The sequence below is a fragment of the Solanum pennellii genome, chromosome 8, assembly GCF_001406875.1.
Source record: "Solanum pennellii chromosome 8, SPENNV200".
In the NCBI taxonomy this organism is placed as follows: Eukaryota; Viridiplantae; Streptophyta; class Magnoliopsida; order Solanales; family Solanaceae; genus Solanum; species Solanum pennellii.
In genome coordinates this window covers 7084427-7144172 of record NC_028644.1, presented here as the reverse complement: position 1 = coordinate 7144172, position 59746 = coordinate 7084427, and the positions used below count along the sequence as shown (strand labels likewise).

Below are 59746 nucleotides of genomic sequence, written 5' to 3'. Positions count from 1 at the left end.
ATATATATATATATATATATATATATATATATATATATATAAATGAGGAACATAAAGGAGGTGATGTGACACCTCTCTATGACTTTCATTCATTTTTTCTTATTTTTTTCTTTTACTTGACATTTTTTTTCTTATTTTTTTCAATTTTTTTTAATAAAATCATCTTTTTAACTTATACCTCTTCACTTATATAAATTCTATTCTTAAATTTGTATAAATAATATTCACAACTCCCAAACTTTTCATATTCATAACCTCTTTGGCCTTTCACATTCATAACTTCTAATTATTTGACGTGGAAGGTTACATTAACACTATAAAATTACACTAAAATTGTGTGTTATTTTGTAGTCATCTTTGGTTAGAGAATTAGTGAAAGACATGTTACAATATTTGTAAGCTTTGATGTGCATTGTCTTTTTCAAATATTATTTCATATATTACTTTTAATTAGCAAGTAAGGCTAATATGTCAGATATGTCAGCATATTTTTATTTCTTCTAGATAGATTATTTTATTTTGTTAGCTTTGAGATTCACTTTACGACTAATAATGTATTTGTTATTATTTTTCTTAACTTTTGTATATAGGATGAAATGATAACATCCAGCGATGGAGATTAATGGATTTTGAGCTATATATATTGATTATTCTTTATTTTTTAAGTGCTTAAGAAGTAATGTTTCTATCATATCATTTCCTTTTGAATTATTTATATTTTGTCAAAAATGATTATATAGGAGAATTTATGATTAAATGTAATAAGAGAGATATAATATTTTCTTTTTTATCTTTGAGATTCATTTTAGGACTAATAATTTATTTGTTATTATTTTTCTTGACTCTTGTATATAGGATGAAATGAAAATATCCAGAGATGGATATTAATAGATTTTGAGCTATATATATTAATTATTCTTTTTTTAGGTGTTTAAGAAGTAATGTTTCTATTATATTATTTCATTTTGAATTATTTATGTTTTGTCAAAAATGATTATATATGTTTAAATGCAATTTTCTCCTTATTCTTCATCTTTTTCTTTTTTTGGTAGATAATTTTTAACTTATTTAATCATATTTTGCCGATTATAGGAGATATATTTACAATAAATTTGGTTAGACATTCTTTCATAATTTGATTTTACAAGGAAAAATAATTTGATATATCAAATAGAATTACGACTCTTTCTTTGTTGAAATCATACATTTAATATTATTTGTTTGTGTTCGTGAAGATATAAATCCAGAGTTTTTTTAAGAATAATATTTAATTTATACTCTTTAGACCTCTATATGATTTTTAGATAATTTAATTATATTATAATGATAACACTCTTCAAAAATAATTATTTGCTCAAGTAAATTCATCTTTCACTTTTTATTGATAATATTAGTTTATTATATTTGTGGAATAATATTTCAAAACATAGAAGTAGAAAACGAGTAAATAGATACCGATATGCTACTTAAAGAAATACATACATATACTTTCATAGTCCGGTGAAGCAATTATTATTAACAAAAATGATAGAACATAAGAATGTAAAGTTAATTTATAATTTTAAAAATATATTTGGTTTTATCAAAAAAAAATTATTTATTAATGTGTAAAATTGCAATTCTTAAATTTTTCATTTTTGTTGTTTTTTAGAAAATTTCAAGTTGTTTATTAATAAGTCAAGTTCCCGTCTTTATATTTTTCATATTTGTTATTTTTCTAGAGTTCTCAAGTTATTTCAAAATTGCGGTTTATTTATATTTTTAAAAATATAGTTGGTTTCCTTCCTTTCTATTTACTTATGATAAAATGTTTGTCTCAATAACTCTAATTTGTTTGTCTTTTCATTTTCTGTAATTAATGTTCTTTATTAGTATAATAATGTACAAATACTAGTCCTATTATATTACAAACAAGTTCAAAGCCATATTATTAGTCCTCTTAATTAATGTGACTCTTTATTCTTAGGAATTTATTATATTAAATGTAATATTTATTTAAAATGGGAAATATACTTAATAATATTTTTGTGTTTAAGCCAAACAAAATTAAAAGAAATAGGAATTGTATGTGTCCTTTATTTGAAATTTTTTTTTGCATAGTTGATTCTCTCGTTTGCTCTCTTTTATGTTATTTTTAAATTTTATATTTTTTTTCAATGTAAGTTGTCCCAAAATAATTGGATATCTAAACCTAAGTATAATAATAATAATAATAATAATAATAATAATAATAATAATAATAATAATAATAATAATAATAATAATAATAATAAGAAGAAGAAGAAGAAGAAGAAGAAGAAGAAGAGAAGAAGAAGATTGTTTAAAAATTAATTATTAAAAAGTTGTTAATACAAATATTAAATTAATCTAATATTGTACAGTAAAAATAATTAAAACATGTGATGATTGGGTGATGACGAGGACAAGTAATAGTAATTGTGAATAAGGATTCATAATAGTGTTGGCTAACTTATATAGTCATGAATAATAATTATTAATAGCAATCTGAGTTACACATTGCCGAAATATTATACTAAGAATAAACTAAAAAGATTACAAATAAGCATAAAAGGAAGATAACATTTCAAGTTTACATAAATATATATAAATTATACTAACAAAATCTCAAATAAAAATGAAAAAATGATCATAAGTTTACATTTCAATAGTTCTAATATTATCCAATTCTTATTACCTTCTCTTTTTTCTCAATGAAATTTAATTTTAATATTTAACCTTTCAAAGTTCACATATATTAATTTCTTACTAAATTTTCATATTTAATCTAAATATTTTTCATAGCTTCTCTTCTATAAAATTATGTGATTAACAAAAAATTCCTTTTATTAAAGTAATTATTGATATTTGTATGTAATTTATTTTAATTCTTTTCATAGTTGCGCGAAGCGCGGCCAAGCACACTAGTTCATAATAGAGGAGGATCCATGATTTTCCTCTCAGTGAATTGCTTTAGGTCATTCAAAAAACTGATGTTCATTCAAATTTTCTTTGCTATCTTTATTAGAACATTTCAAATATCTCGATTGAATATGAGCTCATTTTGTAAATATTTTATTTTTAAGGGTCAATTAAAAATTTTTCTTTTGCATTATTTGTGTATTGTTATTGGTTCGTAACTCAAATAATTTGTATATTGTTATTAATTTTTCCCTATTCTTCTTCATTGTGTTTGGAGTTCTTGTTTGAGTTAAAATCAATATTTGTTCAATCTCAGTAATGACTTAAAATTTTCTTTATGTGATTGAATAAAAAATGCCTTATGAAAATTATGAATATTTAAAAATTTGATACGAGAACATATTTTTTAAAAAGTTTTCTTGAAAAAGGTATAAGAAAATTGATACAAGAATGTATTTTTTTGTAAATTTCTTGTCATGATTCAAATCAAGTCGTGAGTGACTCCCACACTTAATCTCCTAGGTGGGCAAATTAATAAATTCAACCCCAACTTATATTTATCCTTCCACTTACAAAATACTAACGATAATGCGGAAGCTTAAAGCTTATCGGTGTAAGAAACACAAATCTATTAAAGTCTATTATATGTCATTCCTAAAATCTGAAAGTCATCATATCAAGGACTCTAATCTTCAAATACTAAATCTAAGAGTATTAAAGATACCAAAATAAATGAATAAAATAGTTTATGTCTGAAACTAAGGACATCATGTCATGACCAAGAGAATCCAACACGAGCTTGGATGAATATCTCACCCTTGAACCTGATATGCTGAGACTGACAAGAGTTGAGGGCGAGTCAAAATCGTTGGTACACTTGTTGCACTCCATAAAAGGAAAACAAAGACAAACACAAGTAGATCTTAGTATGGGGCAATATGTATTGAGTAGATATCATCGGCCAACTCAAAATAGTAACTAATATACAATGAAAAATAGTATAAACTCAACTATAACACTTAACAGGTGATAAGCAACAAACAAAATGAACCAGTATCAACAACACTAAAGTAAATACATAATAAGTGAACAATATCATACATGAGGACTCATGCCTCCAAACCAAATCATTTTGCGAATCGAGTTCTATAAGATTGATTTATGTTTTTACATTAATATGACTGTGTCAGTACGTGATATCTGATCCAATAATATCATGTCGGAATGTGACACTCCGATTCAATTATACCGTGTCAGAATGTGACACTCTGATCTAATAATATTGTGTCGGAACGTGAACACTTTGATCCAATAATATCATTAATTTATTATTATTATCACCACTTTTCAATCCATAAACAATATTTCATCAAGCCTTCTTTATTCAAGGCATCACTTCGATAGAGAGGGTTCAAGATTATAAATTTAACGGTCTCAGAATCTTAGATCAATCACAAACCACACAATCACCCAATCAAACACATAGAGAACTTCATAATATCATTCAATGCATATCAATCACTATTAAGAGTCTATCTATCAAAATAATAAATCATAACCTACCTCCACCAAAGAACTGAAGTTAAGCAAGCTACTTCACCAATACTTTTCCTTTCCTCCTTGCTTCCGAACCCTTCCAATCTATCAAGTATATGTGCATAATAAGTTAATGAGTCTATAGACATCTTGTTATTATATGCCTAGCCTAGCCCCAAAAATTTACCATGCACAAATCTATATTCAAGTTCTTAATATTGAGGTCAATTAATATGTCAAGTCTCATATTTCTTAATAAGCCTAGGGTTAAGTCCTAGTTACTCCAAATAATATATTCTTAATAACATTCAAAAACTATAGTGTATCTAATGTTCAATTACTCATCTCTATATACCAAAACTTGCATTGTAATATAAAAGTTATTGTAACCAAATTTACATGCCAACTAATTTAATTATGAAATCGCAATTGCATTCAATCTTTTTTTGTACATCAATTCTATCTTTCATTAATATATAACTAAAGTGATTAACAGTGCTAACCATTGCATTAGTATCCAAATAGTATCCAATGATGACTTATTAGAATTTACTACTACTTGCATCAACAATTTTCAACTCCAATTAACTCTTGACTCCATTTTTCTTCTTTCTTTTACTCTATTTCAATAACACATAGTAGTAGTATATATGATTCTATCTAACTTAGTGAATTCAGGGATCTGTGAGTTGTACCTGATTCCGTTGATGATCCTTCTGGTTGTGGCACACTGTAAGTTTTCTTGCCTAATTATCTTTTTAATTGTTTAGGATGAATAAGTATCAACTAATAATCATATAATTACTAAACTCTCTAAAAAAAATTTTATTCATGGCCATATGGTAATTTAATTAAATAAATAATGGACTTAGTCCATAACTATCAACTAATAAAAGTAATTAAAACCATCCCACTAAATTTATTATTTAATATTATCCATCAGTTATATGCTATAGTTAACGAAATAGTTCAAATATCCATTTAAATTTTATGAAAAGAATCAGAATAGTTCTACTATTCAAAATACCTAATGAACCGTTACATTTCTGAAATGAATATATAGGAAATTGATGATAAGAATGTAATTTTTCTGGGAAATTTTAGTTGGATTTTGAAGGAACTAATTTCTTAATAAATGGATTTAAAATCAGTCAAATAATGAACGATTATTATTCATGACTTTATATTCGATTTTGACTTTTTAATACTCAAAAAATAATGAAAATAATTGTGTCCCTCACGTGATCATATCCTACCCTCTGCTCCCTTTTCCTTTCGGAATGAGACTTATTCGTGTTCTTACAACTTTTGAAATTTTCTTCTGATTTTGGAGAGACAGTCTTTTGTGACAACATAAAGGAAATGAAGAAGATTGAAATAGATGAGTTTTAAGATTTAATTTGGTATGAATTTATTTTTTTCTAGTGGATTAGGTTCGAATTCAAGAAAAATCATGTAAGTTTAATTTAAATTGGATAGTTTAGTCAATTTAGGAATTGGAGTGATTTTCTTTTTATTTTTTGCTAAATTTGATAACTAAAGAGTAGAGCCGTCAATATGGGCTAGGCCCATTGGGACAGCCTAGCCTAACCCGAGATTTAATAGGGTTGGACTAAGATTTTTGGAGTCAATTTAAGAAAAGGGTTTTTTAGCCCGGCCTGAATAAGCCTGTTGATTTGATGGGCTTGAGAAATATAGGTAGGGCCGGACCGTGGGCCAATAATAATTAACTAAAAGAAATAATATAATAATAAAATTTAAATTTAAAGAGAGTCCAAATTCAAAATAATTAAGTTAATATTTTTATTTATATATTTATACTTTTACTTGAAAAAAAAACTTAATAAATAGAGATAATTTCAGAGACCTCCCTCCAGACTTCGCTCTATAACACTCACCTTCCTTGTGGTTTACGATATTACGTCTACCTCCCTTATTTTCATTTTCTTGTAATCATTCTTCAAACCTATTTAAATAAATATAAATTAATTTAGATTTTGACAAATTTACCCTTATATATGAATGTTTAGATCTAATTTTCAATGTTTTATCTTTATTCGTTGGATCATGTTTCTTCTTCGCTTGTGTAAATGTTTAACTAGAACAAAATCTTATCGTTCTTATCGAATTTCTTTCTTGGGAAGTTCAATTTTGTCTTCTATTGGAAGAATTGTTGTCGGAAAATGATGGGTTATTGTGTGAAAAAAATTTATGTGAATTGGTAAAGGTAAAATAGAGATAAAGAGTTAATATTTGGTGAAAATGTGGGTCAGCTTAGTTGAAGACTTTGATCTTTGTTGGATTAAAAAAAATAAGTCTTTGTGTTAATTTATTTTTAAAGTATTTGTTAAATGAGTTATTTTTTATATAATATTTATTAATAAGAAGAAATTTATATAAAAAAGAGTAAAATCGTCAAATCTATATTAATTTATATTTATTTTAAATAGGTTTAAAGAATGGTTACAAGTAAATGAAAATAAGGAAGGTAGAGGTAATATCGTAAACCAAAGGGGAGGTGAGTGTTATAGAGCGAAACATGGAGGTCTCTGAAATTATCCCTAATCAATATTATATAAATAATTTTATTTTGATTTGATTAACAAGTACTAACATTAGCATCATGTAATATTGTTTTGTCAATATTTATGATAATATTTTAAATTATAATTTAAAATTTAATTTAATAATTATAAAAAAATATAATTTTTTTTAAAAAGTGGGTTGGCGGGCCCGTCAAGCCTGTAGCCCACGTATTTGTGAGTTGGGCCACCATTTTCTGGCCCACTCCAAAAATGGACTAGCCCGGCCTGACCCGTAAAATGTCAAAACCTATATGGATTAGCCCGGATGGGATGAGCTAGCCCATATTGACAACTCTACTAAAGAATATAAATCACCACATAGTATAAGAAAAGATAAACTTAACTAATAAATAAAAATTAAAAGGTATTTCTAACCATTTTTCCCAGTTAAAAACTTAATATTTCTAAAAATAAAAGCTTAACTATTTTTTTTTAAGAAAGGATAAATGCTTACCAAGTTTACCTAACAAAAAATTTATATTTACACAATTTATAAACATGGTATTTGAAGTAATTAAATTATTTCTATTCATATCATCAGAAGATCAAAATTCAACTTTAATCAAATTTATAGAAAAAAAGTTCATTTTTATTGCATTCATATATTACATACATGGTATTTGAAGTAATTAAATTATTTCTATTCATATCATCAAAAGATAAAAATTTCAACTTTATATATATATATATATATATTTCTGGGACCTTATTAAAACCTCTGATTCTTCAAACCTCCTCTCAACTTTTTCATCGCAAGGATGTCTCAAGAGAGAGCCAAACGTGCGACACTGCCTCCAGCTCAAGAGGTGCCCCACGATGCATAAACTTTTTTTTTTTTTGGAACTACTAAATCTAAATTAACCCCTCAGTATAAAATTTATGCCATTTTTCTTGTATATGGATGTTTGATTTACTTGATTTATGATTTGCAGAATATTGAGAAGTTGGAAAAGGTTGTAAAACAGGGAAATTACTATGGAGCTCAACAGATGTTTAAGTCTATAAGTGCAAGGTACAATCTTTAAAAAGCCCCTCTTTTTTTGATAATTTGACATCAAGTCTAAAAGGGGTAAGGTCCAATTCATTTTTTTTTTTTTTTTTGTATATTTGATATGATTTCAGATATGTGTCTGCTGAGAGGTACTCTGAAGCTTTGGATATTCTTAAGTGTGGTGCTTGCTTACAATTGGAGAATGGACAGGTTATGATCGATTACACTTGTATGCTTTCTCGATTTTTATGTGAATGTATTTGATTGGGTCCATAGAGTTAATTGAAGGTTATGATTTACGGTAGAAGTTTAGCTGATAGTTGAGTGTTCCTGCAGGATAGTCTTGGTGGTCGTAATTGGATCTTCTTTCTTACTAGTGGTGTCAGCACTATTCTCATAGTTTCTTGTTTTTTGATTTTGCTTATGGCCTGTGTTTTTTGTGTTTCGGTTATCGTATTATTGTGTTGTCGTTATTGTTCTTTCCTCTGTATATAGTGGTCTGCTCTATGTTTCACATTATTTCGTTGGTATTGTTCTAATTTTTCTATTCCCTTTTTCAAATTGCTCGGAAGTGCTTTAATTTAAGCCTGAGATCTGTAGGAAACAACCTCTCCATCTTTACAAGCTAGGGGGTAGATCTGTGTACACTACTACCCTCGACAGTCCCCACTTGTGGGATTACAGTGGGTATGTTGTTGACTGTAGAAGATATTATAGTGATGGTTAGCTTGATAAGGAGAGCATTATAGGTTGAACACCTTAATATACTTGAATCGTGAAAGTTGTATAGAAGTAAATCGTGCGGAACTTTTTTGGAATGTTCTAATATTAAAGGAGTTCGTATAAGTTTGGATTTGAGTAGGGTCTAGGGCTTGTGCATTTTTTCATTTCCTAGACATTCTCAGTAGGAAGATTACTTATATGTATTGTGGACAATTCAGCAGATAAAGTTATCACTTGCAACAAAAGTCTACTATCTAATCTGGATAACGTCATGGTCAAACTTATGTCCATGAAAAATTTTAGACTCGACGGAGTTGGTAATGTCACTTAAATATACTTGAAACTGAAAGCAGTTTGAGTTTGTCGCGAGACTAAAAATAGATATGTTTTATTTCTGTATTGATTAAAGACGATCTTGATAATTTGCAGGTTACCTGTGGGTCAGAGCTTGCTTTGTTGTTTGTTGAAACTCTTGTAAAAGGAAAAGTTTCTTATAATGAAGAAACTCTTGGTAAGTCTTCTCTTATGTTTTTACGTTCTGGTAAATTTTCCTATTCTATACATTTATAATTTATCAAGCTGAGTTTGTTCATGAACTATCAGTTAGTCATTTCTTTGTTCTTGTTTTGTTATGTTCATTATCCTATTTATCATTACTGCAAATCACTCCAGTCTTTCTAGTTCACGTGTCTGTTTCTCGACTTAATTTGCACTTAGTAAGAAAGGAGTCCTAGTAATTTGTAATATCAAGAAAAGAGTCTATCACTCTGATAGTACCCTCCTTAAAGAAAATAAAAACTGTATCTGATAATGGTCAACTTGTATTAAATATTAATCTCCTAGAACTTCTGAAAAATACCGCATGACTAGCCTTTAATGTGGTAAGATATTGAATTATGAAGATTTGTCGCTTTTCTCGCTTCATGCTCGACAAAACACTGTTAGAGGCAGGCAAATAATGAATATTGTTTTGACAACTAATGAAGCAATTAATTCTGGAATCTGACAAAGAAAGCATGACAGTTTTGGTAAACTTGATATCGAGAAAACGGATGACCATGTCAACTGACGTTTCATCCTCGGAATGCTGAGACAGATGGAATATGTGGAGAAGTGGATCAATTGGTTTTGCATCTTAACTGTGGAACTTTCCATCCTTATTAATGGGGCACCAGAAGTTCTTTTTGGTACACATAGAGGAATAAGACAAAGGGAACCTTTGTCCCTTTTCTTATTTATTATAGCCATGGAGGGACTTAACAATATGCTTAAGATTAGGAGGATCTAGGGTTTCAAAGTTCCTGAATTTGAGAACAGACTTGAGATTACTCATCTCTAATATGCTGATGATACTCTAATTATGAGAATAATATTGACATATTTTGGAAGTTTCTGTAGTCTTCATATTAATTGGAGTAAGAGCCATCTATTCCCAGTTAATTTGACATCCAATATGGGGCAGTTGTGTCAGATTTTGGCTGGAGTAGTGGTACCTTGCAATCAGTTATCTCGGCATGCCTTCGGGAGCAAATTAAGATCCAACGAGATTTTTTGGTGAAATGTGAGAATCTCTCCAGATGGAGATCACAATATTATAACCAGAGATATATTTTCTTGATAAATTCTGCCGTAGATCAGATGCTATACCCATTTTGTTAGATGGAAAATCGACAAAATCAGGAGATCTTTCTTTGGAGAAGTAATAAGGAGAAAAGAAGCTTCCATTTAGTAAATGAAAACATCTTATTAAAATACTCCCTCTGTCCTAATTACTTGTCCACTTTTGAATTGATACACCTATTAAGAAAACAATAATAATGGGTTTACCATTTTACCCCTATTAATTATGAATTGAATGAATTAAAAACTTAGACTTCATTTTTCCAAAGCAATTAAAAGAATTGTCCTTTCTTGATTTGTCAAAATGGACAAGTAATTAGGGACAACTAAAGATTTAAAAAAAAAATTAGAAGTCAAGGTGGACTAGGTATCAAAAACCTTAAGAATCAAAGTGAAGTTCTTAAGGTGAAATGGCTGTGGAGATATTGTCAGGAACTCCAAACTCACTGTAGTATTATCAAAATAACCAAACAGCTGGATAGTTGGATTAGTTGGATTTTTAAAGAAGTTACTACCCCTTGCGGTGTAAGCCTATGGAGAACCATTAGTCCTAGTGGCCTTCCCTAAAAAGTAATTCTACTGTCAAGGTTTTGGACATACAAGTGGATGGGTTCTGCCAGCTTACAAGATTGATTCCCTGATTTATTTGCCCTAGCCCAACATTTAACACAAGAGAGTAGCTGAATGGGATTTGGTCCCCCAAAGCTATGTTGTTTTGACTCTTCAAAAATGCCAAGCATGTCGAATCCTCCAAAAGTAGTGCATCTTTGGAGGACCCGATCCGTGTGTGACAACATTTCTGGGGAGTCTGAACAACATAGCTCAGAAGACTTCTGAACAATAGGAGATTCCTAGGTTCACTGACTTTTACAACTATCTGGAATCTTTTCTAGGGCCACAAAGTGGAGTGGACTGTTTATGGTGGAATGGACATAACAAAGGTATTTACAAGGTGAGGGACGGGTACAAGATTTTAAATTAAGCTAAGACACAGATCACTACATGTGCTTGAAGTACATTTGGAAAGTTAGAGTGCCTCAAAAAGTGGCCTATTTCACTTGGCATATAGTTAATGAGGCTGTTGTAGCCCATGACAATCTATCAAAGAGGGGAATATCCCTATGTTCAAGATGTTATTTATGTGGAAGTGATGCTGAGACAATTAGTCATTTTTTTCTGTGCTGCATTGTCACTGACCAGCTGTGGAAGATTTTTTTTAGTCTTGGAGGCATCTCATGGACAATGCCATTAAGATTGTTAACACTCTTTTTAGCTGAGAGGAAGTTGGAATTGGTGCAAGAAATAGAGATACAGGGAGGATTATCCTAGCATATATTTGGTGGACCATCTGGAGAGAAAGAAATGCCAGATGTTTTTTTTTTTTTGAAATTGTTACATTGTATTCCTCTGCATTAAGGATATGCTGAAGATAGTGGCAGCAATGTGTAGAAGATCAAGCTTAACTGTATATTGTTATTTTGTTTCTGGTGTACAAAGGCTTAATATGAAGATACTGAAACAATCCTAGAATTTGGAATTTGTCTAGTATTGCCATCTTAGTTTAATATTTTGTTTTCTCTCTTTTTTTTTTTTTTTTTTTTAAATATGGTTTTTCAGTATTGCCTAACTATTGGTTTTTAAACAAATTGTGACGAGTTTGTTTAGAAAAAACTACCGATTGCATTTTTATTTGTCGAAAGATAACAAAACATCACTTCAAAGGTATAATGTTTCATTAAACTTAAGGGATCTATACATATTCTTCTGTATGTGAGTTCTTCAAATAACCAGGAAAGAGAGACAAAATATTACGTAAGTTAACCAGCATGAATTAAATCCTGATGTTACTTCATATTGCTATACCATAAGGAATAATGTAAACATTGCTGCTCTACATTTTTTTTTTGAAACTGGTAACTTTGCTGCTCTACTTTTTTTTCATTTATTGATGCTTAATAATTAGTTCCAGTTCTTTGCTTGATCATAATGCAATTCTCCTTAGACCATGTCAGGAAAATCTATGAGAAATTTCCTCGACCTTCGGTGCCACAAAATTTGGACCTCACAGATGACGATGATGATGAGATGCAAAAACTTTCAGAAGCCATCGCAGCAGCCAAAACCCGAGTAGATTGCTGTTCTTCTTTCTTAAAAGCTTCTATCAAGTTAGATGCTCTCCCTCTCTCGTCCTTGCACATATTCTCTATGTTTGTTTCATTTGTAAATTCTTAAAAAACATATCCTTTTAGTTGTTTGAATTATGTATTTGTTGAACATTTTCATATTATACCACCGAGGGTTAGCTATTGAGTTTGCTTTTAATTTTAAAAGGAATTGGCTTTTAGTGAACGGGTACCATACTTTTTGAATAATTGATAGAAGAAGAAATAATGAACTCAGCCTATGTACTTAGACCTCCAGAAGTAGCGCTTAACTTTTTACACAATTGGTTGGGTAATCTTCATTTAGACCCTTCCGTACTCTTCTTCAAAATCTAATCTGTGCAGCCTATTTGGATAGACCATGGATTGAGCAAAAGAAAGGGCTCACCTCCTTAGCTCTCCTCAAAGCTTATTTGGTCTTTCATTTTTTATGGAAATCGGAGAAGTATCAATGTGTTCCCTCGAACCCAAACCTTCACTTTCGGAGTCCCACTGTCCATTCTGCAGTCGTTTCTGGAGGATCCACACTGCTGTGCAATCTTCCTGCAAGATATCTTCAAGTACTTTTTTCACATCTTTGTTACATCGTGTGAAATAGTAAACATTACCTCATCTTGCAATCTTTTCTGGTAGAAATTTCTGTCAAGGGTTAGTATAAACCGTGCCACTGTCTATTTATAAGAGCTCATACACGATTATGAGTTCACAGGGCAGATCTTCCCCAGATACAAATTTGGAAGCAATTAGCCTTAGAATCTTGGATACACACTGAAGCGCACATTTTGGAGAGGCGAAGTGCTCAACACGTTTTGAACTTCGCTTCGGGGCTTAAGCGCGCTTAAAGCAAGCCTTTGACAACCTATTCTGTGTCCACTTATTTCGGCCAAGCCTGCAAAGTGCAAGTTGTCGAAAGTGATTTTGCCTAAAAAATGGAAAAGAAGGTGGCAGCAAAGAAGGTGGCAGCAACGATACTGAAGGTGGCAGCCTAACGAGAACAACAACAAAAAAAAGTGGACACCTCACGGAAACACAAAAGGCACTCTTTGCATGCAACAAGTGCATCAAGATGCTAAGTATTGTCATACCGGTGCTTATAGTATGTGCAACATGTGGAAATGAAGTTCTTGATACCAAGTTATACAAACAGAACAATGTATGATGAGGACATGGTGATGACCTAACTTCTCGGTTACCTCAGCACTCTTATCCTAGAGACTAGAGACTAATTACTACTTTGTGAATGTGATCAGACGCGATGAGAGGCAGTTAATTCTATATACATGAATCTGTAAAATACTTAAAGAGCTGCACTCCATGAGGTGCCATAAATTGGTGGTCTTTTGAAACATTTTAAAAAAAAGTTCTGAGGGAAAATTATCTTGGTGGTTTTATTAAGCGGCAACATCTTGTCCTCCTCTTTCAATGTTCTATGACCTCATTTATTTATTAGCATCTTTTGGTGAGAAAGTTGTTCTTTTATAGGTGGTCAGCAGAATTTGGTGCACTTAGGTATGGATCTCCAGAGCTGCATGAGATGCTGGCAGATTATATATATTCTCAATCTCCTGAAGTGGTATGTTCTCCAAGCTTGATCGTCTTTTATGCTTATTAAAAGAAACATGAAATGCCTTTTTTTTTTTGCCGTGGTTTCCGAGTATCGCTTGCAAACCCGACTAGCTGTACCCACCGGGTCCCGCTGTTTTAAGGCGGCGGGTGCACCATGGTTAGTTCCACGGGGCCCTGGAACTAAAATGGTTCTATCTTCATTTCTAGAAAGAAAGATTAGGTTCTAAAATGACTAAGGCCTCATTTGTTTTCATTAAAATAAGAGGTCTGAATCTGAATACACATCTGAATACTAAGATTTGCATGAAGATGTGAGTGTTTTGATCTGAATACACATCTGAATATCAAGATGTGATCTCTAAATCTAACACTAAATAATTAATGTTGTTTGTTTTTAATATCTGAATATCTGAATGTAGAAGTGAAATTGAACATTATATTAATAAATATTATAAAATTTTCTTTTCAACGAAAAAAAATCACTTTTGATTAGAATGTTTTTTTAAAATTTTTTTTAATAATAATGATTTGGAGTACTATTTTTTCATTCAAAACCTTGATAAACAAGAATACACCAAAAATATTATTGCAACCAGTGTTCTTGACAAACGTCAAGTCAAGAAATTATTAATATAAAAAAAATACTTGAAAGGATTTATGAGAACTTACCTATTGAGAAAAAATGGTGTTTGATTGAGAAAAGAGAGAATTTTTAGTTATGAGATAAAAGACACGCTCAAAAAAGAGAAGCTATGATTTATTAATTGATAACTTATCAAATGAGTCTGAATGTTGTTTAGATTCTCCTACAGATCTGAATCATTCAGACCTCTTTAGACTCGTTAAGAGGTTTTTTAAAAAATAAAACAAATAAACTTAATGAGCTAAATATGAATGATTCAGATTCAGACCTAAAAACCAAACGTACTTAATGAGCCGAATCTGAATGATTAAGATTCAGACCTCCATTAAGTGCAAACAAATGAGGCCTAAGACAATTCACAAAATTAAGAACCGGCATAAAATGAATGATTATCTTGTTTTAGAGTTCAACTGTTCCTAATGACCACCTTTTTCACCTTGCTTATACTACTAGCAAACTATATGGAACTACAACTTGAAAGAGGCTAAAGCATAAGATCATATTTCTCCGTTGGTCTAGATTTCCACTTACTTGACCTGCTTGCAGTAGCTGTTAAATATTTTCATATTTATGACTGTAGTGTCTTTACCAGCAGTGGTATTAATGTTTCCTCACAGTACTTTGCTATCTGAAATTGGAAGGAAGTAGTGGCTTCTAGTAGCTGACAGTTAACGAAATTGGATTCCAAGGCCAATCATTGGAAATGTGGTGGACCTCCTTACATTCTTCTTACTTTGCAGGACATGGTAAAAGTATCTTTTCATTTTGTTAGAGGAAGGAATCTCAAGAAATTTGCTTCGACTATCATCAATTTTATGGGCAAGGTAAGCACTGTTTCCTGTGATTCTTTCACTATCTAGATATCACGAACAAATATATTAGGTTCAAAAGCTGGATCTCCAGTTTCCTGTGGAAATATCCATTTTAGCATTTTGTTTCTTTTGCTAGGCAGCAATTTCATGAAGGTTTTTGTGGGGAATTAACTTGATTTGAAATATAATGTAATTCATAACATTTAATCTGCAGTGCTATCCAGGAGAGGATGATTTGGCTATTGCCCGGGCTATTTTGATGTAAGCAGAGTTGTAAGATGAATAAGTGCCTTGCATTCAATTAATGTTCTGCTCAGTTTGTCCCATTTGTGCTGGTTCATATTAGGAACATTGTATTTAAATAAATTATTTTCCACTTTACAGTTACTCCAAGGTCTGTAAATATTTGCAATTTTCTAAGCATTTGCACTATTGTAACTCTGCATATTACTGCCTCTTTAATTGTAATGTTTGATCTTTGTGCATATTTGTCAACCAGATTAATCACTTTTGGTTTGTTCCAGCATATGGAACACAAATGGCTTTCAGAATGCTAGGAACATGGTAGCAAGGCATCTTAGAAAATACATTTGGACGCAAATTTATTTAAAATTGAAACATTTCTTTCTATGCATATACCTAACAAATTTTAATATGAGTTTAAAATGTCCTGAGCGCCATAAACTAAAATATGCTTCTCTAGCTGTTTAAATTCTCTATTTGACTGATGTTCCAGTCAAGAGTCTTTTTTACGCTTTTCTTTTAGTTTTTAGCTTGTAGCCTGTAGGTCGAGCATATAGTTTCATTTTGTCATTCTGCTTTGGCAGGTACTTGTCTCTGGGAAATCTAAGAGATGCTAACAAGCTCATGGATGAGGTGGAAAAGGAAATGCAGTCGAAGCATCTTGACTTTCCTCGGTCAGAATTAATGGAGTTTGTCAACTACCTTTTGCTGACGTAAGTCTTAGTATGTTTGTTGAATATTTCACCATTTATTTTGATGTGTTAAGAAACATATATTTTTATTTTTTTAATATGCTGTTGCCTCTTTCTCATTTTGNCCACAGTCTGTCAGATTTTGCAATATTGGTGCCTTCTGCACTGGCATTGAGGCCTTGTGATCGTCCTCGTGTCTTTTACTTCATTTAAGACAAAGGAATTGACGGTTACAAACTCAATTTGTAATTCAGGTTGCAGAGAGATGCTTTACCTCTCTTTAATATGTTGAGACAGAACTACAAGACTAGCATAGATAGAGATCCTCTATTTAATGAGGTAAGCTCTTTGAAAATGCGAGTAATGACCCTTCTTTTTCAATATCTATGATGAATGATCCTCTTTATAGTTTTGTTCTGTTGTTTAATGACTCCATTCTCAATCCAGTTAGACTGATGGTTTTCGCCGTAATTTACATCTTTTACTGTTCTGTGGTTTAGTTGCTAGATGAAGTTGCAAAGAAGTTCTATGGCGTACAGCGTAAAAGTCCTCTTCAAGGCGTGTTTGGTGATATCTTCAAGGTAATATAATATTTTCAAGGTTTAGCAATTCAATAATTTACTGACAAAAGCATTGTGCTCTTTAATTGTAGAACATTACCCACCCTCTAGGGGCACTTGCAAATTATAAAAACATATATGATTGAACTACCTGAAGTTGTAGAGAAAAATGAAACAACTCTATTTTCAATAATAAGAAGCATGTTTTACTAGCTAGTATGAACATCAGAATCTATCTTCATGCCAGAACCACTTATTTTTTGATGAATCAGACTTCCCGTTCAATACGAGGTTTTCTCTTTTATCTACCTTGTATCTTGGTGTAAGCAAAACGTTTGGGATCGAGTAGATGGCTGACTAGACTTTTGGAGGCTGAAGTGTGCTTTGTTATATATATATATATATATATATATATATATATATATATATATATATCAAATTAGGTCTCAACGAGCAAATCAGTGACGAGCAAATCAGTGTTTTACCACCAACCACAAGTTTCATGTTCGATGCCGTATTCATGCGGGAAATTGTGATCAGAGTTCTTTATCAACCACCATCTACTTCAGATATCCCTTCAGATTTTTTTTTCAAATACAAAAATTCAGTATCTTCCTCGAATTAGTGAAATAGACGGGACTCCTTTGTCCAGAATAAGAAGTGGTGGGTCAATTTTTCATAATTATATACAAAGACACACAGCTTGTGTAACCACTAGTTAGACAACCTAGTGAGTTTTCATTCTCACTTTCTGAATTAGGTTCGTTCTTGCTGACCCAAAATTTAAAATCCAAGTAGTTGATGAAGAAACAGGAAACCTAATTAACAACTCTAATCTTGTTTGCCTATTTGTTGTTGGTTATCACATTACTCAAGTTCTTACCTTTCCAGCTGACGCTGACTCAAACAAGCCTTATCGAGTTAGTTTCTGTAGGTCAAAATGTACTTGCCACTAGTTGGGTAGAAAAACAAATTGTCTTGCCACATTCCATAAATTCTAGGTAGCTATTTGTATACTGTGAGAACATAAATCCCCCCAACCAAACCTAGCATTTTCTTTTCTTTTAACCAGTTCTTGGCGTTTGTCGTCACAGCTCTCTCTCTCTCTCTCCCTCTTGTGTTTTTGTTATTGCGTAATAGCTTTTCCGGTTTTGCAGATGATGGGAGGCGAATAGAACGGGGAAAGAAATTATTTCAACATGATCTCACATCTATATAGTGTGTCCTGATAGACTAGTTGGTTCATTCAACACCAATCCAAGTAGTCCATGAAAGATTCCTTGCAGTTAAATGGCTGTGCTTGCCATAATTATTTATGTTTGATATGGTTTTATGAACATATGTTGCAGAATGTGGTCATGAATTCTCATTGAATGCTCAAGGTTCCCTATTGTTGTTGCCAATATGTGACCCCCTTGCAATTATTTCTATTTTGAAATCAAAATATCCTGTTCTTTTGCCTATAGATGTTCTCTTACTATTGAACAATAACATTGAGTCTCAGATTTTAGTTGTATTATTAGTCTCTGGTTGAAAGAGTTTGAACGCCCTTGTGGAGGAAACTATGCCTAGCGTGCACCAAAGTGCGTTTGTTCCTATGAGGGTTCGGTTTTAAATTTTTTCTCCGCTTGATAAAGTTTTTAAAAAAGGATCTGAACTTGAGAAAAATTCGTTGAGAAGAATATATTCTGCCCCTTTCTGGTCCCATTTTGCGTACTCTGTTGATTTTTAATACCCTAAAGTTTTTAAAAATATATTTTAATCTTATTTTTTAACTATAAAAATCCCCAAATTTTAATTGTTTTTACTCACAAATTTTCTTCATCTTCTGCTTATGTAAGTCTCAAGTCTCAAATCTCTATTAAATTACAAATTATATTAGTTTGATATCAGTTTTGGTGGATTATTTTTGGTCTTTGGAGCAACTTTAAAGTTTCACCTTTCCTTCAATTTTTCGCTTTTGGTCATACACGTCTACTTTAAATAGATATTTGGTATGTTCGTTCCAACTTTCATCTTTTTAGTTTTTACTTATTTAGTTATTTGTTTGATTGCATTTAATTTTTGTATTTTATATAATTCGCTTACTTTTTAATATTTTAATATGGATTTCGGTAAAAAAAATGTTAATCAAAGGTAAACAAACATTTTTAGGTGCAGTCATTAATGTATTTTACTGGGAATTTCGGGAATTTTTTTGGTAGTTCTTCTAAATCTAAAACTAGATAGGTAGCTCAAGTAAAAATAATTACGAGAGACGTTATGCATGTTAATGGAACTGTTTTTAATTGTTAGTAATATTGAATTAGATCAATATCATGAATCTTTGCTAGCAAGGTTTGATAATTTAGATGAAAAATTAGATAAAGAAGTCGAACATGATAATGATGATATTGATACTTGTGATGATGATAAAATAGAGCCAATTATTGTTACTGGTCCCACTTTTATTCCCATTCCCTGTCATGCTCCCATTAACTCGTATATCCTAGTCGGGCTAAGTCCTGTGATAATTTATGACTCAAAGTGAATTAAAAACACAAGGTATTTGAATCAATGTAAACATAGAATAAATCAGAAAACTTTGGGAAAAGGCAGCAGGATATTTAAGTAAACATTTAACGAGATGTTGTAAAAATGATTTTTTTCATGCTAAAGCTATAATTGAAACTAGAAAGTGTGGTATTCCCCTTCTTAATGCATTTGTTGGAGTAGAGGACTCTAATACGGTCCAATCACAATTAAACTCTTCTAATGTTTCTGACCCTAGTACACATCACTCATATAGTAGAGAAAGAGATCTTGAAGAATTAGCTAAAACAATTGTTGTTGTTGACTTGCCTTTTAGTTTTGTTGAAAATTCCGATTTTCTTTATTATATTCAAATTGTGAATAATTTACATTTTAGAGATTTTCAAGAAACACAATTAAAATAGGGTATTTTTTTATTATAAAAGGTCAATATTTTAAATATCTTCGTTTATTTTACTATAATATTTGTAAATTGACTATTATTTCTGATATGGATGGTAGTGTTAATGGTGATGATTATTGAGTTGGGACCCATGATCCATTTTCTCCTTTCTTATTTTTCATATGGTGTGAGCATGACATCAACATAACTACTATGTACTCATCCTCTGTGATACTCGTCGGAATATTGCTACAATACCGATATCATTTAGGACTAAGCTTAACACTATGATATTTCGTCGGTATATTGATATCCTATTGATGTCATATAAGATTGGACTCTTTTTATAAGAAACAAATAAGAAGAAATTAAGAGAAAAATACTGAAGTCACGATTAATTTATTAAATTTAAATTAGTAGAAAATATATTCTTTGTGATAATCCGTCAATATATTAGTGCCATATCGATATCCTATGGGAGTATAATGATACTTTGTCGGTATCATATAGGATTGAACTCTTTTTAAGAAATAAATAAGCAACAATTAAGACAAAATTATTTTAAAGCCACAAATGTTATTTATTTAAATTCTAGATTGGTAGAAAATATATTTTTATTTTTTTCTCTTTTTACATATTAATAAAAATTCTATCTAAATCATGACTCTTTTTAGAACCGTTTTAATTGAAATATTAAAGAATTGAAGCATATCTCAATGATACCACGTCAGTATGTAGTTATTTAGTCATGGTATTATGGATGATTGAGTAATCTCATCGAAGGATTGAAGCAAAACTCAATGAAAACATTTTTCAGTTCCTCATTGATACAACCAGAGTATATTATACTTAAATGAAATATTGAAGAATTGAAGCATATCTCAATGATACCACGTCAGTATGTAATTATTTAGTAATGGTATGATGAGTAATTGAGGTATCTCATCAAAGAATTGAAGAGAACCTCAATGAACACATTGTTCCGTTACTCATTGACACAACCAAAGTATATTATATTTTGGTGGTAGTATCAAGGAGGAAGAAACAGTCATTCAATGATGACACTGCTCAATTACTCTTTGATATCATTAGAGTATATTCAGTACAACAAAAAATTAAATTAAAACACTTTCATTTAAATTTGTATGTCTTCTCGAGCATTTGTAAATTTGTTAAGCATACTCAAAACCTAACAAATGAAAAATATCATAACAATAAAAATAATCTAATTTTGTTAGTAATATATATCACTAGACAATATGTTTAGTGTCTTTTTACTAACAATAAAAATGATGGACAATTAATATGAATAAGTAGATGCTAGGAGGTAAGTCTTGTTTTACCAATCATATAATAAAGTAACATTGTTTATCATATGTAGAAATAGCTACACCTGATACTCTTATTCATATCTTCTTACTACTTTTTATTTTCAACACATATACATCAATTTCTAATCGCAAATTACTGCATACCCCTTTCATTTTCATTTTAATTTGTGTATCTTATTTTGACTTGACATGAAATTTGAAAAAATAAAGACTTAAAAAATATGTGAAATGTAATAAAATATTTTTTATTCTTATAGTTTTAAACCCAACATATGAAAAGTAGAAATTAAGAGTTGACAAAAATGAAAAAAAGATATTCTTTTTAAATCTGACTAAAAGAGGCATGACAAAAAAAATTGAAATGAAATAAGAACTAAATAAAAGTCCACCACATTCCATGATAAACATATTCAAAGGTAAACATTATAATCATAATAAATAGACCAAACATAATAATAGACATGAAAAACTTAATTCTATAAGTACATAATCAAGTTATTGAATTTTAAATAAAGCAAACAAAATCTATTCATGGGATCCAGATGACCTTTCACCAGGATCGGACGAATTATTTTCCTCAATGCTTAAAGGAGTAAGGGAACTTCCAATAGTTTGATATGGTGATTCAACATCCCTAAGTTGGCTGGCTAGTCTTTCAACTTCTTCATCCGCAGCTTTCAAAGCCTCACTCATTTTTTCAAGGTTAAAAAAGTCAAGTTTTTCATATGGAAGTTTATTCCTAAATGTTTGAAGAGTTTCTCCATATTTCTTTTCTCTTTCAAGTGAATTCTCCAATTTTTATAGTTCTTTATTGATCTCATAAACATAGGAATTTTGATGAGTTACAACAATGGGGTTAGGAGCATCAGTGTCTGGGTTAGAAGCATCTGTATCAATGGGGTTAGGAGCATCAATGTCTGGGTTAGAAGCATCTGTATCGGTGGAGGATTCTCTCTGAGAAATTTATCCACAATAAATTCGACGGAAGGATGTCCACATGAGCATATTTTGTGGCTAGAAGAAAAAATCACAACAGCAACAAAAACACCACATAAAGAATATAGCCCACTTGCCTTTTTAAACAGGACATTACATCGTTTGAGAATGTAACTTGTCTATTTATTGAGTTTTGTACCATCGCCATTGTAAATCTTCTGCGGACATTAAGTCTTCTTATGGCTAAATATCTGAATTGAAAATGTTGGGAAAATGTGATGTTGGTTTTTTGTTCTAATCAAGTATTTATAGCGACATAATCATCATATTATTTGACAAAAAATTAACTCAAAATAACTTAAAAGTAAAAGTATTTATGACGATTCCTTATTAGGCAGGATTTGAACCAAAATCATAATATTAATTAAATTCATTTTTATGTTCAATTGTATCATTGTTAATATGTAAAAATAGTATTTATATATTTTCCTAATTAGATTTATGTTATTCAATTATTGAAGAAGTTTTTATTGTGTTATCCTTTTGTGGTAAATGTTTTAGTAAGTTAATATGTAAATTGATGATAATTTTTTAGATAAATATTTTTTATTGTATCTATATATTTTCTGAATATGGTCTTGTTCAATTATGAATATTTCCTAATGTAGTCATACTTAATAAAGGATCTTCCACTTTTAGCTTTCACAATATGAAAATATTTATTTGTGTTATTTATGTCTTTTAGAGTGTTTGTAACTCGCAAAAATATATTTGTAACTTATGAAGAGTGAAAGAAAATTGTAACAGTACAGAAAACAATATATAAACTGCTTTCAAATATTCTCTTACATTTCATAATTTATTATAAAAATTTAAAATTATACAATAATTTTTTTTCTTTTTTATCTAACTACCAGATATTTAAAGGGCAACTTTCACATATAGCAAAGAAAAAATTTATATTTGTATGCTATAGCAAAGTTTGCATAATTACGCTCCATAGCAAACATAGAAACTGTATAATTCGCTATACATATACAGTTGAAGCAAATTGTATAAGACGAATTGTATAAAACAAGAAAGAGAAAGATACTTGGCAGAGAACTGTATAAAAATGAAGTGTATAAAACGAACTGTATTATTATAAGTGTATAGAACGATTATATACAATTTGAATTTGTATAAATGAGAAAGAGAGAAAGACAAAAGAGACTTGAAAAGGAATATACAATTGAATCGAATTGAATAAAACGAGAAAGAGAGAAATTATATACAATTTGAAAATTGTATAAAACGAGAAAGAGAGAAATGCAAAAGAAACTGGGCAGGGGAGTATTTTTATTGTATAATTATAAGTGTATAGGACGAAAATATATGTACTTGCATGTGTATATAAAATTTTCTCACGCTTTATACAAACAAAAACGTAATTTATACATTTTGCTTCTGTTTGTGTAAGTGAGAAAGGCGAGGGTGGCGAGTGAGATTTGGGAGAGTGGCGAGCGAGATCTGGAAGAGGGGAACAAAATATGTGTATTTATACAATTTTCTCTGCTTTATACAATTAGAAACAATTTTTATACACTTGTGTTTATATAAAAAGTGCGAGCGAAAGATTGGAGGAGAGTGGCGAGCGAGATATTTGGGAGAGAGGCGTCTGACAATTTTTTGCAAACGTTTGCTATGGAGCACAATTAAATTAAACCCTAACTAATCCATTTATTTTAGGCTGTTAATTTGCTATTATATATAATTTTTCCATATTTAAATATGATGAGATACATTCTAAAATAATATGTAATAACCATCCAAACAATGTGTAAATTGAGAAGATTGTATGCACTCCATTCTCGCAACATCATCTATCTAACTTTGTAACTTTGAACCACTTTAGTGGAACTCACCCCTACCTCTTTTGCATGATATTTTTGTTTTTGCATAAGTTGGTAAATTTTTCCATTGACACTTATGTTCTTTATCCACATGTAAAAGTTGAACAATTTAAATTACTTTCACATCAAATCTTTTACACAAAGAATATATATAAACGTGAAACTTTACATTTCAAAAAATTGTTATATGCATTCTTGTTAATCATAACAAAGAATGATAAGAATATACGAATATCATTATAATTCATGTATGATACATACTAAAAGTAACTTTATTTTAGATACTAATTTCATAGAATTTGCAGTAGTTTAAATTATTTTCTGTAAGACAAAGTAATATAATATTTTATTTTTTAAAAGCTAGACATTGTCCTTCCAATAAACAATTAGTGAAAATGCAAACTTTAAAAAATATTTCAAACACTTCAAATAGAAAGTTAAAGTTAAAGTTTACATATTTTTATTTTGCAATTATTATATGTGATAAATCTAATGAAATCAAAAGTTGAATTTATGATTTGAAAGTTCCGTCCTTAATGCTTGGAGAATTTATATGTAATACCTCATAACTTTTAAGTAAAGTTCTGAACCTTTCTCCTATCACGAGATAGACAATCGTGATGGATATCCACGCTAACCCTCTGGTGAAAAAAATATTACTACAATCCAACGAAACAAAAAAATACACAACTAAATCAAATAAATGCATTAAAGTTATGGCAGCAAGTTTAAATGCTAAGGAAAGAAATAAGGAGTTTCCATAAACTCTAAACAAAAGTCTAACAATCAAAACAAATGCGGAATAAAAACCTAGAAAGTGAAAGTCAATGTACCTAGACCACACAAGGGAGAAAAGTCGATCCACCTCTCAAGAACAAACGACAAGTTTCCTCAATTCTAGTCCAAAATCGAAAGATTTCTCCGTAAATTTCATCACCAAATATGTGGTATTATACAAATGTGTTCCTTTCATCCACTAGATCCCTAGAATTCAGTCAATTTCTTGATACCCTAAGCATTGTTTAGACCTAGGGTTTCTAAAACTTTAGCTAAATTATTGTAATTTAGATGTTATGGTATTCTAAATCGTATTATCATCCTTTCGTAACATGGTGCTTAGCTTCTTGCATGAAACTCAAAACTCTAGTGTTGTAGTCGCGTTTAGTTCATAAATTACACTAGATATATTAGTTTAAACACATACACATGCCTCAGATTTTGAATGTTTCATTGTCAATTATAAATGTTGCATTCTTAGTTAGCATGTCAGAATATTGAGCTATCCAATATAATTTAATTACGTTGTTTATTTACATTTATATTTGGGAGTAGGCTTAGACCAAGTGGACTAGGGCTCATCGTATCTGTATAGTCCCGGTACTACGTGCCCGTAGGTATATAAGTCCCCTATGTGGGCAATATATTTAATGACCACGCCAATCATGGCTTTATATACCCTTGACAAAGAATATTGGATTCTTTCGATGGGGAGTATATATCAGACTGCTCGTTTAGCTCATGTGATTTTATGTCGATTATTAGTAGCTCCATAGTCAAGACTTCAATCCATGTGACTAGGTTTTCAGTTATATTCAGTATTCAGTTTTAGAATGTTATGTACTTTGTCATTGCATTCGGTTCCGTTCATCTCAGTATTTATAAATATAAACCATTTTTGAATATTTCATACACTTTATAAATCAAGTATAATTTTTTAAAATGATACAACAAAATTTATGTCTTCTTTTATCCAATCTCTAGATATTTGAATATGCGGAAAAGGGCCTAAAATACTCTCAAAGTATTGGAAATGGTACAAAATTACCCTCCATCCACCTATTGGCTCCAAAATACCCTTCCCACCCACCTATTGGGTCCAAAATACCCTTGTCATCCACCTTTTGGTTCAAAATTGACCACTTATTTAACGGTTTTATATTTAAACTATTTAAATATTTTTTTAAAATACGTGGTGCTCAACTATATGTTATAATTTAACTTATTAGTATAATTTTTAATTAATCCACTACCCACCCCATTAATAATTAAATCCCTCTAAATTAATGAATCTGTCACATTATTAATACAAGCTACTGTCAATTGAGTGTTTTTAAAAATTATAGAAGTAAATTATCATACATTCAAGTGGCTAAATAAAAATCACCAATAAACTTAAAAGTCTGACTATGTTTATCTTAATTATTCTTACGTCTCAATTATGTGATGTTACTTCATAGGTAACTTTTTTTCAAAATAATATATTAAAGTTTTTAAAAAAATCATAAATATTTATAAAGTTATCTTTAAAAAAAGTGCATGAATCAATTCGGGATGCATTACTTCTTTACCTTTTAATCGTAAATTTCTAATTCTATTTTGAAAGAAAGTGTCCTCCTAAATAAGCGGCTCAACCTAAATTTAATTGGGGCTCCGATTCGGACTCGAATAATTTTGAATGTCATTTTCAGAAAACTATAATTTCATCGTGTTTTAGTAGTGTTTATGAATATTTTGATATTATAATTGGATTATTAATTGGGTGAGGTTTAGTTAGTAATGAGTGTGTAGTGGTTTGGTTTATAAATTATATTAATAAATTATAATTATAATCAATAATTGAACGCCAAGTATTTTAAAAAATATTTAAAGAGTTTAATTTTAAAACAATTAAAAAAGTGGTCAATTTTGAACACAAAGGTGGATGACAAGGGTATTTTAGAGCCAATAGGTGGATGAAAAGGGCATTTTGGAGCCAATAGGTGGATGAAGGGTAATTTTGTACCATTTTCAATATTTTAAGGGTATTTTAGGCCCTTGTCCGTTGAATATGATATGATATATTATGAAATAATACGTAATAACCATTTAAACAATGTATAATTTATGAATATTGTATGCAATCATTCTCAACATCATTATCTAATTTTTCGGCAAGAAATCAACTTAGTGAAACTTATTCCAACCTCTTTCGAATGAAATTGTTCCTTTTGCATCAATTTGTTCAAGTTACTAAATTTTTTTTAAAGATTCTTGTTCTTTTTATCGGTAAACATTTGCATATTGTAAAATTTTAATTACTTTCACATCAAATATCTTACATATATGATTTTTACTCTTAAAAGATATATACACACTACATTTTTTTCATCAAAATATTATCATTTATTATATCAAAGAATAATAAAAATATACAAATTGTGATATTTGTAATTTACGTTGTAAGCAGATTCATATATGATACATACCAAATGTTACTTTATTATAGATACTAAATTTCATAGAGTTAAGAGTACTTCAAATCATTTTTAATAAAAAATCCATATAATTATTTCAGAAGTCACTAAGTTTTCCCTTCAATAAATAATTAGTGAAATATAATGTTTATAAATATTTAAAACACTTCCAATAGAATGTTAAAGTTGACATATTTCCTTTTATTATGTATCATTGTTAATGCATAAAGATAGTAATTAAAAATGACATATTCTTCTAGTAATATTTTTTAAACATCTCGTAGACCGAAATAGCTAGGATTTATCAAAGAAACTAAGAATAGTTATTTTGGGAAAGAACAGGAAAAATCTCGAAAATTTCCTAAGTTTAAAAATGAGTTTTTCATCATTTTCAAACAGCCATAACTTTTAGCTCAGAATGAGTTAGGGCCAGTCCTTTATATGATTAAAAGCCCTTAGATAGATCTTTCCAATACCGCCCATTTTACGCACTTTCGATATCGTATGAGGGAGATATGCCTTTCGAAAGTTGAATTGTTGGATTGAGGAAGATCCAAACCGGATTTTAGTAAGGGTGAAGTGGTCTTTTCATCCTACTATTTCCTAATTCGTTTTAAGGATTTATTAGGGTTAAAACTAAGCCTTAATTCAGTTTTAGAAAAGTTGAATACACTTGGGGCTTGGGAATAAAAAGAAGAGAAGAGGAACATCAAGAATCTTTCAAGAACGCTAAGGTTTTGTGAGTGAAATTCGTCGGGGGTGATCCCTATCGAGGTATGTGAGATCTTTCCGTGTTGAGTTCTTCCATCCACACAACAACATGTTTAATTCAGTGCATTTAGAGTAGATTGAATGATGAACATTGAAGTTCTTGATGAAAAATCATTGAATTCTTGTTGGTTGAGTTGTAGTATACCTTTGGTTGTGTGATTCGTGTTTCTGGGCTATTTTACGAATCATTTTAGTGATCCTATGTTTTTGGGGTGAGATCCATGGAATTTTAGAAGGTTTAGAGTTGAAAATCAGAGAAGAAAAGTCGGAAATCTCATTTGACAAGCCCTGGGCGCCGCACCTGCCAGAGACCCTCAGGGCAGGCTCTGCCTGACAGAGCCTAGCGCGCCGTGCCAGCCACAACCTCTCAGGACAGTGTCTGTCTATCAGGCTCTGGCGCCCCACGCCTCTCAGAGCGCCAAGGTCACCCAGAGACCCCATTCTTCCCTATCATTATGTACTAGTTCCTAAGTGATGTACCTACAATTCCTAGTCGATTCCAATACTCTAAGGTACATCTAAACATCATGAAATCATCCATAAACATGAATTATGAACCTTGAATCCATAATTCAATTCAAGGAAAGTTAGGATCAAAGTCAAGGAAGTTAAGAAGTCAAGTCTAAAGCTATGAAGGAAGTTAAAGTAAAGTTTCTTAAAGTTTCCAAGAGTCTTATTTAAACGTTTTAACTTTGTTTTAAGGCTCAAGTGTCAAGTTAAAGAAAGAGTAAAAGTTGAGTTCATTTCTCAAAAGAAATAAGGGAACTAAGTATTCCCTAAGAGTTTAAATGTTTTCACCTTTAAGTTAAGAGGAAAGTAAGATTTTCCAAAAGTGTTTTGAACAAGAAAAAGGAACATTGATTCCAAGAGAGTTTTTTTAAAGCTAAAATGTTAAGTAAATTATCTCAACCAAAAGAAAGAAAGTTAATTTAAAAGCATGAGCTAAAGTATATTTTGGGAGTAGTATTGAGCAACAATGTGGGGATTAGAGTTCATATTAACTCAAGTCTCTATGTAAACCATGTAGCCACCATGGGTATTCACAAGTTATACTTTTTAGATGATCACGTAAGTTAAGCTAGTGGATCCACTAAGTTAAGTAAGGTCATATACCGATGGCAAGGTATAGGATGGTCCTTGGCAGCGTGAGGTAAAATGTTGTATCATCACTTAGTCTCATAGTGATGGTTGTCGGTTAGAGAATCTCCCACAGAAGTTATATACTTTAAATGAATAAAGTTAAGTTTGTTATACTTTAATGAACTAAGATTGTTTCAGTTGTTTTGAAGTTTTATTTATATTTACATTGCATGTGTTTTACTGCCTTATATATATTGAGTTGAGTATCCATGAGTTGAGCAGAGCCAGGTAAGTGTTTCTCCTTATTCTTTTCAAGCTTAAGTTATTGTAGCATTCCAACTCGCATACTTGTACATTCAATGTACTAATGCCAGTTGTCCTGCATCGTCTTATGATGTAGAATTAGGTAACTAAGATCAGTATCCAGCGCCTCGTTGATCCAATTTGAGCACTCAGAGTCATTGATGAGCCTCTTTGTATTCCGGAGGATCCTTTTTATGCTCTTCAGTCTTGTTTCTTTATTAGAATGTTGTGAGGTCTTTCCCAACATTCATCTTAGTATTTATAAAGGCTTCATAGACAGATAGTCAGTTAGTTCAGCTGAGTCTCTTTTATTTCAGATATTTCATTTTGAGACTAAAGTGCCATTTTGGCCAAGACATTAATTTAAGTTATTTAAGAGAATGTTCTCATTTTTTTATTGAGTAAGTATTCCGCAGCGTTAAGTAAGTCAGACCAAGGGTTCGTTCAAGGCCAGCAATGGTCATTGGGTGCCGGCCACATCCACGGTGTAGACTCGGGACGTGACAGTTTCGTCCTTCATGCTTGGAAAATTAATATGTAATACCTCATAACTTTTAAGTAACGTTTTGACCTTTCTCCTGTCACGACATATACCATCCTGATTGACACCCACGCTTACTCTCTAGTAGGAGAACCATTACTACAATCCAACTAACCATAAAACTACACAACTAAATAAAGCAAATGCATTTAAAGTTAAGAAAGCAAGTTTAAATGCTAAGGAAAGAAATAAGGAGTTCCCATACACTCTAAACAAAAGTCTAACAATCAAAACATATGCAGAATAAATACCTAGAAAGTGAAAGTCAATGTACCAAGAACACACAAGGGAGAAAAGTCGATCCACCTCTCGAGAACACACGACAAGTTTCCTCATTTTCAGCCCAAAATTGAAAGATTTCTCCGTGAAGTTTGTCACCATGTATGTGGTATTTTACAAGTGAGTTCCTTTCATCCACTAGGGCCTAGAATTCAGTCAAATTCTTGATACCCTAAGCATTGTTTAGACTTAGGGTTTCTAAAACTTTAGCTAAATTATTGCGATTTAGATGTTATGGTATTCTAAATTGTATTATCATTCTTTCGTAATATGGTGCTTAGATTCTTGCATGAAACTCAAAATCTAGTGGTGTAGTCTAGTTTAGTTAAAAAATTACACTAGCTAGGTTAGTTGAAACAGATACACATGCCTCAGATTTGGAATGTTTAATTATAAGTTATAAATGTTGCATTCTAAGTAAGCGTGTCAGAATATTGAGTTAAATTTAGTAGGTATTGAGAGTACAATAGTCCCAAAGGTTTGGTGAAAGAAATAGGGAGGTATGGAGATGAAAAAGGAGTTGAAAAATTCGTCAGATGCACCAAGTCAAGGTCAGGTGTGTCGCGCCTGCAGTGCGCCAGAAGTTGGCTTTAATTAACTCTGGCCTAGCGCGGTGCGCCACCAGTGTGCCAGAACCAAGCCTCAGTCAACTGAGGCTAGCACGACACGCCCAAATTGCGCCCAAGCCGGGTTTTTTATCTGCTTCGTAATTTAGTCCTTTTAAGTCTTTCTAAGGTACATTAACTAACACCTTCCAATGATTCTAATCACTATAAATGATTTCTAAACACCTGGAAATCATTAAAGAACTCAAACCATAACTTTGAATCCATAATTCATTTCAAGAAAAGTTAAGATCAAAGTCAAAGAAGTTAAGGGTCAAGTTCATGTTAAGAAGTGAGTTAAAGTAAAGTTCTTAAAGATTTTCAACAGTCATATTTAAACATTTTAACTTTGTTTTAAGACTCAAGTTACAAGATAAGTAAAGAGGAAAGTTGAAGTTCTTTTCTTCAAAGGTGTATGGGGACTAAGTACTCCCAAAAAGACTAAAAATGTTTTCACATTTAAACAAGTAAGGAAACATTGATTTCCAAGGGGCCTTAGGGCGAGTTTTCAGGAAAGAATTATAAGTGAAACTAAGATTTCCAAGATATCCTTTGAGCGAAGTATTTTACCACTAATCTCAAACCATAGAAGCAGTATGTTTTTAAAAAAATACGAGCCAACATATTTTTGGGAGTAGTATTGAGCATCGATATGGGGGAGAATTCAAACAACTTACAGCCCCCATAAACCATGTAGCCACCATGGGTATAAAAATGGTCATACTTTTTAGATAAGCTCTTTTCACAGTAGACTAGAGAATCCATAGGCAGTTTAGGTCTTATACCTTTGGCCCGGTATAGGATGCATTGGCAGCGTGAGGTAGATCGTTGCATTAACAATGTAGCTTTTAAGTTAGGGTTTTCAGTTAGAGAAACTCCCACAGATGTTATTGTGTTCTTATATACATCAGTTTACTTGTATTATACATACATACCAAAGTTAATTGTATCTTTTTATACGGTAAGAGTTTAAAACATGTTTCAGATAGCTTTCTTTATATTGCACTTGCTTTTAAGTTTCATTATATTGCAATGAGTTAGTTATTCATGAGTTGAGAAGAGACAAAGTAAGTATTCCTTCTTACTCCTTTTTAAGCTTAAGTGTTGTTATAATTCCATCTCGCATACTCGTACATTCAATGTACTGATGCTAGTTGGCCTGCATCGTATTTATGATGCAGACGCAGGTAAATAGGATCGACATTTTACAACCGCTGATCCAGTGAGCATCTCAAAGTCATTTGGTAAGCCTCCCTTCATTCCCGAGTACATCTTTATCATTTAGTTATTGCCTTATTTTTTAGTTGATAGGATAATTAGGGGTCCCGTCCTAACATGCCTTCTTATTTTAGTAGCACAAATGCTATTAGTTTTCTTAGTGTTCTCCTTTCACTTGTAATTGACCAAGAATTGGGTTACCACTTTGGCTAGTTATTATCTTTAAAATTATTTCTTGAGTTATATCTTATGTTTAAGTATTCTATTGAGTTAAGTAAGCCATGCCAAGGGTCCGCTCAAGGCCAGCAATGGTCATTGGGTGCTGGCCACGTCCAGGGGTTAGGCTCGGAGCGTGACAAACATGTTATCACAGCACAGAGTTCAAGAGTCCAAGGGAGTCTATGAAGCAGTGTATGTAGAGTCTTAGTCATCAGTGTGAAGCGCGCCATATCTATGATTAGGAGGCTACAACATTTAGTAATTCCTAATTTCTTTCATATACCTTTTCGTCCTTTTAGAGTTTATCTCTAAAAGTTTCTCTTTAATTCATGCTTGCGCGTGTTTCAGATAACCATGCCTCGACGAAGATCAATAAGAGGTCGTCCATATAGGAGGAACGTTGATGTCACGACCGGAATCTAGACCTCAGACAAGACCGGCATTGTTGACCTCTCAAAGGTCACAGACAAGACTACATACGTCATACTTACTTCATCTAGGTTAATTTTAGCAGAAAATTTGAACTTTTTGTTTTCTTATTTCATTCAAAACATATTATACTTAACATCATAGACATTCACAAATCAACCATCTAATATAGAGATAATCAAATGAAAGAAGCAGTTCATAATTGTATTAAACGTATTCTTGCCAAAACCGCACCAATACAAAGTTTGAAATAAAACGGGAAATGAAACACTAGTGGAACATACTCCACTAGATCAAACCTATATCTAATCTTAAATGTAATGGGCAATCGTCCTCGAAAGCATGAGGGTCTACCGAATCTGGATGAATGCTCCACGTCCGGATAACTGCAGCGTCGTATCGTAAGCTCTAGCATCCTCCTGTGCCTGCACCTAAAAGTATAGAGTTGTATGGGATTAGTACACACTTGTACTAATTATGGCTATATGCAAGCATACACCAAGGACATGCATGATTAAGAAGAGCTCTATCATAATGATACAAATTATGGAAAGTCAAGTCAGTGGATTTTCCAAATTTGGATTAGGAAAGTCAGTGGACTTGCCAAATTTGGATTAGGAAAGTCAGTGGACTTACCAAATTTGGATTAGTAAAGTCATGCCATGAGAGTGACATGCATCATCATACTTATCATTTTACAAGCAGCACATAACAGATTGCACATATTATATCACGTAGTTCATTTAATTCTTTCATACGCCATGAGACCTTGGAATCATGGACTTGACATTAGGACTTCCCAAAATGAGGGCTCAACATATGGGACCTCAACTAGGGATCCTTCTTTAACAAACACAGAGTTGGCTTCATTCATTCATGCGTACTTCATTTTCATTCTTTCATATACTAGTGCGGCCACCAGTCATACCTAGGATGTAGTTTAAGACTCTCATCGGGTTCGCTGTGAAATGACCAAGAATAACCTAGTGTTATTACATAAGAGTAGCTCACCTCTTGATTATCCTATCCTAACAATGTTGGTATCGTTCATTTCATTATGTGCATTCGTTGAGGCTAACCTCATTCTTTCTTTGGGAACTTTAAATTTAAATGACGTAGATCATGTGAGCATCATGGAATCCAGTGTCTGTCCCACACCGAAAAGAGGTGGAATCACCGGCCAAAGTGACCCAAAACATGCTAGCGTATATAGGGGATTGAACCCTGCTAGATCTCTATATTGGCAGTATAGACTCAAAGACTAGGAGATATAAGGTGACCCATACCCTACATGCCGTACAGTCTCATATCATGAGAGTTACGTGAACCTCTGCCTTTTCCTAAGGAAGGCATCACCGCTCATAGCTAGCCTATCGCGGTGCTCAGTATAAAGTTCCATTACATTCAACTCATACATAATGGAAGCTGGCTTCTAGCATGAGGACATCATAGCTCATTAGATGATTTCTCATCTCATCATTAGTATGAGTATGCATTAACTTCAATACTTTCATTAGAGTGTTCATAGAGACTGGTCTCTTCATTAACTTTACACTCTCATAGGTGAGTACGTTTTGGTAACATTTACTTAGGCTCATTTGAGATTGCTCTCACCTTTTACATTAGCCTCTTATCATGTTGTCACCACATTCATTAACTTTAGCACATTTTCTCTTCATAATCACTCACCCCTTATTATGTGAATGTTCAGTTCATCATATGCCAATGCACTTGGTCATTTAGTGTGTTTCACACTCTTACTTAACCCTTCTAGGGTTTCATCATTTCATTGCATACATCTTAGGTTCACTTACTTTTAAACGTATGCTAGACTTATTGGTCTATACATACAAGTCATGAGGCTTCATTCATAGTTCGTTTAAGTGATTCATAACTTCCTAAGATTATGTGGTACAAGACTTATGCATCTTGTATGTATGCCAAGATCTCTTTTTCGATTTATGTGGGCAGCATTACTTTGAACATTTATTCACAAATGACTTATGTATCAATACGGAGTTTGGGCAAGGGAACCCGATTTTGAATCTCTTGGTTAACACTTACATCTTTTTTATTTATTCTATTTTCATCCATACGGCTTGGGGACCCGAGATCGAGCCCTAACGTCTTCGTTTCATTTTTCCTTTTTTTTGTTCTTTCTTATTTGCTTGTCTTGGGACCAAGGGTTTGTGGGATCGATCCCCCACAACCTTATTTCTTTTATTTTATTTTTCCTTGACTTTTCTGAGTTGACCTTGAGGGTATGGGATCGAATCCCCACAACCTCACTTTATTTTTCTCTTTAATTCCCTTAATCAGCCTAGAGGTCGTAGGTTCGATTCCCACACGCCTCAACATTTATTTTCATTTAAATCCTTAAGTATGACCAAGAGGTTGTAGGTTCGAATCCCACTCCTCTCATTTTTATTTTCATAGTTTCATTTTCCAGTCAAGGTCACGGTTCGAATCCCACTTACCACATTCTTTTCATTTACATTATTTTATGACTTTTAACAAGGTGAGGTCACGGGTTCGATCCTCAGTGACCTCACTTATTTTTCTTCATTTTTTATAACATGTTAATTGACTTAACTTGACGGAAACTAACATCAAAGTTCTGAAATTTTGATCACATATTTGTAGCCTATTATCTCACCTCTTTCACGTTAAATGTGTATACGTTTGGAGTAGTTTTTAATGAGTTCTTTAGGTGCATTTTCAAGATCACATTCTATAAAGAGTTTTCACTCAAATCAACATTTTTACATCACTTATCTTGGCCGAAACTCATCAACAAGATGCTGGAAATTTTGTACGTTTTTCAGCTCATTTTCATCAACGTTTACATGTTAATTTTTAGGGTAATTTATGGATCATTTAGTACATCTTTGGGTGCATTTTCATGGATTCATTTAGCTAATAATTTTTATTCAAATCAGACACATTATACTTCATATGAACATCACGATTTCTACAAGTTTGTGCATGTAAGAATACAACCATAACATGTCATTTTCGAACTTCAAACCAAGAGTATATGTTACGGCTACACATTGCACACATAATTTCGGACATCATGCTTAACATTCATATAACTCCGAACATACATACATGAACATAATCAACACGAAATCACACTACATCCCTAATTTCTACCAGCAAACATTACCCAACCTAAAAATCGATGGGAGCTAGTGACAGGGAACATGTAAAGGGGAACAACCCTATTTTTCGGAGTAGATTCATTTGAGTCCTAAGGGTCTCTTGGAAAAGGGACCAAGAGTAAGAAAATCCATACCTTTTATGTAGTTCAAACCTTGACTTGCTGCCCAAAACCTTCTCCAAAATTCACGTCCAAATCCCCTCAATTTCAACACCAAATTGACAGAATAATCCTCCCTTTTGGCTAACGTTTTTGATTAGCTTTTTTCCTTATATTTTTGTGTAAGTTATTCAAGTGTGAAGAACTTTAGTAATTGTTCTGCTTTGGTATTTTTCTTGGCAGAGAAACGTGAAAAAGAAGAGAGAATGATCGTGAAAATGAGGTATTGACGTGAGAGAGTGAAACGTGCAAAGTAGTTTAGGCTTAGGTAAGGACTTAGTCAAACTAGGACTCTTTCAAACCTTTCAAAAAAATCTGATTTTCCTTTTTATGAAATCAGCTATTAATTAATTAAGTTAATTTACCAATTTAAATAAAAACAATTTAAATCATTGCTTCCACCTAGGTTCGAACCCGGGTGGAGCAAGACTTCACTCAAAGGCCAATTTTTGGCACTCTCTCCCCAAAATGCCCCACCACCTTATTAATTAAATAACCAATTGCATATTTTGGGTAATTATGATAATACCCTTAGCCTGGAAAAAGACCATTTTACCCCTAGACCCTCCAAACTTAAGATTTCCCTTTTTAAATCCGGTAAAGACTCATTCGGGTAAATCTTCATATCTGAGAACCCTACATGGCTGGACCCAACCTTTCCTAGCTCAACTAACTCCCCAAGTTAGTTAGCTTGGCTGTCGCAAGGGTTCATAGGTCTGGTTCTACGCGCATCAATCCGTGTGAATCCGATCTAATCGTAGGTATTCTAGACACATTAAGCATTACTTAACATATCCGTTTTTAGGGTTGTTACAGTTGAACCTCAAGAACAAGGATTATCCAATGCACTTAAAGTGCAACCTCAAGGGGAAGTTACCAACGCTGAGTTTCGTTAGGCTATTAGGATGCTGAGTCAAGCTGCGACTAACCAGGTCGATCAACAAAGAGGAGATCAACAAGAAGGAGCTGACACTTCAAGGATTTGGGAATTCTAGAGGATAAATCCCCCAAGCTTCACTGGTTCGAGCACTACTAAGGACCCAGAAAACATCATTGAGAAACTAAAAAAGGTGTTTGAGGTGATGCATGTTGCTGACACAGAGAGAGTTGAGCTACCTATTTATCAAATCAAGGGCATCTCGAGAACTTGGTTTGATCAGTGGAAAGAGGGTACAGATGAAGATGCACCACCTACGAGTTGGGCTTGTTTTTGAAGAGGCCTTCTTGGGGTGTTTCTTTCCCCGGGAACTTATAGCGGCCAAGGTACGTGAGTTCCTCACCCTTAATCAGGATTCGATAAGTATGCGTGAACATGGGTTGAAATTCACCCAACTATCTCGTTATTCTTCAAAAAATGGTTAAGGTCATGAGGAGTAGGATGAGTTTGTTCGTTGCCGGATTGGGTCGCTCTTTGAGCAAAGAGGGCCGGGCAACAATGCTTATTGGAGACATGTATATTTCGTGGTTGATGATCTATGTACAATAGGTATAGGAGGAAAGGTTGAGGGACCGAGAGAAGTACAAAAGCAAGAAATCCAAGACTAGGAATGAGTCTAGGCAACAAAAAGGTGGTTTGAATCGACCACAGTTTCATAATCAAAAATGTCCTGCACCATCATCTGCTAGTGAACATGCGCTCAGAGAAAGTGTTGAGCATCATGGTCAGAATTCTCAAGCTAAGCCTACATATATCATAAGGCAGTGTGGTGCATGGAGGTAGTAAGACTCTTGCCTGCAGCAAGTGTGGTAGAAATCACTTCCGTGTTTGTCGTGAGGGCCTCACGAGTTTCTTCATGTGTGGTCAGACTGGCATTTCATGAAGGGGTGTCCAAAGAACAAGCATGGCGGTAGTAATGGGGGGTAAGAGAGCTCAGTCTTCATCAGTTGCTCCACAAGACACGTCTGCACCTAGGGTAGATACTTCTGGTGCTGGCGGAGGAACAAACCGCTTGTATGCCCTTATCAATTGCCAAGAACATGAGAATTCGCCATACGTTGTCACTAGTATGATTAAACTCTTTGAATTTACTGTTTACGCATAGTTAGACCCAGGAGTGAGTTTATATTTTGTAACTCCATATGTTGCCATGAACTTTGATATTATTCGTGAGCAACTTAGTGAATCATTTAGTGTTTCTACCCCTGTTGGATAATGTATTCTAGTGGAAAGGGTTTATCGTAATTTTCCTATTTCCATCAATTACAAGAACACCATGGCTGATTTAGTTGAGTTAGACATGGTAGACTTTGATGTCATTCTTGGAATGGACTGACTTCATGCATGTTATGCCTCAGTTGATTGTAGGACTCGAGTAGTAAAGTTTTAGTTTCCAAATGAGCCAGTCTTAGAGTAGAAAAGCAGTTCAGCAGTGCCTAAGGGTCGATTCATTTGGTATCTTAAGGAGAGGAAGTTAGTTTCTTAGGGGTGTTCCTATCACTTAGTCCGAGTTAATGACTCTAGTGTTGAGATACCTCATATTCAGTCAGTTCTAGTAGTGAAAGATTTTCTAGAAGTCTTTACAGATTATATTCTTCGAGATACTCATCCTATCTCTATTCCTCCATATAGAATGGCACTAGAAGAGTTAAAGGAGTTGAAAGAATAATTGAAAGATCTGTTAGATAAGGGTTTTATTTGACCAAGTGTATCACCTTGTGGCGCTCTAGTCTTGTTTGTGAGAAAAAAAGATAGTTCCCTTAGGATATCCACATATTACCGCTAATTGAATAAGGTTACCATCAAGAATAGTATCCTCTTCCAAGGATAGATGATCTTTTCGACCAGCTTTAGGGCGCTTCCTACTTCTTGAAAATTGATCTCAGATCAGGCTACCATCAGTTGAAAGTTAGGGAGTGTGATATTCCAAAGACAACTTTAGAACCAGATATGAGCATTATGAGTTTTTAGTCATGTCATTTTGTTTGATCAATGCGTCTGCAACATTTATGGATCTTATGAACAGAGTCTTCAAACCTTATTTAGATATGTTTGTTTTCGTCTTCATTGATGACATAATAATCTATTCAAGGAATGAAGAAGATCATGCTAGTAACCTCATGATAGTTCTTCAAACTTTGAAAGAGTGTTAGTTTTGGCTTAAGTCTGTGGCATTCTTGGGCTACATCGTTTCTGATGATGGGATTAGAGTTGATACCAAAAGATAGAAGCAGTTTAGAGTTTCCCTATACCCACATCTCTAATAGATATTAGGAGTTTCTTGGGTTTGGCTGGATACTATAGAAGATTTGTTAAGGGGTTTTCATCTATCTCACTTCCTTTAACCAAGCTGACTCAGAAAACAGTTAAGTTTCAATAGTCTGAAGCTTGTGAGAAAATCTTTGAGGAGTTGAAAAAGAGGTTGACTACTGCTCCAGTTTTTACCTTACTAAAGGGTACTTAAGGTTTTGTGGTGTAATGTGATGCATCAAGAGTTTGTTGAGGCTGTGTGTTGATGAAGAATGGCAAGGTTATAGCTTATGCCTCCAGACAATTGAAGGTTGATGTGAAGAATTATCCAACCCATGACTTAGAGTTGGCTGCTATAGTTTTCGCCTTGAAATTATGGCGTCACTACTTGTATGGTGTTCATGTTGACATATTCACTGACCACAAGAGCTTACAATATGTTTTCACCTATAAAGAGCTCAATCTTAAACAGAAGAGGTGATTAGAAATACTAAAGGATTATGAAATGAGTATTCTTCACCACCCATATAAGGATAATGTGATTGTTGATGCTTTAAGAAGGTTATCCATGAGAGTACCACCCATGTTGAAGAAGAAAAAAGGGAGTTAGCAAAAGATATGTACAGACTTGCACGCTTGGGAGTTAGACTTATGGATTCAACAGAAGGAGGGATAGTGCTGACCAACGGGGCGGAGTCATCACTAGTGTCAGAAGTGAAAGAGAAGCAAGACCATGACCCCATTTTTTGACTTGAAGGCAAATGTTCATAAGCAACGATTTTTGGCTTTTGAACAAGGGGGAGATGATGTGTTGAAGTATCGAGGTAGGTTGTGTGTACCTAGGGTGGATGATCTCCAAGAGAGGATCACAGAGAAGGTCATAGCTCAAGATATACCATTCATCCGGGTTGCAGAAAGATGTAATGTGATTTGAGAGAGGTATATTGGTGGGAAGGCATGAAGAAGGGAATTGCTGAGTTTGTTGCCAAGTGCCCAAATTGCCAGCAAGTGAAAGTAGAACACCAAAGGCCTGAAGTTTTGACTAAGAACATAGAACTTCCGAAATTGAAATGGGAGATGATTAACATGGACTTTATCAGAGGGTTGCCAAGGTCTCGCAGACAACATGATTCGATTTGGGTGATTATTGATAGAATGAAACAATCAGTCCACTTCTTGCCGGTAAAGACCACTCAATTGGTAGAGGATTATGGAAAGTTATACATTAAGGAGGTGGTGGGACTTTATGGAGTCCCAGTTTCAATAATTTCATGTAGAGGTGCACAATTCACTGTACATTTTTTTGAAGTCTTTCCAGAAAGGCTTGGGTTCAAAGGTGAATTAAAGCACTGTTTTTCATCCTCACACGGATGGAAAAGCGAAGCGTACTATCCAAACCTTAGAAAAAATGTGTAGAACTTGTGTGATTGATTTCAAGGGGAATTGGGATGATCACCTACCTCTCATTGAGTTTGCTTACAACGACAGTTACCATTCAAGCATCCAAATGGCTCCATATGAAACTTTTTATGAGAGAAGATGCAGATCTTTTAATGGGTGGTTTGAATTTGGTGAAGTAGGGTTTATAGGACCAGATCTAGTTCAACAAGCCATGGAGAAGGTGAAGGTAATCCAAGAGAGATTGAAAATGTCACAGAGTCGTCAGAAATCCTATACAGATGTTAGGAGAAGGCCGTTGGAGTTTGATGTGGAAAATTGGGTATTTCTGAAGGTTTCACCCGTGAAGGGTGTTATGAGGTTTGGTAAGAAGAGGAAACTTAGTCCCTGGTATATTCGACCTTGTAGGATATCCAAGAAAGTTGGCAATGTAGCTTATGAGTTGGAGCTATCACAATAATTAGCAGCGGTCCGTTGGGTATTTCATGTTTCTATGTTGAAAAAGTGCATGGGTGATCCTTAATTGATTGTACCACCTGAAAATGTTGGGATCAATGGATAACTTATTCTATGAAGATATTCTGGTTCAGATTTTAGATCGTCAAGTTCGTAAGCTAAGGACTAAGGAAGTTTCATTAGTCAAGGTCCTTTGGAGGAACAAATTTTTTGAGGAAGCAACTTGGGAAGCTAAAGAGGATATGAAGAAGAGATATCCACATCTCTTTGAATCCGGAGAGAATGCAGATCAAGGTACTAAATTCTCTTCTTAGCACTATATAAACTATGAGTAAGCATGTTGTTACTTGCTTTTATTGTGAGTGCTGAATTGATGTTACTATTCTTAGCTTAGTGAAAGACATCTCATTTCGACGATGAATGTTCCCAAGAGGGAGATACTGTAACATCTCATAATTCGAAATAGCTAGGAATGAGCGAAGAAACAAAATTTATCACTTTCAGAAAAAAAGGGGAAAACCTGAAAATTTCCTAAAGTTAAGAAAAGTGAGTTTTGATCATTTTCATACTACCATAACTTTTAACCCTTGGAAAGATATTTCCAGTAGTGCCGAGTTTGTATGATTTCGATATCCTACGAGGGAGATACGCCTTTCGGAAGTTTTGTTGTTGAAGTAGGGAAAGTCCAATCCCGGATTTAACTAAGGGCAAACTAGTCTTTTCATCCAACTATTTCCTAATTCGTTTTAAGAGTTTAATTGGGGTGAAAATAATCCTTAAGTTAGTTTTAGAAAATCAATTCACGCTTAGAGCTTGTGAGAAAAGAGAACATAAGAAGAAGAAGGGAGAAAGATCAAGATTTCGCCAAGAACGCCAAGGGATTCTAGTGGAATTCGTCGGGGGTGATCCCTGTTAAGGTATAAGAATCTTTCGCGTTAGGTCAATTCACCCACACACCAATTTTTTTCAATTCAGAAATTTATAAGTTGTTATATTTTAGAAGTTGAAGTTTTTGACGAAAAGTTTTGAATCCTCGTGGATTGAATTATTGGCTGCCTATTGTTAGTTGATTCTTGTTTCTCCAGGTTATTTTTGAGTTGATTTCAGTGGTTATTGAGGGTGAAAATAGTCTAAAAGGTTTGGTGAAAGAACTAGGGGGGTTATGAAGGTTTGGAAATGAAAAACGAGTTGAAAAAATTTGTTAGACGAACATGGGCAAGGTCAGGCACGCCGTGCCTGTAATGCACAAGAAGTTGGCTTCAGTTAACTCGGGCCGGTGCGGCACACCACCAATGCGCAAGAACCAAGCCTCAGTCAACTGAGGATGGCAGGACGCTCCCCAAATGCGCCCAACCCGACATTTTTCATCTAATTTTCATAATTTAGTCCTTTTAAGTCCTTCAAAGGTACATTAACACCTTCCAATGATTCTAATCACAATAAATGATTTCTAAACACCTAGAAATCATTAATGAACTCAAATCATAACCTTGAAAATCCATAATTCAATTCAACAAAAGTTAAGATCAAAGTCAAGGAAGTTTAGAGTCATGTCTAACATTAAGAATTGAGTTAAAGTAAAGTTCTTAAAGGTTTAAAAGAGTCTTATTTAAACATTTTACTTTTGTTTTAAGACTCAAGTTACAAGCTAAGTAAAAAGTTAAGTTGAATTTCTTTTCTTCAAAGGTATATGGGACTAAGTATTCCCAAAGAGACTTAAAATGTTTTTACATTTAAATAAGTAAGGAAACTTTGATTTCCAAGGGGCCGAAGGGCAAGTTTTCAGAAAAGAATAATAGCTTTCTAAAAGAAGCAAGTAGAGAAACTAATATTTCCAAGATAACCTTTGAGCTAAGTATTTTTAGCACTAATCTCAAACAATAGAATCAAGATATTTTTATAACATAAGAGCCATCATATTTTTGGGAGTAGTATTGAGCTCCGATATGGGGGAGAGTTCAGACAACTCACAACCCCCATAAACCATGTAGCCACCATGGGTAGAAAAAGGGTCATACTTTTTAGATGAACCATTTTCACAGTAGATTAGTGGATCCATTAGGCAGTTCAGGTCTTATATATTTGGCCGGGTGTACGATGCGCTGAGAGCGTGAGGTAGATTGTTTTATCATCACTGTAGCTCTTAAGTGATGTTTGTCGATTAGCGAAACTCCCACATAAGTTATTGTATTCTCGAGAACATCTATATCATTTATTTATTGTTTTAGTTTTTCAGTTGATAGGATGATTGGGGGTCCTGTCCCAACATCCCTCCTTATTGTAGTGGTTTAGACAGATGATATTAGTTTTCTTAGTCTTTTCCTTTCACATGTAATCGACTACAACTTGGATTGCAACTTTGGCTAATTATTATCTTTAAAACTATTTCTTGAGTTATATGTTATGTTTAAGTCTTCTGCTGAGTTAAGTAAGCTAGACCCAGGGTCCGCTCAAGGCCAACAATGGTCATTGGGTGCCGACCACGTCTAGGGAGTAGGCTCGGGGCATGACACCCTTGAAAGGAATATTGGATTCTCTCGATGCGGCTTATATATCAGACTGCTCGTTTAGCTCATGTGGTTTTATGTTGGTTATTTGTAGATCCCATAGTCAAGACTTTAATCCATGTGACTAGGTTTTCAGTTATATTCAGTTTTCGGTTTTAGCATGTTATGTACGTGGTCATTGCATTCAGTTCAATTCATCTCAGTGTGTATAAACCATTTTTGAATATTTTCATACAATCAAATGCAAATGGGCAACATAACAAGGCTTGTAACTCTTTTATTCACGGAAAGGAGCTACTTCTTGGCAAACTGAAGGCACTCTAATCCTTAAAGAATAGGCAACAACAAGAAGAGAATGGCAGGCTGCAGTATTCCTCAGAGAAGGGTGCACAAACTCCTACAAATCAGTAACCTCAAAATCATCAGCACAATGCAAAAAATTAGGTAATACTAGTCTAACTCATTATACAGTTGTTCAGACTTTTGCTGCTCGTTTTACACAAAGGTGAGCTGGCACAAGTTAATCAGAAGAAAATACAACTGCATGACAGAATGGTAACTGGTATTGCAAACTCTAAAACAAATCAGCAACATCACGTGCAGGCAGGTAAGAATGTTATTATTTCTACCAACAATAATTACATTGATTTAGATAAACAGAACAACCAAAGAAAACAAAAAAAATCAACAGGTTAAAGACACTCCTATTAAGGAGAACCAACTTACACAAGAGGCTCACAATAGAACTATTAAACTCATATGAATTATTAGTAGATAGGGTGCAATACATGAGATGGTCGTCAACATGTTTGGTATCTTTCAATGAATTCCTAAAGGTAATAAATGCTTTTAGTTGTCAATGAAAAAGCAAGATTTTTTGGCACCTTGTTTATAGCAGATAATGTTTCTGAAAGCATGTTATCGAATTTCAAGTATTTGTGATTTTGATTGTATTAAGTTTCCATGGTGTTGACATTGCGAGTTTAGGAAACTCTCCAGATAATGTATATGTAAGGTTCATGATCTAATATATGACCTTTGCCTGAGAGAAACTCAAAGGGGAAAAGTGTTGATCATGAAAGATATTGTGTTATATCAGATGCAGTAAACCGTCAATTTCTCAGTTGTCGTAAAATGCAGCCCTTTAAGTATTGGACTGGTGATGAAATTTATGATTTTCCTTATGGTCTTTATGGGGTCATTCTTACCCCCTCACATCATCAGTTGACATATGCTGATTATAAGAAACATCATTTGAACGAAATCGTTCTGTTTTGTTTTTGGGTCATTTTGTTTCAGCTTTTATCCTAAAATCAGACCTTATTCATTGTAAATTTCTCAAAATCCTAGACTTGAATCACATAAGGGTTGATATTTTCCCTCTACATATGTTAAGCCTCATCTGGTTGAGCTACCTATCATTGTACGTCTATAAGAATTTTGACATGCCTCCATAAATTTGCAGGTTATGGAATCTACAGATATTCATTGTTGAAGGGTATAATCGATCAGTTATGTCCTGTGCAAATTTGGGAACGAATGCAATTAAGGCATCTCAAACTGGCCAGATTTTTTTCCAAATCCCCAACAGATTTGACGATGTCTTTTCAAATATACAAACTATTTCTTACTTGTCTCCAAGTTGGTTCACGAAGGAAGGTATTTCAGGGATTCAGAATGTTAAGAAGTAAGGAATCAAAGGGTGTTATCAAAATTATGGATTTCATGACAATCTGTATCAACTTGAAACGTTGAGCTTAAAAGGAGCTTGTTCAAGTACAAAAGCTTTACCAGGAACACTCAAGAAGTTGAAGTTGAAAGAAACTTAAAGAAATTGGTCCTACTTGGACATCATAGCTGAGTTTCCAAACCTTGAGGTGCTAAATCTCCTGTATAAAGCTTTTTGTCGCAAAGAATGGTCCAATTGTTACGGGATTTACTCGATTAAAGTTCTTGCTAATTCAAGGTAATGATCTCAAATGACAATTTTCCTGTCCTGCAATGACTAGCGGTTGCTCTCATTTGAAATAGATACCCTAAGTTGATGTCCTTGAACATGCTGCAAATTAGTTAATAAAACCAAAGTTGCTCGACTCTAAATTATGATACATTAAGTAAAAAATGTACAAGTTATTCCAAGGGGAGAATATTGATAAAGAAGAGAATCTCAAAAGGAGATAAAAGGAAAATAAGCTAACTTAGAAGTTTCTGTATACAAGCTTGAGTTTTAGTCGATGTAACTAATTTCAAAAAACAGAGATGCCACAGGTGAAGTTTTAATGTTCTTCAGTCACTTGCGCATTGTGAGGAAGCCAGAAATTTTCTCAAGTCTATCGATCAATAAAAAAGTTGTTACCATCTCGATAAAAAGAATTGCAACTGATTTAGTTTCCTAGTTAATTTGCAAGTATGTCCAACAATCTGTCAAAGAGTGAACTCGCAATCTTTCCAATAACATGTCAAAAAAAAAATTGCGAATTCACCATCCGAACAGATTTTCGAAACAAAGTGAGATGGATCGATAGTATTAGAACTAGTTGTCATTACATACTCTTGCTCGAGCTTTGGTCGACGTAACGGGACAACATCAAATTGATTGAGTTATAGTTGCTCCCCAGTTATATGAATATAAAAAGCCCGATAACAATTTTACTCATGAGACACATTAGGTATGGCATTTGAGATTACGAACTCTTAAATGTCAAACATGAAGGCAAGATTAAAAACAAAACATGATCAAAGCATCTCCAAATTCGATACTTAAAACGTGTTTATAATTGAGAGACATTGAAGAAAGCTTACACAGTTCAAGAGAAGTAAGTATTGGCTTCAGTTACAATGGAAGTACTAACTGAACAGTTCACATCTACCTAAAATAAGCTTCTTATGGATGACGTTACAAGAATTTATAATCTCTGGTTTGAACAGTTCACATCTACAAAACAGTTCTCTTTGTTTTGAAAACTAGAAGCAAGTTCTTTTTATCGGTAAACATAGTAATACAATTTATATTACTTTCACATCAAATATCTTAAACCTATGATTTTTACACTTGAAAGATATATACACCCAAAAAATTTTATGTCAAAATATATTCTCATTAATTATATCAAAGAATAATATAAATATAAAAATTGTGATATTTATAATTTACGTTGTAAGCAGATTCTTTTGTGATAAATATCAAATGTTACTTTATTATAGATACTAAATTTCATAGAATTAAGAGTACTTCAAATCATTTTTAATAAAAGCACATATAAATTTCAGCAGTCACTAAGTTTTCCCTTCAACAAGTAATTAGTGAAATATAATAATTAAAAGTATTTAAAACACTTCAAATAGAATGTTAAAGTTGACATATTTCCTTTTATTATGTATCATTGTTAATGCATAAAGATAGTAATTACAAACGACATATTTTTCTAGTAAGATTTAGGTTATTGAAAATATTTTATTGTGTCATTCTTTTGTGACATGTTTTAGAAATTTAATATGTAAATTGATGATGATTTTTTAGGTAAATAATTTTTTTATTATATATATTTTTTAAATTTGCTCTTGTTCAATTCTTTATATTTTTATTATAGTCATGCTCAATAAAAGACTTTCCATTATTAGCTTTCACAATAGAGAAATATTTATTGTCTAATTTATATTAATGTACTGAAAAATTAAAGAACTTTCATTTAAACTTGTATGTTATTTATATGTCTTCTCGAGCATTTGTAAACTCGTAAAACATACTCAAAACCTAACAAGTGAAAAGTATCATAAGAATAAAAACAATCTAATTTTCTTACTAATATATATCACTACTTAATATGTTTATTGTCTTTTTACTAACAATAAAAATGATTGAACAATTAATATGAATAAGTAGATGTTAGGAGGTAAATCTTGTTTTACCAATCATAATAAAGTAACATTGTTTATCATATGTAGAAATAGATACACGTGATACTCCATTCATATCTTTCATACACGTGATACTCCATTCATATCTTTCTTACTAGCTTTATTTTCAACACATACGCATCAATTTCTAATGAAAAATTATTGGTACCCCTTCCATTTCAATTTGTGTATCTTATTTTGACTTGACATAAAATTTGAGAAAATAAAAAGACTTATAATATGTGAAGTGTAACAAAATGCTCTTTATTCTTGTGGTTCTAAGCTCGACATATAAAAAGTAGAAATTAAGAGTAGACAAAAAAGTAAATAAGACATTCTTTTTAAAACTGACTAAAAAAGACAAGACAAAGAAATTAAAATGAATATGTACTAATTAAAAGTTCATCCCATTCCATGATAAACATATTCAAAGGTAAACACTAAAATCACGATAAATAGACCAAACATAATAATAGACATGAAAAAACTTAACTCTACAAGTACATAATCAAGTTATTGAATTTTAAATAAGCCAAAATAAATTTATGGGATCCAGATGACCCTTCACAAGGATCGGACGAATTGTTTTCCTCAACGCTTAAAGGAGCAAGGTCACTTCCAATGGTTTGATATGGAAATTCAATATTAACCTCCCTAAGTTGGTTGGCTACTCTTTCAACTTCTTCATCTGAAGCTTCCAAAGCCTTACTCAACTTTTTAAGGTTAAAAAAGTCAAGTTTTTCATATGGAAGTTCATTCCTTAATGTTTGAAAAGTTTCTCTATATTTCTTTTCTCTTTCGAGTGAATTCTCCAATCTGTTTAGTTCTTTATTGATCTCATCAACACAGAAATTTTAATAAGTTATAACAATGAGGTTAGGAGCATCAGTGTCTAGGTAGGAGTATCACTATCGGGGTTAGTAGCATCTGTATCGGGTTGAGGATTCTCCCCAAGAAATTTATCCACTATATGAACTCTTATTTAGTGTTCTTAGTTTAACATACAATTATAATTAGAAAACCACACACACGCACACATCCACGCACGCACACATGCACGCACCCAGACACACATACGCACACGCGAACACACACCGCACATATACGCACGCACATGCACACGCACACGCACAAGCACACACTCGCATGCACATATGCACACGCACATACGCGCATGAACGCACATACATACGCGTGCACAAACACGTAGGCGTCAGATAGAAACTAGTACCTGCTTGCACTTCTTTTCGTGCAATTGAGGGTGGCTAAAAAATGCAATATTTACTTTATGACCTATGCATTTTCTCTAAATTCAATGAAAGATATTTATGATGTTAGCCAAGGTACGCATAAATCATTCAAACATCATAATTATAAAAAAGATTCAAAAACAGTCAAATTGTCTACGGGAGATAAGAAAAAAACAATTAGAGGGGTAGAAAATACTACATTTGCCTTTTTAATTGTCATAATTTTCTTTTTAGAGTCAAATTATAAAAAATTTGACTACAATTTACAATGCATTATATTGATATGTAAAAGATTACAATTTATTGTACTTTTTGGTTAGTTTTGGAATATTTACATTTTTTGTTTAAAATAACGAATTAATGTAATTTAATTTAACTTAAATTTAAAAATTAGTCAAATTGACTTTTAAAAGATGTAACATGACAAAAAAATGGACGAAGGAAATACGTATCACTCAAAACAAAAGCAATTCTTGCAAAGACTTTGATTCCTTTTTTTAAAAAAAATACTCAAACATAATTAAACCTAAATTAATGAAAAAACCCTAAAGCTAAACTTAGCAAATAAAAATAATGATTGAAAATTAAAATTTAACTCGTGACACATAAAAACTGGTCCCTGATTACGCTTCTTTTCTTGCAATGAGAGTGACAGAAAAAATAGATATTTACAACACTTTAAAATTGTTTAAGGGGATTCTAGGACCCCGCAGAGTAAAAGTGTCTTTTATAAAAAAACAGGTCTTACTTGAATGAGGTAACTATGCATTATCTCTAAATTCAATTAAAAATATTTATGAAGTTAATCAAGTCACACAAAAATCATTCAAACATCATAATAATAATTAAAAAAAAAATCAAAACTGGTCAAATTGTCTAGGGAAGAAAAAAAACCAATTAGAGGTGTTCAAATTATAATAATGAAATTAAATAAATCATGTACATTTACATATAAAAACTGCAAGTTGTAGTTTAATAAAGTATGTACGCAAATTTATAAATTGTTCAACATACAATTATAATTAGAAAACCACACACACGCACACACCTACGCACGCATGCACGCACCCAGACATACACATACGCACACACATCCCACACGCGAACACACGCTGCACATATAAGCACGCACACGCACAAAGACACGCACACACTCGCATGCACATATGCACACACGCATGCACGCACATACATACGCGCGCACAGACACGTAGTCGTCAGATAGAAACTAGTACCTGATTGCACTTCTTTTCTTGCAATTGAGGGTTACTGAAAAATGCAATATTTATTTTATGACCTATGCATTTTCTCTAAATTCAATGAAAGATATTCATGATGTTAGTCAAGTTACGCAAAAATCATTCAAACATCATAATTTAAAAAAAAACAAAATTTCAGAAACGATCAAATTGACTAGGGGAGGTAAAAAAACAATCAGAGGGGTAGAAAATTACTAGATTTGCCAATTTGATTGCCATAATTTTCTTTTTAGAATCAAATTATTAAAAAAATTGACTACAATTTACAATGAATTATATTGATATGCAAAAGATTACAATTTATTGCACCTTTTAGTTAGTTTTTGAATATTTATATTTTTTGTTTAAAATAACGGATTAATGTAATTTAATTTAATTTAACTTTAAGATTTAGTCAAATTGATTTTTAAAAAATGTAATATGACAAAAAAAATGGACGAAGAAAATACGTATCACTCAAAACAAAAGCAATTCTTGCAAAGACTTTGATTCTTTTTTTTAAAAAAAAAAATACTCAAACATAATTAAACCTAAATTAATGAAAAAATCCTAAAGCTAAACTTAGCAAATAAAAATAATGATTAAAAATTAAAATTTAATTCGTGACACATAAAAACTGGTCCCTGATTGCGCTTCTTTTCTTGCAATGAGAGTGACTGAAAAAATAGATATTTACAACACTTTAAAATTGTTTAAGTAGATTCGAGGACCCCGCAGAGTTAAAGTGTCTGTTATAAAAAAAAGATCTTACTTTAATGAGGTAACTATGCATTATCTCTAAATTCAATTAAAGATATTTATTAAGTTAATCAAGTCACACAAAACTCATTCAAACATCATAATTATAAAAAAAAATAATCAAAACTTGTCGAATTGTCTAGGGAAGAAAAAAAAACAGTTAGAGGTGTTCTAATTATAATAATGAAATTAAATAAATCATGTACATTTACGTATAAAAACTGCAAGTTGTAGTTTTAATAAAGTATGTATGCAAATTTATAAATTGTTCAACATACAATTATAATTAGAAAACCATACACACGCACACACCTACGCATGCATGCACGCACCCAGACATACACATACGCACACACACCCCACACGCGAACACACACCGCACACATACGCAGACGCACACGCACATGCACATACACAAATAAACACATATATTCGCACGCACATATGTGCATGCATGCACATATATACGCGCGCACAGACACGTAGGCGTCAGATAGAAATTAGTACCTAATTGCACTTCTTTTCTTGCAATTGAGAGTGACCGAAAAATGCAATATTTACTTTATGACCTACGAATTTTCTCTAAATTCAATGAAAGATATTCATGATGTTAGTCAAGGTACGCAAAAATCATTCAAACATCATAATTTTTTTAAAAAAAACAAAATTTCAGAAACAATCAAATTGGCTAGGGGAGGTAAAAAAAAACAATTAGAGGGCTAGAAAATTACTAGATTTGCCAATTTGATTGTCATAATTTTATTTTTAGAATCAAATTATAAAAAAAAATTGACTACAATTTATAATGAATTATATTGATATGCAAAAGATTACAATTTAATGCACCTTTTAGTTTGTTTTTGAATATTTATATTTTTTGTTTAAAATAAAGGATTAATGTAATTTAATTTAATTTAACTTTAAGAATTAGTCAAATTGACTTTTAAAAAATCTAACATGACAAAAAAATGAACGAAGAAAATACGTATTACTCAAAACAAAAGCAATTCTTACAAAGACTTTGATTCTTTATTAAAAAAAAAAATACTCAAACATAATTAAACATAAATTTAATGAAAAAAACCCTAAAACTAAACTTAGCAAATAAAAATAATGATTAAAAGTTGAGTTTTAACTCGTGACACAAAAAAACTGGTTCCCCATTGCACTTCTTTTCTTGCAATTGAGAGTGACTGAAAAAATAGATATTTACAACACCCTAAAATTGTTTAAGGGGATTCTAGGATCCTGCAGAGTTAAAGTGTCTTTTCTAAAAAAAAGGTTTTACTTTAATGAGGTAACTATGCATTATATCTGAATTCAATTAAAGATATTTATGAAGTTAATCAAGTCATGCAAAACTCATTCAAACATCATTATTATAAAAACAAAAAAAAATCAAAAATGGGCAAATTGTCTAGGAAAAAAAACAGTTAGAGGTATTTGAATTGTAATAATGAAATTAAATAAATCATGTACATTTACACATGAAAGCTGCAAGTTGTAGTTTTGATAAATTTTGTATGCAAATCTATAAATTGTTCAACATACAATTATAATTAGAAAATCACACACACGCACACACCTACGCACGCATGCACGCACTAAGACACACACATACGCGCGCACACACACACCCCACACGCGAACACACACCGCACACATACGCACGCACACGCACACGCACATGCATATACACAAATAAACACATACATTCGCACGCACATATGTGCATGCATGCTCATATATACGCGCGCACAGACATGTAGGCGTCAGATAGAAATTACTACCTGATTGCACTTCTTTTCTTGCAATTGAGGGTGACTGAAAAATGCAATATTTACTTTATGACCTATGCATTTTCTCTAAATCCAATGAAAGATATTCATGATGTTAGTCAAGGTACGCATAAATAATTCAAACATCATAACTATAAAAAAAATTCAAAAACGGTCAAATTGTTTAGGGGAGATAAAAAAAAAAAATTAGAGGAGTAGAAAAGTACTATGTTTCCCATTTTAATTGTCATAATTTTCTTTTTAGAGTCAAATTATAAAAAAAAATTGACTACAATTTACAATGCATTATATTGATATGTAAAAGATTACAATTTATTGTACTTTTTGGATAATTTTTGAATATTTATATTTTTTGTTTAAAATAACGAAATAATGTAATTTAATTTAACTTAAATTTAAAAATTAGTCAAATTGACTTTTAAAAAATGTAACATGACAAAAAAATGGACGAAAGAAATACGTATCACTCAAAACAAAAGCAATTCTTGCAAAGACTTTGATTCTTTTTTTAAAAAAAAAATACTCAAACATAATTAAACCCAAATTAATGAAAAAACCCTAAAGCTAAACTTAGCAAATAAAAATAATGATTAAAAATTAAAATTTAACTCGTGACACATAAAAACTGGTCCCTGATTACGCTTCTTTTCTTGCAATGAGAGTGACAGAAAAAATAGATATTTACAACACTTTAAAATTGTTTAAGGGGATTCTAGGACCCCGCAGAGTTAAACTGTCTTTTATAAAAAACAGGTCTTACTTTAATGAGGTAACTATGCATTATCTCTAAATTCAATTAAAGATAATTATGAAGTTAATCAAGTCACACAAAAATCATTCAAACATCATAATAAAAAAAAAATCAAAACTGGTCAAATTGTCTAGGGAAGAAAAAAAAACCAGTTAGAGGTGTTCTAATTATAATAATGAAATAAATCATGTACATATACACATAAAAACTGCAAGTTGTAGTTTTAATAAAGTATGTATGCAAATATATAAATTGTTCAACATACAATTATAATTAGACAGACACATACACTCACACATGCACGCACACATGCACGCACCCAGACACACACATACGCACACATACCCCACATGTGAACACACGCTGCACACATACGCACGCACATGCACATGCACACGCACAATCACACGCACACAAGCGCATGCACACATATACGTACGCGCGCACAAGTACATGATTGCACTTCTTTTCTTACAATTGGGGTGCCTGAAAAATACAATATTTATTTTATGACCTATGCATTTTCTCTAAATTCAATGAAAGATATTCATGATGTTAGTCAAGGTACGCATAAATCATTCAAACATCTTAATTTTTTTAAAAAAAAAATCAAAAATGATCAAATTGACTAGGGGAGGTAAAAAAACAATTAGAGGGGTAGAAAATTACTACATTTGCCGATTTGATTGTCATAATTTTCTTTTTAGAATCAAATTATAAAAAAATTGACTACAATTTACAATGCATTATATTGATATGCAAAAGATTACAATTCATTGCACCTTTTAGTTAGTTTTTGAATATTTACATTTTTTAGTTTAAATTAACGAATTAATGTAATTTAATTTAATTTAACTTAAAGAATCAGTCAAATTGACTTTTAAAAAATGTAACATGATAAAAAAAATAGACGAAGGAAATACGACCACTCAAAACAAAAGCAATTCTTGCAAAGACTTTTATTCTTTTTTTTAAAAAAATACTCAAACATAATTAAACCTAAATTTAATGAAAAACCCTAAAGCTAAACTTAGCAAAAAAAATAATGTTTAAAAATTAAAATTTAACTCGTGACACATAAAACTGGTCCCTGATTGCACTTCTTTTCTTGCGATTGAGAGTGTGAAACAATAGATATTTACAACACTTTAAAATTGTTTAAGAGGATTCAAGGACTCTGCAGAGTTGAAGTGTCATTTCTAAAAAACAGGTCTTACTTTAATGAGGTAACTATGCATTTTATCAAAATTCAATTAAAGATATTTATGAAGTTAATCAAGTCACACAAAACTCATTCAAACATCATAATTATAAAAATAAAAAAAAATAAAAAAAATGGCCAAATTGTCTAGGGAAGAAAAAAAAACAGTTAGAGGTGTTCTAATTATAATAATGAAATTAAATAAATCATGTACATTTACACATAAAAGTTGCAAGTTGTAGTTTTGATAAATTATGTATGCAAATATGTAAATTGTTCAACATACAATTATAATTAGAAAATCACACACGCGTACACCTACGCACGCATGCACGCACCCAGACACACATATACGCAGACACACACCACATGCGAACACACACCGCACACATACGCACGCACACGTACACGCAGACGCACATGCACATACACAAACAAACGCACACATTTGCACGCATATATGCGCATGCATGCACATACATACGCGCGCACAGACACGTAGGCGTCAGATAGAAACTACTACCTGATTGCACTTCTTTTCTTGCAATTGAGGGTGGCTGAAAAATGCAATATTTACTTTATGACCTATGAATTTTCTCTAAATTCAATGAAAGATATTCATGATGTTAGTCAAGGTACGCATAAATAATTCAAACATCAAAATTATAAAAAAAAAAAATCAAAAACGGTCAAATTGTCTAGGGGAGATTTTAAAAAAAACAATTAGAGGGGTAGAAAAGTACTTTATTTGCCATTTTAATTGTCATAATCTTCTTTTTAGAGTCAAATTATAAAAAAAAATGACTACAATTTACACTGCATTATATTGATATGTAAAAGATTACAATTTATTGTACCTTTTGGATAGTTTTTGAATATTTACATTTTTTGTTTAAAATAATGAATTAATGTACTTTAATTTAATCTAACTTTAAAAGTTAGTCAAATTTACTTTTAAGAAATGTAACATGACAAAAAAAATGGACGAAGTAAATATGTGTCACTCAAAACAAAAGCAATTCTTGCAAAGACTTTGATTCTTTTTATATAAAAATATACTCAAACATAATTAAACCTAAATTTAATGAAAAACCCCTAAAGCTAAATTTAGCAAATAAAAATAATGATTAAAAATTAAAATTTAACTCGGGACACATAAAAATTGGTTCATGATTGCATTTCTTTTCTTGCAATTGAGAGTGACTGAAAAAATAGATATTTACAACACTTTAAAATTGTTTAAGGGGATTCTAGGACCCCGCAAAATTAATATGTCTTTTCTAAGAAAAACAGGTCTTACTTTAGTGAGGTAACTATGCATTTTCTCTAAATTCAATTAACGATATTTATGAAGTTAATCAAGTCATGCATAACTCATTCAAACATCGTAATTATAAAAACAACAAACAAAAAATAATTCAAAAATGGTCAAATTGTCTAGGGGAGCAAAAAAAAAAAGTTAGAGGTGTTCTAATTATAATAATGAAATTAAATAAATCATGTACATTTACACATAAATACTGCAAGTTGTAGTTTAATAAAGTATGTATGCAAATTTATAAATTGTTCAACATACAATTATAATTAGACAACCACACACACTTACACACTTACGCACGCATGCACGCACCTTGACACACACATATGCGCACATACACATTACAAGCGCACGCGCACCGCACACACACGTACACACACACACAAGCACAACACACAATCGCACGCGCATACACACGTGCACGCACACACATACATATGCGCACGCGCACGTAGGCGTCTGATAGAAACTGGACCTAATTGCACTTCTTTTCTTGCAATTGAAGGTGCCTAAATGTAATATTTACTTTAATGACCCATGCATTTTCTCTAAATTCAATAAAAAAATATTCATGATGTTAGTCAAGGTAAGCATAACTCATTCAAACATCATAATTATTTAAAAAAAAATTCAAAAAGGGTCAAATTGTCTTGGGTAGATTAAAAAAACAACTAGAAAGGTAGAAAATTATTATATTTGCCCATTTTAATTGTCATAATTTTCATTTTAGAGTCACATTATAAAAAAATTGACTACAATTTATAATGCATTATATTGATATGTAAAAAAAATACAATTTATTATACTTTTTTGATAGTTTTTTAATATCTATATTTTTTTGTTTGAAATAACGAATTAATTTAATTTAAATTTAAAAATTAGTCAAATTGACTTTTAAAAAATTTAACATGACAAAAAAAGTGGATGAAGGAATATGTATCACTCAAAACAAAAGCAATTCTTGCAAAGACATTTTTTTAAAATACTCAAACATAATTAAACCTTAATTTAATGAAAAAAAATCCTAAAGCTAAAATTAACAAATAAAAATAATGATTTAAAATTAAAATCTTACTCGTGACACATAAAAACTGGTCCCTGATAGTACTTCTTTTCTTGCAATTGAGGGTGACTGAAAAAATAGATATTTACAACACTTTAAAATTGTTCAAGGGGATTCTAGGATCCCGTAGTGTTAAAATGTCTTTTCTAAAAAAGAGGTCTTACTTTAATGAGGTAACAATGCATTTTCTCTAAATTCAATTAAAGATATTCATGAAATTAGTCAAGTCACGCAAACTCATTCAGACATCATAATTATAAAAAAAAAATTCAAAAAAGGTCAAAAATTGTCAAGGGAAGATAAAAAACAATTAGAGGGGTAAAAATTATTATATTTGTCCATTTTAAATGTCATAATTTCCTTTTTAGAGTCAAATTATACAAACTTTGACTGACAATCTACAATGCATTTGTCACTATCCGAGTCTACACCCTGAACGTGGTCGGCACTCAAAGACCATAGTTGGTCCCAAAGCGAACCGTCATCCTGGCTGACTACAAGCGGAAGACTAACTTAAGCATATAAAATCTTAAAACTGAAATGAACAACTTTGAATAAAAATAATATATTCAACTAGCCATAAAATAGGCAATTTTAGTCTTTAAAACATTTAATACAATAAATGATTAATACAAACTCCTTAACTGTACCGACTATCTATGAAGCCTCTAACTATAAAGATAGAAGTTGGGACAAGACCCACGACCTCCTAACTAAACCTAAAGGTAAATGAAGTCCTCCGGAAGCAAGAAGGCTCACCATAGCTAACTCGAACTCTCGGATGTATCAACGAATCTTCTGTTGAAGATCCTGCATACCTGTCTGCATCATGAGAAGATGCAGGCCAATTGGCTCAGTACGTGGAATGTAGGAGCATGTAAAGGGAAATGTAAAGCATAAAATATCGGCTTGAACTTAATAAAAAGGAAACATACTTACCCCTTTTTAACTCAACTCAAATCAAATCAAGAATAAGATACTCAACTCAAATATTAGATATTCAAATCAGAGATTAGTTACTCAATTTCAAAGATATGATACTCGACTTAATGAAGCATAGATAAACTCAAGATAATCAACTTAAGGTACTCAACTCAAAATATTTAACTGAACTCGAAAGCTTTCTAGAACTCTACTCTTAACTCTCTCTTGAATGTGAACTATGAATTCAAGAGTTATGCTTCATAATATGAAATATCTAGTAGATATTGGAGACTCATGAAACATTCCCCTCACTTCATGCTCAGTACTTGAGTCTTGAAACAAGTTATTAGATTGTAGAAGACTCCTCAAAATGACTCGAAGGGACTCTCTCAAAAGGTTCGGAAGAACTCTCAAAACATAATCTTAACTTTAACTTAAATTTGAATTATTATTTCAAGGTTATGATTCATGTTATGAATGATTTCCAAGTGTTTAGAAGTAGTTTAAAGTGTTTAGAATTAAAAGGGGTGAAGATACACTTTAAATGAGTTCAAACAGAGCAACCGGGGGCAAACTAGATGGGGCAGGTGACCCTGGGGCTATGGGTGACGCGGAGAGACAACTCCCTGAAGTACAGAGATGGGTTTGGGGTACTCTGGCAGGCACGCCTCACTAGGCCCCAACCCAAAAAATTCTTATGAGCACTTTTGCTCGTTTTCTCACCCTAAATTGCCTAAAATAGAACGATTTCTTTCCCAATCACTTGTATTCGATTAATTAACTTAATTACACTCTAATCTACTGAAAAAAACACTAAAATTACTCAATTCATCTCAAGAATTAATCAAAAATTCAACACAACAAGATTTAGAATTAACCTCAAGAACACTTATCAAGAACTCTAATCTTTAAACTTTAAGAATGAAATTTCGCTGAAAATAACATGATCGGAGTGTGGGTGAACAAACCCAACACTATGTAAGCATACATACCTCTTAGGGATTAGACCCATGGCGAAAATCCACAACTAAACTCAAGAACGTCGATGAACACCTTCATTCTTTATCTTTTCTCCTCTTTTCTCTTCTTGCCTCTTCTTGAACTCTCAACTAAAACCTAGGTGTATATTAGGATTTTAAAACTGAACCTAAAAGGATTGGACCCTTAAAATAGTACCAAAAATGTATTAAATCCGATTGGGTAAGGAAAGGGCCAAAATACCACTCACTATTTTCGGCTAACTTTCCTTAACTGGAAAGCCTAACTTCAAAATGTCATATCTCACCCATATGAACTCGAAACTTAGAAAACTTGGCGGCTTTGGAAAGACAATTCAAAGATATTTCCTATGTATCTTGAAGCACACTTAACTCATCCTGTGTTGGGATTTATGGTCGTTTGAAGTTGACCCAAAACTTATACTTAACTTAACTCTCTAAATTTCAGATTTTTGCTAATTCCAATTTAGTTCTCTTTGGAACTCTTGGTGCTAAGTCTAGTGAAATGACCTTAATAATTAAGAAATTTTTAATTTCTTGGTGAAATATCACTCACTACTATTAACGAATCAAGTCTTGGTTTGAAAATTTCTTGGGGTGTTACAACATTATATTGATATATAAAAAGAATTACACTTTATTGTGTTTTCTGGATAGTTTTTGAATATATACATTTTTAGTTTAAAATAACAAATTAATCTAATTTAATTTGAATTTAAAAAATAGTCAAATTGACTTTAAAAAACCTAGGATGACAAAAAAAATGGACGGAGGAAATTTATATCACTCAAAAGAAAAATAATTGTTACAAAAAACATTGTACCTTTTTAAAAAAAATACATACATACATACATACATATATATATATATATATA

The 59746-nt window shown here is 32.1% G+C and overlaps 1 protein-coding gene across 1 annotated transcript; it reads left to right on the top strand.

Moving 5' to 3' along the window:
* The first annotated feature begins 7703 nt into the window (after nucleotides 1–7703).
* On the top strand, nucleotides 7704–18517 carry LOC107026648 (Golgi to ER traffic protein 4 homolog). The gene is made up of 12 exons (XM_015227695.2): nucleotides 7704–7846; nucleotides 7973–8052; nucleotides 8163–8241; nucleotides 9184–9265; nucleotides 12377–12539; nucleotides 14019–14109; nucleotides 15486–15569; nucleotides 15772–15818; nucleotides 16385–16513; nucleotides 16747–16831; nucleotides 16993–17073; nucleotides 18210–18517. Exons 1-12 carry the CDS (start codon nucleotides 7799–7801, stop codon nucleotides 18225–18227), a joined length of 987 nt encoding a protein of 328 aa, XP_015083181.1. The 5' UTR covers nucleotides 7704–7798; the 3' UTR covers nucleotides 18228–18517.
* The last annotated feature ends 41229 nt before the right edge of the window (nucleotides 18518–59746 follow it).

Coding starts and splice junctions, on each gene's coding strand:
- LOC107026648 (XM_015227695.2), top strand. CDS start 7,799: ATGTCTCAAGAGAGAGCCAAACGTGCGACACTGCCTCCAGCTCAAGAG. Junction 14,110..15,485: donor ATTCTCAATCTCCTGAAGTG/GTATGTTCTCCA, acceptor CTTACTTTGCAG/GACATGGTAAAAGTATCTTT. Junction 15,819..16,384: donor ATTGCCCGGGCTATTTTGAT/GTAAGCAGAGTT, acceptor CTGCTTTGGCAG/GTACTTGTCTCTGGGAAATC.